General features: G+C 31.6%; 1 protein-coding gene across 7 annotated transcripts; it reads right to left on the bottom strand.

The window, feature by feature from the left end:
- Positions 1-1,029: 1,029 nt before the first annotated feature.
- Positions 1,030-59,487, bottom strand: LOC148277316 (band 4.1-like protein 4A). 7 transcript variants are annotated; one of them, XM_088233047.1, is made up of 16 exons: positions 59,091-59,487; positions 40,382-40,502; positions 33,179-33,266; positions 28,836-28,988; positions 18,639-18,760; positions 17,693-17,778; positions 15,365-15,431; positions 12,397-12,633; positions 11,757-11,912; positions 11,124-11,306; positions 10,268-10,450; positions 9,616-9,768; positions 8,954-9,169; positions 8,042-8,444; positions 7,088-7,335; positions 1,030-1,935 (listed from the first exon to the last, which is right to left on the bottom strand). In XM_088233047.1, exons 4-16 carry the CDS (start codon positions 28,857-28,859, stop codon positions 1,920-1,922), a joined length of 2,094 nt encoding a protein of 697 aa, XP_088089173.1. In that variant the 5' UTR covers positions 28,860-28,988; positions 33,179-33,266; positions 40,382-40,502; positions 59,091-59,487; the 3' UTR covers positions 1,030-1,919. The 7 variants fall into 7 exon arrangements, with proteins under 7 accessions (XP_088089173.1, XP_088089171.1, XP_088089178.1 ...); XM_088233045.1 differs by having other exon boundaries at positions 9,616-9,771; XM_088233052.1 differs by lacking the exon at positions 7,088-7,335 and having other exon boundaries at positions 8,354-8,444.
- Positions 59,488-72,089: the final 12,602 nt, after the last annotated feature.

A 72,089-nucleotide genomic window follows, 5' to 3' on the forward strand; every position in this document is an offset into this window, starting at 1 on the left:
GACGATATTAGACAAGCAATGAATGATAAACGTCTAATGCTTTTGGTCCTTCTTGATTTTAGTAGTGCTTTTAACTCTGTTGATTTTGACCTGCTTCTCGCTAGACTTAAGTTCTTAAATCAATTTTCATCCGCGATTAATTGGTTTTCAACGTATTTACGTGGCCGTCGTCAATGCGTTAAAATGGCAGATGTCTTTTCAGATTGGATTGATCTTACCGCCAGTGTGCCACAAGGGGGAGTACTTTCTCCACTTTTATTTTCCCTTTTTATCAATCCAATAACAAAAAACCTCCCCTGTTCGTACCATTTATATGCCGATAATTTGCAATTGAATATTCATTTTGAACCCGTCAGGTTTACCTGCCAGGTTTTTTATAACTTTATTCTGTAACCTCACAATCCCACCTGCTGACAAGTTTCTAAAATAGAGGCTAAGCAGGTTATTCCTTTTAAAAAAAAAAGTTCATGTAAAGAACAATTTGCTTGCTTGAAAAATGTCTGAATTCATTGTTTCTTATTTCACTATGTAAGTTCACTAGTACCGCGGTACAGGCTAGTCATTATATTTGGCGTTACTCAGACCATGTTTGAATTGCTGTCAGTTTATGAGGATTTTGTACTCATACATCAGATCATGGTGTTGTGGTTACATTTTGAACTCCACGAAGTGAATATTTAGAGGTTTTAAATTCCAACTATATTGTATCACAAGTTTCATTACAAGAACATGTACAAAAGTAAAATAATATCTTTAAATATTTTGTGAGTAAAAAAATGCTCATTATAAAAAAAAAACATTTTTCGCAAGTGTTCACCGATCAAATCAGTATAAAGTCATGATCTTAGGGTCAAAATATTCGGTCGGTTAGGATGATAGAAATATGAAAGATATTTTGTTTTCTATTTTACATTTCTATTCTCTAGAATACAAATGATTTGTGCTTCTTTGGATCCGCTACTATTAACAAACTGTTCCTCTTTGTCATTTTTTTAGGGTTTATAAGAAAATTAGAAAATCTTAAACATAAATAATATTACAAATTTATTTGTAGCAGAAAATACATGAACAGGGGTACATTACAGTGATTTGGATTATTAATATTTTATTTTATAAAATAACATACCAACTGTAAAGTTAATCATTTACCAATTTACAGATAAACGTAGTCGATAATACATAATTATCAACTCATTAAGTAACAACATATTCATAAAATTTCTGACTTTCCTGGCAAGGTAACAATTTAGAAGGCAATAAACCCTAATTAAATTGTTGTAATGCCATAGTAAATTAATATTTGATAAGTCAGAAATAAAGTGTATTTACAGCAGTAATCAGCATTAGCCAAAACATTAAAATGAATTGTTCTTATTTATGAATAATATGATTAATTTAAATAAAAGTAAACTGACAATCTAAATACTTTATATGAGAGCAGTTGAGTTTTTGGCTTCATTAAAATATATAACTAAAATAATGTAAGTAATTATACAAAGTTTACCAATGTACTCTTGGTACCTGGTACTAAAAGATTTATCTTATTTTTTTCAGATATCTTTTCGCAGTAGATGTTTGAAAAGAAAAATTGATTATTAATACACAACATTTAGAACAGCAAAAGTTAATAAAACATCCGAGGAAAAAGTACATCCATTAATCATATACAAAAATCATACGACGTGGATGTTGAAGAAGGGTAACAAGATATATAATATGTTTATTTTATTATTAGGTTGAAAGACAGTGATAGGAAATGATGTCCAGATATGTGATATTATATCATCTACTCAAACATCATTGTCCCTAGAGTTCTGTGCTCATTTCCCCATGTTCTGCTGTACGGCCTTTACCGGGTATTTTTGCTCCATGTCTGTTGAGTCCATTGTACTGCATCTCATTTACTTTTCTTAAATCATTTAATTGCCCTGAAGCCTAAACAAAAGAAATCAAATTAGTTTAGCCTCATAAAAAATAGTTGCAACAATAACAATATTTTTTATATGGGTTATATGCAAATATATAAGATGAAAACAACTTGATTGTGATATAGGATCTTATTGAAACTTTTTTTGTTTAAAACACACTAAAAGTTCAAATGAACTGTGTTTCGGCGAAAATTTTACTGGGTATAAAAAATCTGGGATGCGTTTAAGTCAAATATTTCATTTCAATACACTCGGTTAAAATAAAAAAGTTGTCTTATAACATAGTAGGTAGGTGCTTAAAATATTGAATAAAATTCAAATTTTTTTAGAAAAACATTTTGTTAATAGATTTACCTGTCTATTCATTTTGAGTGATTCTTGTTTACTTACATTATTGAAATTCAAAACATTCATTGAAGGGGACAAAACATATTGTACCTAGCTAAAGGAAAAAAACCAGGTTACATCTATGAGGAAACATTTCAGGATAGTGGAAAATTAGTAAACAAGGAATTAGGGTACATACCTAGTGACATTTTGTTTAATTTAACTTCAGAGCATAGAATTATATTCTCAATTCTATGCTTCAGAGTAAAATATTTTAAAATTTTACAAATCTATTGTTGGTTCACAAAAAATGTGACACCAAAAAAATATTTTGAAAATCATAGATAAAAATTAAAGTCCAAATCAACTAAACGAAAAACAATATTTAAAAAAAGGATTTAGGATATTGTAGGGAAGGCTGGAAGATTTTAGTAAATAGAAGCAACTTCTATACTACATATTTATACATAATGGCGAATTCTACTTGATGATGTAGGTATGTAAAATTATAATGAGAAATGTGTTGAAGTTATCGGAATGTGTTATTATGAAAGTGCTCAACTAAAAATTGACCAGATACCAAGATTATGTGCGTGAGATTCTATGAGTAATTTTATTAAGCTATTATAAGCTTTACACACCAACTTAATTATATTAAATAAATATAGGTAATATTTACATGTTTTATTTAGAATGTAACAGTTAGGCTGAAAAGTTCGTAGGCTGACACATAGATAGCGTTACTAGAATTAAATCCATATAATTTTTAGTTAGTACCAACCTTAAAAAGATACGTGTATAAATTTGACAGCTGTCTGACAATTCGACTGCTCCAAGTAAGACAGCACTAAGTCATAAAATATAGTTTTGCGGGAAAGCAAATTGAAAGTTTGTTTTTTTTTCCATATTCTTGGGTCAGGATTCATAAGTTTTTAAAAATTGTAAAAATATATTATAGGTCTACACTTTCTAAGTAATCTAGTATTTTATTAGAACTCCTACTATTTTATAGTGTTATGGGACACAGTGCTGTTTTCTTCGGAATTCGTATTTCAGCTATATGTAGTATGTTGATTTACTTCTCTATTCCAGGGAAAATCAAATAAATTATTAAACTTTCAATGAGCTATTTTATTTTAAAAAATCAAAAATATATCAATTATTAACATTAAAACCACTCAAATTTATGATATTTTTGAAAATCCCAATAAATAAAACCATTCAAGGCATACAGTTGGTCTTTAATAATTAGGACATACTCAAAAATTTACAAAGTTAAGTGATTTTAAACATAAATTTATCTCATCTCTTTAAAAACCTATATTAATCATGACAAATTAAAAATAATTGTTGATGTTGAAGGATCATAGTTTTAAAATTACAAAAAACAGAAATATAATGAAAATTCTGATACAAGTGATACCGGATCGGACGAATCGAAAAGTTCCAAATTCATTCACTTTCTTCGTCTGATATCTCTTGTATCAGAATTTTCAATTTCAGAATCAAATGATAGATAAAAATTATGATATGCCTTTGGAATTAGTAAATTGTTACATAATGATGGCAAATCTTGTTGCTTAAGTTTGTCAATTGTTTGTTTTCTATTGTGTGCAGCAACAGGTTCAACCATTCTTGCAGACTGCCTCCTCCTAGTTTGTTTTTCAAGAATGACGGTTAAAGGTTCTTCCATGTTCCATCTTCCATACTCAATCAAATTTTCCAATGGTTTTTCACATTTAACAGTGACCTTACGTATGTTGGTCCATTTTACTAACGAATTATTTTATTTTTTCCAAATTCTTTCCAAAACTAATGGCTTGAAATCCAAAAAGTCTTTCTGAGACATTTACTTTATTTTATATGGTAAACCATTTACCTTTGCACATTAAATTAGAGTTACCCATTGTTTAGGCACATAGATTGTTTTCCCTTCAGGTGCATTCTCTATTGTGGCATGCATTGAATCACCCTCGTTTTGTGTATGTCTTTTCTCCATAAAACAATGATTGATGTTAATTTTTAATGTCCGAGATGCATATTCTAACATAGATAAAACAAATATATTACGTGCATTGTGATGATTTACTAATTTCCAGAAGGCATAAAATATTATTTTCTGGATTCCTTTGCAAAGTTTTCTTGCATTCGAGGCGGCAGTTTGATATGCAAGCTGGTCCCATTTTTGAGGCTGTTTTAATTTGTCCTTTTCTGTTTTTATGTTCTAAACCTAAATTGTGCAAATTTCTAGCTTTGTTAACAACCCCTGTCATCGGGGTTTCTTGTGCGTTTGCGCACATTTCTATATGTTAATTTCATATTTCTTTTCCGAACAGAAGATATACCTATTACGGAACCCACAATATCAAATTAATCTTCTGAACTCTGTATAATAAAATAAATCATTTATAAAACCGACATATAAATTTTTCATTCATCATACAACTGTTGTATCAGTAGCATCGTACAACATTCGCGTTTCCTCATTAAGATACATCATTATTATTTTGGCTGTTCTACTCATTTTTAACACACCACAATGTATGTATTTCTCTCTATTACTCGAGACAGGTTAGTAAAACTGAAGCAAACTTAGCAAGCCAACCAGCAATTCAACCAGCAATTCAACCCGTCAAATTTCAAGTAGTAAAGTTTTATCGACATTATTATTATTATTTATCGATCGAAGAAGAATGTAAGTCTGACTGAGTCTGACTTACAACCATAGACGAAAAATATTTCCCAGAGAGTAAGGAAGTAAATCAACTTACTTCTTTATTCCATGAAAAAAAAATGCTTTTTGACATACAACTATTTTTTATATTAATTTATTAACCAATTTAAAAGAGATAGAGTTATGAAAGTCTTCTATGAAGGAAGACAATGATTTATAACCTTCAGAAATGGAAGTAAGTCAAAAACCTCAATTTTGGAGTAACTGCCTTCTTCCTTGGAGCAGTCGAATTGGTTCGTGAGATATAGCATTGTGAGTGAAACTACTTTTATTATTGTGAAAAAAATGGATAAAAAAGAATTTCGCGAATACTGCTGAAGACAAGGCTTGGCTTGATAAACATTATTCGGACTGTGCACCGGGAAAATCAACCGTTGAGAAGTGGTTTGCTAAATTTAAACAAAGTGAAATGAGCATCGAAGACAATGCACGCAGTAGACGCCCGAAAGAGGCTGTTACTGACAAAGTCAAAAAAATTGTTTTGAATGATCGTAAAGTGAAGTTGACCAAGATAGCTGAGACTCTAAAAATATCAAAGGAACGTGTTGGATATATTGTGCATGAATATTTGGACATGCGAAAGCTGTGTGCAAAGTGGGTGCCGCGCGTGCTCACAATCGATCAAAAGCAACCAACTTGTTGACGATTCGGAGCAATTAGCGATATTCTACTGTAATGAAGACGGGGTTACTTAGATACGTGGGCACTCCAACGCAACGTAACAGTCGGCTGACAAGGTTGTGGCATCAGTATTCTGAGATACGCATGGTATAATATTCATCGATTACCTCGAAAAGGGCCAGACCATAAACAGCGATTATTACATAGCGTTGGAGCGATTTAAGGATGAAATCACGAAAAATCGACTCCATTTGAAGGAAAAAAAGTGCCGTTTCATCAAGACAATGCACCGTGTCGCAAATCAATGAAAATGGTGGCAAGATTGTATGAATTAGGCTACAAATTGTTTTCCCATCCACCGTATTCTCCAGATCTGCCCTCCAGTGACTTCAAAAGAATGCTTGCCGGTAAGAAATTCAGCACTGATGAAAAGGTGATCTCCGAAACTGAGGCTTATTTTAAGGCTAACGAGAAATCGTACTATAAAAATGGGATTGAAAAATTGTATGACCATTATAATCATATAGCCCTCGACGTCAACTATATTGAATAATAAAACCGAATTTTACCAAAAAAATTAATGTGTTTGACTATTTTAGCCTAAAGCCTTTTCAGCCCAACTATTAGGTACACATACACAATAGGAATAATACAATACGTATTTTGGATGTTTGCAGCACTAACTTTGTAGTTAATTGTTATATTTTAAAGGTAAAAATAAAATTACTTTGTTTTATGAACCACTTTTTTTATTGTCACAGCTGATTAGTTTCGGCAACTCACATTGCCCCGAAGAAGGCAATGTATAATATTATAACTAAAACACGTAAAAGAAACAGTGAACAGTGAGTGTTGATAAGAATAGAGGAGAGGGTAATTGTGTTTAAGGTAGGTTAAGACTTTACAAGGAAAATATTAATAATAGGGCTTCACTTAAGTTTGATTGATTATTTATAATATTTACGTTTTGTTTGATGGCTTTATTTATTTCAAGAATTTCCGAATTCAAAACTGTCAAACAAAATTGAAATATTATAAATAATTAAGTCAAAGCTGTTTTTAACATTTTCCCTGTAAAGTCTAACCCCACCTTAAACACAATTACCCTCTCCCCTACCCCGACCCCATCATAAACACAATTAATCCCTTTTCTATCCTCATCGACAGTCACTGTTCACTGTTTATTTTACATGTGTATATTAAGTCATTATATAATGCTGAAGAGGGCAACGTGAGTTGCCGAAACTAGGTTGGGACAATAAAAAAAGTGGTTCATAAAACAAAGTAATTTTATTTATACCTTTAAAATAATACTATGAGTAGTTATGTTACTAGCCATTATTTTTTTTTAATGTATATTATTATTTTGTTTTATTTTTTTGTTTACGAAAGTTCTTTATCTTTACTTAATGAATATAAATTTGCTTCATAAACAAAAACTGTTAATAAACATAAAAAAAACAATATTGAAACTTACTGAGTACTCTCAATTAATGGCTTCAAAATTATATGGAGGCTATTGTCAGTTATATGACCTCCGTGCCTTTTGACATTTGCATTAGCATCTGTATATCTATTGAGAGTGGCGTGTCCGGGGTTAGTGCTTCTGTTCATATTGTAGAAGTCGGCGTGATGACTGTTACTTCCACGTAAACTTCCTCCATTCTGTCGGTGATTTGTTAAGAATATTCCAGAGTCAACAAAGTTGTTGTTCGATGCGTGTCTCTGTTCAGATGATGTAAAAGAGTTAAATATTATATTACAGATTATATATATAAATAGGCTAAATATGAAAATGCATTGATAGTGACGTTTGATAAAATATACATTTCAATGATTTACTGAGACAATATTGAACTGTCAACCTAATTTACACCACAACCACTTTAACCCATTACCGTGACATTTTCAAGTAACATTTTCACTGTATTTTATGAAAATGTCTAAATTAGTGCTATGTATGGCAGAATAATGTAACCAAAACCATCAGTAATGCTAGACTACTTACTATTTTATTCAGATTTATTTTGCAATTAATAAAGCCTGCATTTCTATAATATTATACAATTGTATGATTATTTTTTTCTACATTGATCAAAGAAAATAAATGTCAGGTTTACCATGAAAAATCAGAATGCATTTTAATCTGAGACCAAAATATACATCAAAGTTGCATTATTTCATCTATTTTTAATTCATTACCCATTTAGTAGGCTAAATTTTTCACAAAAGTATCATTGTGTTTCCTGCTGAATATTTAAAAGCATATTGATCTTCGATAATCGACCTAGTCAAGTCTAAGATATTTCACACAGAGTGCAGCAGGATACTTGATAGAGGGATGATACGATCTTGATGGAGGGCAAAGTATGCAAAGTATAATTTGGGCTCAGAAAAAACTTTAGAAAAGGTGAGTAAGAAGCCCACTCACATTGAAAGCATAGGCTGCGTCACCGCGGACAAAGTAGAGAGGGCCCCTATGCTTGTTGAGAGTCGCTCGGCCCTCTGATTGGACACTAGCCAGCGAGCGCAAGCTGCCACCCGCGCGGCCACGCCCCAGGCGCGCTGCCCCTGCTCCCCAATCTTTGTATGCCATCCCAGAGGTGTTAGATGGCTGGACATAGGCCTTATTTACAGCGGGGTTAATGGGAGGCTTGCGCCGGGTAAGGCTTAGGGCCGCCAGGTCGGCCGATAGGGAGTGGGGGGTAGGGAAGGGAGCGCCGGGCCTCAGCAAACTACTCACGCTATTGGTGTTCTGTTCTCTATTCTGTTGCTGATGTTGGTGTTGTCGACTTCCGCTGCCCGTTGTCGGACATTTTGCGCTATCACTCGATCTGAAATCCAGCAATAAATTGATTTTAACCCTTGTGTGGCTATGATGTCACATGAGTTTAGATAAAATACATGACTTGATATGTCGTTGGTGATACTGCAATACCGTGTAACATTTTTTGTTTTTATGAGAATGTTTTTACTTTTAAAGAACTCGTTAAAGTATCTAAATTTTTAAAGGTGTACTCACAGCGAAGTCATTTATTTATACGATCAAAAGTCTTCAACAACTTTCCACAGATGCTCAAGGAATAAAAAAATGGATTGTGGGCCAATCGAAGCAATTAGCAGAAGATTTCATTTATAATATAGAGCATTAAATATCCACTGACTTGATTAAACAAAAAAAAGTTTAATTCCTCTGTCAATTAATGATTACCTATAGTGATGCAGGTAATTAGAAAATAAAATATTTTGTGTAATTAGGACATAACAAACAAGTATTCTAGAATTTGACCTTGTATTAAATGCATGAGTTTATCCATCCGTATTTCAAGTGGAGTGAATTTACCGTTCAGATGAGTAAGCGTAATCCTGATCGGCTCCTAGTCCAGAGTCTGTGTGTTCATGAGAAACTCGGGCACTAGCTATCAGTTCTCCACTAGAGCTGTTACTAGCTGATGCTGTAGTGCGTGAGGGAACTCCTCCTTCAGGAACTCCCTGCCTCACCCTGCCCACCCCAGGAGCAGAAGAAGTGACCTCTTTTATCGTCAGATCTTTCATGCGTCTGAAAAAGACTTAAATTAATAACAGAACATACTTATACTACCACCACTTAGCTTATTTAACATAAATAAGAATTGGTTATAAAATTAACCAAGAGAGGGCTCGCTCCCTCCACTCAGCTGTTAGTAGCCCAATACTTTAAAGGCCTGGGTCTCGAGGGGGAGATTTAGCAATATGAGAACACTCACCCCCCTTTAAAGACCTGGGCTTGAAGGGCAAGAACTAATTTACGGGGACCCATCACAATAGATGATGTGAAAAATATGAATGAGATATCTTCTAACTGGTGTACCAATGCAATCTTCTATGCGCCATTAAGCACAAATAATAATTAAGAATATTTGTAAGAAAATAAAAAACTACTCGAATTTTATTGATTATTTTTAAATGGAGCCTAAATCGATTATCTATGGAAAAGAGAGTAAAGTAAAAGATTTATTTATTAACCTTTCCGATGTTTTGTTGTGACTATTTCTCCCTGAACTAATGGTGCTGGATACAGACCGAATGGATCCTCCATTACTGTTGATGACATCTGCTATGTTCGATTTATTAGTAAAATTTTTGATCTGATCTTCATTGTCATTAAGATTGTCCCCACTTCTAAAACAAAGTCAAATTCATAGAGTATTTGTTTATGTTTTCAGTTAATGTATTTTCAATTATTTTTTTGATGTTTGGGATTTTTACAAATATATGATAACAGGTTGTGGATTCAACAATAAATTTATTTATTATCATACATATAAACAATAGATAGACACAACTCGTCGAATATGAATGGATTTATTTGTAAATAAATTGATTTTTAAACTGGTAAGGTATTTTACGAATCAATGTACCTATGCGTTAATATTAAACAAGAAATAAAAAAAGCCTTCAATCTTGACAGTCTAAGGTAAGGCCTCATATGCGGTTAAGGATATGAATATAAACAATAGTTGTTCTCTTCTGAGAAGCATTGAAAACATATTTTAAAATAGTTTACTAACAAAATTCATATATTGTAAATAAATACTACAATAATCATTAACAAAAAGTTCGAGAGATAAAAACAGGTAAAATATCAATATCTGATTTGTAATAATTAGTGCATCACCTGTGTTTAGCTCCAGACTTGAGTCGTAGTTGACGTGCTCGACTGGTTTGTACAACAGTGTATGGAATCTCTCGTAGCTGATCAGCACTCATTCCTTCCGTATCCACCAACTCCCATTCCAAGTGCTGCTTCAGCTCTGTTGGGAGCCAAGATTTGCTTTCTGATGGTGAACGAGATCGAGACCTGAAATGCAAGACGTGATATATTTATAAATAGTGTTAGAAGAATTTAAATCAATGAAGTTCTAGTGTTTCGATTGAATACATAACCAAAAAATAGGGGCAATTTGATATATTTCGCCTTGGAATTTTTAGTCATAAGACTATTTTTACTTTACAGCACATGAAAGAAGCCATTGTTTTCTCTTCTGTTTAGAAAGCTAGCATTGGAATTTTTTTCTCTAGACTTCCTTAAATAAAAGATTTTCAATCCATACAAAATATTGTTACAAATATTTCGTCAGTAAAACTCGCAAATCCCAAACTTGCTTTTGTTCAGGAGAGAGTAAAACCTGTTTTTATTTCAGTAGAAAATGATAGCAAACCTAACAACAGTTTTATTTATTTATTCATGAAATAGGCCATTCATAAACATATTCTTATATGTACTTTAATAATAACAAAATAATATGAGATTATTTTACAAGCATAAGATTGTTTAAAGTCCTTACAAAAAATGCCGAAATAATTTTTTTACTATTTGTGGACTTATGAGTAAGTTTGGGTGGCGATATGAGAACTCAAAATGACAATTATAATCTACTCATTCCATGTGTTTTTCATTACTTCAACATCTTATTTGAATTATTTTACCTGAAATATTTGAGAAAAGGAATGTGTGCCACAGTAAAAAATACCTATGTTTTCGGTGCCTGCGATGTCTATGCGAAGAGCGATGTTGAGTTTGGCCAGGATCAGAGGTATCAGGAGCTGTGGCGGCTCTCCTTACACTCGCCTGTTGCACTGCGCCACCTCCACCTACTGCTTGCTTTCTTTGCACTTCTTTCCATTGGCCCCCTGACTCCACTAGCTCATACTCTCTGTAATAAATCAAACCATTTAAATGTAAATCATATATTGGTTAATCTACAATACACCGGATCCTCTTTTTACATGGGGGATACGTTTCACACAGTACCGTGTAAAAAAGTATCCTGAAAATAGAACAATAGTGGATAGGTTTAGTTGTATGAAAATCATTTTAGCATTTAAAAAAATTTAATTGTTTACTATTTCATAGATTGAATTTTTCTACTGACATTTCTTGGTGGAACTGCCCTTTGATTATAATTATAAAAATACATTTACAGTTTTACACAATATTTGTTTATAAATATTATGTAAGATTATTCACCTTCTCTTGCACATACCTCACTAGGCCTAATAAGTAAAAGAGCGATATAGGGAATAATTTAAAAAATGGGAAATATAATTATATTACTATTATGCTTAGTGGTCAAATAATAATCAACATATTAGTGGTTACTCACTTTCTTCTACTGGAGGATCTGTGTTTGGAGTCAGTCTCATCAGCTGAATCCTTTCCCTTGTGTCTTGATCGATGCCTTCGTCTTCGCCGAGAACGACCAGATCCTCGCGATACTTCACTCTCTGCATCAGAAGTTCGACGGCTTCGTTGACGGTGCCTGTAAATTAAAAAAATATAATCATCTCGGTTGTAATATATTCATGTAATACATAACGTGAATATAACATTATGGGTGTAATTTTAAACTCCTCAGATTTTTTTTTTTAATTTTAAAGATACAGATAAACTAAGCATAATCATTTGAGTTGCCAATCATCAGCTTCAAAGTTTTCATACAAGTTTTGGAGTTTGATAAATTTTTTTGTAATTTTGAGATATTTTGTAAACGTGGTTATCTAACTTAATTTTTAAAACATAATATTTATTTTCTGAGATAAAAAAATAAATATTGTAAGCTGCGGTTTTTTTTAGATAATTTATGGTTTCGGATTCGTCATACATTCAATATGAATAAAAATGTAAAACATAGATAGTAGGTACCTACTTCGAAAATCTTAAGCAATATTTACTATTGAAAAATAGTGATTTGTAGTAAACAGTAATTAATGTTAAGAATGTGTAAAAAAAAATGTTTGGCTTACCTTCTGCAAGATCGCGAGTCATTGGAGCTGTGGCTGTCTATGGAGCTGGAGCGAAGCCGAGTGGAGGTCTGGGATGGGGCTCCGTGGGTGCGGGGGGAGGGAGGCCCCGAGTACAGCCCCTGGCGGGCCGGAGGCCGCGGAAAGGGGGCGGAGCGCGTGGAGCGGGGTGAGTCTGACCTTCGCATAGACCCCAGAGTAGCGGGAATACTACAAGTTGATCTGTATGGGGACTCCAACCTGAAAAGAGGAAAATACATTAAAAAAACCATTAAAAAAACATATACATTTTACCAATCCAATGCATGTTGCCGGTTATAGCGGACTCATTTTTTACAATATGTTCTAAATGAGAGAAAGGGAGACAAAAAAATCTGTGGTTACGGTCCTCATTTTTTATTTTGTAGTCTATTTTAGAATTTTACGATGCTCATTTTTTACGTAGGCGGCCAGTATTGTTTCGAACTGTCAAACGCTCTGTCGGTATTTTGACGATTGTTTAACGTATTTAGTGCTAATTACATAAAAATTCATTATGCCGACTTGTGCCATGAAAGGATGTTCAAATAGAACTGGAAAAGGAAGAAAACGCTTCAGTTATCACAGGTATTTATCAAATATTATACATTTAAAAATTAATACGTTTTTTGGTAGTTTTCAACATAAATGCACCACTATTTTTGTACTATCATTTGAGCAATTATTATAGCATTTGTTTATGTGTAATTCAAATACATTGGATTTATGTGATTTAAATTTTTTTTTTCAATCGTTTTTATCCAAATATATCTTTAAATGTTCAAGACACGCAAACTCGACGACCTTTTACCGAGTCAACCAACATCTAGAAATAATTCTTTCTCTTTTTATATCACTGAAAGAATGTAAAATTGTCGTTTATTGAATGTAACTAAAAGAGATGACAATACATCTGCGCCAATTTCGAATGGTATTTTTATGACCACTTTTTGGGCGGCTCTTATAATTAAGAATGCCAGGGCTGTGCATTACCTTAAAATATTACATTTTCATTTAAATGTTATTTATTAGTGTAATCATTTTATCATTAAATTTATAAACATAATATAGTTAATTAATGTTTTTTTTTTTTGGATTCCCGATAGATGAAAAAAGGCGAAATAAATGGATCCATAAGACAGGACGGAACAATTGTCTCCTGAAAATAACAATTGGGTGTGTTCCAACCACTTTCTGTCCATTAATTTGGACAAAAACAAATTATTTGGTACGTGTAATAAATGGTGCTGTACCCCCCTGTTTTCAAAAACCTAACTCGCTATGGGTAAATATACATTTATTTCATATTTATATACCATAAAGTCGGAAAAATCAGTGTACGTCCATGAGAAGATGTATGAATGTAGAAAAAGCGAGATCTACATGCAAAGACAGAGTGATATGGTGTTCTATCCTCTCTGCCTACCTCTTCGGTGAAACGGCGTGATTTCTCCAAATCACCAAATTGGAAGTGGTATCTTCACTCTATCCAAAGATACAAGTTTAAATAAAAAATTAATAGAGATTACTGTTTTCAGTTTTCAAATCAAAAAACGAATTCGAAAAATATTTTGGAATTGGAGACCCCGTTTAACCAGTTTAAAAAACGTAAGTTACAACTTGCCTTCATTTTTAAAAATTTTTTAATTAATTTTCAAACTCAATAAATTTATTACAAAATTTGAGTTTGTCCAAATGTTCATAGACAAAAGACTGGATTTCACCCCCTAAGGGGTCATTAAGATTATCAACTTACACCAGGGATGGAGAATACCTTAAATAAGAGAATATGGAAGTCAAGGCATTTACAGGGCTTACGACCTGTCATTGGCTGGTTTAAGTGGCCACTTTACACACTGTGTAACATTCACCATTTTGCCTATGTTTGAACATCCATATTTCTTAAATTCTTCCATCTGTTGATTTTAGTGAAGTTGAAGAGCTGAAACCTTTATTGTTGTGAAGAGATTCATCTGACTGAATTTTTTCACTTACTAGGCAACGCCTGAAAACAATTTTTCAATTTTTAAAATTTTTCTTGGACCAGTTTGTTTCATTACAATATTTGAGTTTGTCCAAATGTTCATAGGCAAAGACTGGATTGCCACTTAAACCAGCCAATGACAGGTCATAAGCCCTGTAAATGCCTTGACTTCCATATTCCCTTATTTAAGGTATTCTCCATCTCTGTTGTAATTTGATAATCAATAAATTTACTTTAATGCAGTTTTACTTGTTTATTATATGTAATTGCATATTTGTTTTTAAAATTAATTTATGTACTCAACAATGTCATTTACAATGTATATTATTTATTTATTTATTTCACATAGACGGCATAAATTGCCTTTAACATATATTGAACATAAATATGAAAAAAAAATACACATATAAAAACATAACAAAAAATTATAAAATTGCATAACTATAACAATAGTAACAAGTAGGTAAATACACATAAGCAACCAAAAATATTAACGAAATAAATTCAAATACACTTTTGAGGGTCTTTTTATATATAACTGTTTTAGAAATTGGGAAACAGGTTGTCGTAATGCAGTGTTCGAACTTAGGATCTCCTAATTCGGAGTCTGCGACATTACCACAGGACCACCACTCGGTAAAATAATTTAATAATATTATAAAGCTATCTGTTAGTTTAAATAATTATTTAAATGCAATACATTCCTTTAGTGATGCAAATACTAATTATTTCATAAGCACAAATTAAAAGTAAATTTTATCAAGCGAATGAAAATGTGTTAGCAAATTGGTCCAACTTTAGAGTGAATAAATTCATTTGAATGATAGACCAATAGATGCATTGTTCCAATTTCTACCGAATTTCATAAAATGAATTAAATGTTGAAAAGTTCCATCTTCAGACTGAATTTTAAACAAAAATTTTGATAGAAAAAAAAAGCATAAATGTAAAATGGGTTTTTTAACTTACGATAGTGCAGGTTGGGGTATTGAGATTGGTTTCAAGTCTTGCGAGTCTCGTACTTCTATAGATGGAACTAAAATCAAAATAGAAAGAGTAATTATCAGTGTTATTTTGTTTAAATTACATCAATATTTAAATTTTGTATTTTAAAGATACCTCCCCCTTTCCTAGGTAATGATAGTGATTAGAAAAGAAAAAAAGGTAGACCCCATAGAAAATGATCAGATTAAAAAAAACAGCAGGACTGCTATGGATAAGGGATCGATCTAAATAGAGAGACCTATCTTCAGACTGCATTGATAAAGCAGTATAATAAAAAAACTATTCACACACCATCATGTTCTTCAGATGGATCAGATGTAATAGAATAATCCATAAAACTATTCTCTTAGTTTTGTCTATATATATAAAAATGAATGTATGAAAGTTTGTCCTTTATAGACTCGATAACAACCGGACCAATTTATATGCGGTTTATTGCAAAATAATCTAATTTACGTGACTTAGGTTTGTAAATAATAATATCTTCAATATGTTCATCGAAAAAAAAGTTAGGAGCGAATATGTATTTTTCATCAAACTTCCAGGGTTAAATTCGACTAAAATGCACATTCTAAAAAATTCAGTGTTGTTTTTTTGTGTATTAAAAAACTTTTTATTTTAACGTTTACAAACATCAATTATTTTTAATGGATACTGAATTGATTAATCAACTTACAATTTCTTAATTTCTACATATTAACTTATTTTTAAGAGAGTAATGATAAACACTTTTAACTAATATTAGATACATTTTTGAAAAACGGCTTAGCGCAGAGTTTGACATTTGCAAAAAGAATTCTTTATTTGAAAAAGAATTATTTCATGTTTTGGAATTCAACCATAAACAAGTACCTACCTTATTAAATCCTATATTTGAATATATATTTTTTTTAGTTTTGGAATTCAATCATAAACAAGAACCTAGGTACCTACATATTAATGAAAAGTCTTTTTCCCTTTATCCGGACAGTTTTTGTTCGCTTTCACGACACAGTCATTTTTCTTTTGTTATTATTTATTTATTGACGGACTTATACAGTCCATTTCAACAATATTAAACACATTTTCCTATACAAAATGCAGGTACAAATGAAATCAAACACAACTAAATAAAATTAAAGCTAGGACAAAAAAAAATACTACCTCAAGATAAGATCTGGTCTATCTTAGATATTTCTTTTCTTTTGGTTTTGAATTAAATGTCAAGCTCACGATAAACCCGGCTGGCGGTTAAAAAATGACTGTTAAGTAAGTGTCATAATTTTAGAGGGCTCAGGGTAAAACGCGATCTGACTTTTCTTGTATAGATTATGGCACTAAAGTAGTGATTTTTGCATGCTTTTGATTTGAACACGACAAGGCCACTTAGCCAATAACACGAGGAGAGAAAATGAAAAACTAACCCTTATTACGAATATATAAATAGCTCAAAAAAGGCAAAAATTAATAACGTGTTATTATTTACGAAAAAACGTTTGTTTAACCAGCTAATAGTAGGCAAGCCAACGTTTGGGCAGGACAACGTATGTCGGGTCCGCTTGTAATAAATAAAAAAAGAGATAGTGATTACGTGTTAAAATTGATAATTTAGGATATGTATTTGAGTTTTCTAAAATTATTTAGATTTCCTGTTATTTAACGTTTATTGAAGTACCTACGTGGAGGTAATTGTTTTTTTTTATTTGTTTATTTTTCCATACATATATTATTTACATAGAAATATAATTACAAAAATACATCTTAAAATTAAGTGTGTATCTGTGGCCAAAAATTATAAAAATGTCAAGTATTGTAATTTCTCAGTTTAACACTTTAAGCTTGTGATACCTGCTCTTGGTGCGATGGGTATTACTGGGGGTGAGACATGATATGTATCTCAAACGTGAATTATCATTATTTTTGCGTGAGCAAGAAAACAATTTGCGTATGAAATGAACAAAAATAAATGCCGTTTAGAGTTTACATTGTTGCTTAAGTATTAGAGTTACAATATTACAAATGATTTTCCATACCGCCGGATTATAAAATTGCCATCCGTTCATCATCTATGTGTTGCAGATGACTAAGTGATTTTAATGACCCTTTTTTATTCCACATAATATTTCCTACTAAGCATGTACCAGGTTTATATTATAACATTGGTTTTTATCACGCAATAATATCATACTTCGATACTTATTATATTAAGGTATATGTATTTATATTGGTTTGGACGATATTATAGGTGGTACAGAAAAAACAAATTATTTCTTTGTGTCAAATTTGATAAAAATGAAAAAGAAATATATTTACGATGATTAGAATCCAACGGTCGTCGCTGTAGACGTCGTGAAGGGACACGAGTGAAGGCAGGGGGAGATCGTCCACTTTGGCGAACACTAAACATGTATAAAACATTTAAGCTGTTAGCGAAAATTATTGGTAGAAGTTTATTGAAATTCATTATAGAAATAATAGACAAGTGATACTGTTTCTGTAATTTATAAATAACATTTAATTTTATAATAAAGATACAAGTCTTGAAGATGTCGGAAGAAAGCGATAAAAACGGTCACTGGTTTTTCCAAATTTAATATGACTCGTCTTTTATTTCTATAATAAATTATAACATATTACGAGTATATTAAAAAATAATCCGTACTATTATTATAAATGCGAAAGTGTGTTTGACGGCTCTTTTGCGTTTCCTTCACGTCGCAACGGAGCAACTGATTGACGTAATTTTTTGCATAGGTATAGCCGGAGAGCTAAGAAGTGAAATAGTCTACTTTTCGTCCCGAAAGAGTGGAAAATGAATTAATATTAAAACAGAATAACGGTGCTACATTGCCAAACACTAACTATATAGTTTGTTTTTTGCATAGCGGTATTTGATGACCGGCAATCGAAACAGGCTACTTTCATCACGAAAAAATACAAAGCACTCCACCGGGAAAATTCTTATTGTTAAATGACAAAATTAATTCATTTACTATTTTTTTCCTAATACTACGCGGGTAAAAGCTAATAATAAATAAAATCGATACACTTTTTCTTTTACTTTGAATCGCCATAAGTATAACATCTAAAAAATATTTTTTGGATAAAAATGGAAAAAGCTTCAGCAAAGGAAATCATTTGAAATAATCCGTGGACATGGATTCAACCTGATTACCTACCTAAGCAGATAAATTTATGCATCTTTACGATTACGATTTTACGATTGTGGTTAGTTTTGGTAAATATAATATTTCTTTACCTCCTGTTGTGTTGAGGAGCCGGTTGCAGTCGGAAGAAGGCGTGCTGCTCGCTGCAACAGCGCCACAGGTGGCGACACGCGCCCCTACTTGGAGTTTCAAATCCATACGTGCTCACCTCATTCTAAAGAAAGAACAAAATACTTTAGTATCACTTTGATTTCCTCCTTTGAACTGGTTGGTTGGTAGATATTAAAGTCACAAGCTGCCAATGTCAACCTATCTGCTCAAAAATAAGCATAAATGGTACACAAGTTTAATTGCAAACAAATATAATAACTTTGTCTGAAAATGAATTATTCCGAGTTTTTACATCCCGTGCATAAAATATTTTCTGCATCCAGGCGAATGAAGAAAATATTTATGGTTGTGAAATAAAACCAGAGCCCTGGATGTGTGTTTTCGACTCGATGGCTGCTCTCAGGTAAAAATCCTGAATAAGGAAATCGAGTAGAGATAACTTCGCTTTGTCTAGTGGTTGACGCGTTCACCTACCATTCTTGAGGTCCTGGGTTCGATTTTAAATGTATTTTATTCGAATTTGTTGCAACAGAGAGGGAAATTATTTTCGAGAAGGGAATTTGGGAGTCTAGGCACTTACAGAGCTTATGACCTGTCATTGGCTAGTTTAAGTGGCCACTTTACACACTGTGTAACATTCACCATTCTACCTATGTTTGAACATTTAAATATATGTTGCAACAAATGTTTTCCCTCTCTGTTGCAACAAATTTAAATATGAACAACTTCCTGGGGAGAAAATCCAGCCAGTCTGTACGCATTTGGACATACTCAAAACATTGTTGTATTTTGTTTATTTATCGAAAACATACAAATATTAAAATACATGTAATTCGTTAGCAGGTGCTTATAGTTAAGTTCTGATATATATACATAATATACGACAAGGCGATATCTGTCGCCGCATATTTGAGTGGCAGGATATAATCCAACCGGACACGCTAAGTAAGTAAGTATTCATAATATTATCTCTTAAATCCTATAACATATAAAAACTCTTATTACTATGAGAAAAAAAGAAAATATGTATTCCTATGTACATCGAAAATATGTTACACGTAGAAAAATAAAAATTTGCCAAAAAAGAAAAACAACAAATTTTCAATATAAAAAACCACGTTCTAAAAGTCAGATTTTCAGCACACGTCTTTCTCTTGAGCCTGATAAGTTCTTTTGTTTTTTTTTATATTTGAAATTGCAATATTTCATTATCCCTGGACTGGCACCTGAAGCGTAATACTGATCATCTTACTTTCATGTAACAGATGATCGAACAACGTTGCATTAAAGAGGAATGGTGTGCATAAAATGTCAAAATTTAAAGGCCAGTAAAATATACGTCCACTGCTGACCGTTTGTCGGCAGTTCATGTAAGAACTGGAAGGCGCAAACCTGGCTTGAGAGGATGCACAGGAGCTGGCAGCCGACAGAGTGGCCCGGAGGCTGTTTGTAGACACCATAAGAATGATGATGACGATTTTTTTATTGGTTTAGGTAACCCATACTTACAAGGATGATATGTGCCATATTGTGTGCATTAAACGTTTTTTTTTTGCAATAATATTTCAGTTTAAAAAGTTACATAATTTAAAACAGTATGTTTGGACAAGTACAAAACTACTTCTGGAGATAAAACTGACAAGACGTGGCGATGAAATTGAAAGTGAAAAAAATTCGTTTTCGGGTGAAATAAAAATAGTTATGTGTAAAATAGAACCCGAACCCTGGATTGACGAGTTTTTGGATTTGAAGCCAACTCTCTCAGGTAAAAATCCCCAAAAGGAAATCAAGTGGAAATTAGAGAGCCTGAGTATAAATAAGTTTTCATTTGAAAATAAATAATTATTTAAGAGAAAGGAATAACCCATTACGTCTGTGTTTTAGGGACTTGTCAGCAGATGGGAAATAGAGGCCATGGAATGATGTAATGAAAAATATAGCACAAAACCAAGATCAAATGAAAAAAAAAAACTTTCTTTGATTTAAACCCGCGTCGCTAGTTTCAGAGATGGCCGTCTAACCAACTGCGACACAATATTCGTATGAAAAAGGGACTTGTACCGCTAAACAGCACGGAAAACGGATTTTAAATACGAACGAATAAAGTATTATAATAAATTTAGATAATGTAATATTTTTAATGAATAAACAAAATAAAATGTGCATGTATACTAATGTAATAAAACATTATTTGATTACCGCTATTATTATTATTATTATTATGGATAACTTATATAGCGCCATTTTCGTAACAAAATACCTCAAGGGCGCTTTACATAGTGATTCTTTTAAATTTGTAATTTGATTGAAATAATTTATTTTGTCGGCACATGCTACGGATTTATTCAAATGATTGCTCAACTAATAGTGCGCAAAAGGCTTGCATTTACCTGGCGATTCTTTGAAACTAACATAAGGAAGAATTTTATTTTTTATACTATATTTTTGCACCACAACAGGCCAGGAGGCCCAATTACAGTGGTAAATTACATCACAGAACACCCAGGCTTGAGAAGAACCCCATTTAATTTTTGTGTTTTTACCGGGAATCGAACCCGGAACCTTCCGTATGTGAGTCAAGCGTCTTGACCACTACACCACGAAGGCCAACGAATTATTTTATTTGTCAATAGAATATCAAACTTAGGCAAAATTAAAATTAAAATAAAATGTGCCTATCGTATATTTTTAAAGTTTTGTAATTTTGATATTACTCCGGTCGGTAATTTTCGCTGACTGGTGAGTTGGCTTTCCGGAAATCGAAAATGTATCACAACAATCTATCATTAGTTGATTCGGAAGAACTTGTGACGTAGTCTGAAGTAGTTAATTTTTATAAAAATCATTTTTATTAATTTTTCATACATTTCCGAGAAACTTCGTCGCACAATAATTAAATGCTTTAATTTTTACCGCGCGTAAGAAAACATTTTTCGTTTCCAACTACCCGTAGGACTGAACTCCCTTATTCGCAATTTTGTCATCATAATTCCCTTCCCACACCTAATGGTGCATAGGGCATTGGATTGGTACACCAATCGCAGTTTATAAATTTCGCTACATGAAGGTAAGGTAATCAGTCTTACGCTTCAGATACCAGTCCAGGGACTACGAAATTTACGTTCTCGTAATTAATTATTTGAAATTCTAACGCATTTCTGTAAAATACATTTTCAATGTCTATTAATCTTGCCAAAAAATAATCAGTTAAATTTAATTTTTTGCATTTCAGGAAACGTAAAAATACTTATTCTTATTCATGTATTTAAAAAGCTTAAATCAAAGCTGTATATTTAAACAGAATCGGAAACGACCGACCGAAAAATAACTAAGTAAAAAATGTATGCAAATGTTTGTAATCCAGACATTTAGGGAACGTATTTTTGAAAAATACTTGTGCCTAGTAGGTTTATATTATATTTTTAATTCTAAAAATATTAACTTAGAAATTCCTTTTTTATAGTTTCATACAAAGGCAATTAGTTTTTATACCGAAATATACGGATAAATATTAATAGTAAATAGAGCATTTTATAGTCACGAAAATGAAATTTTTGTTACATGATACTTGTAAATGGAAGGCATTCATAAATAATTCAAGAAAAATATCAACGATATTAATATCTATATTTGTCTGTTTTATGGGAATTCAGGATCATAAATAATGTAATAATATCGCGAAACAATGATATGATAAGAAAAATACTCTCTAAGATAGGTATATTTGGGTTTTTATACAGATAAAACTAAAAACATTTGAGTAACGTTAAAAATCACAGAAATAAATCTGACTTTTCAAGCTACGATACAATAGTTTTTCACGGAAAATTTTCTTATACAGTCAAAATGGCTGCCAAAGTACATCCGAGAAAAAACCATCGCTATCAATGTACAGGGTAGGTATAGTATTCTATTTCAGTGTTGTAAGGCGCAGAAAAAATTACATTATTATTCCATTCCAAAGTGTCAACGTTAATGGTCCGAACAAAACGACGCTGGATGCAAATTTTCCCGCCAGAATTCTTCCTTTACGAGGATTTGGCAGGAATAAAATAAATTGCAACTGGCGGCAGATCGCGACCTTCTGCGAAATGAAAATCAGAAAATAAAATAAAACACAAAGTTTTTTACGAGTTCTGACTTTTCATCATCTAAATATGTAAACCATGGCGAATTACGGATATGATCAGGTCCCAAAATACACATGGCCCTTGATTATATCGAAGAAGGTGGTTATCGATGTAGTCAATTATAAAAATTTCCAGGTAAATTTGAATGAATTGACCGTCCAATTCATATATGTGCGTAAAATAATAAGAAATGCCATCATTTTTAATTATTTTATGCACATAAGAAAGGTGCTCGTGTTTTAAAGGAGTTTGTATTATAATATTTATTGTTAAATACACGTAAGTTCCCATTTTTAGTAGTTACAAAATGATTATTAGGAGAACAACTAAATACACTATGGAAGGTGACCTTCATATTTCTTTAGATTGGCTTTAAATTCTCCAATATTTGAGTATATTTTTAATCAACCGGTAACCAGGTTGTGGTCCCGTGGTAGTTTCGTGGACTCATGCATCTGTGGTCCAATTATTTACGACTTTTATCAAATGACTTCAAAATTAAAATATTTGGGAAACGACTTATCGTTTTCCAAATATCTATCTCTATCAAAATCTTTGCTTCACCCCTCTGTTTTAGAGCGTTGAAGATCCTGTGGTTCCAATCATGAATAAATTAATCATCGAAATGATGGCAATATTATCAACAAAAAATCGACTAGAAAAAGAATCATTTTGTCTGATTTTTTGCCACCTGTCCCAGTAAAACGATAGCGCTGTGTGCATTCCTATTTATTATACGTATCGAGAATATCGATTTGAAGTTCCTTTGGATGTTTTATTTACCGAGATAATACTCTCTCGTGATGGCAAAAGCAGACTCAAAGGGCGAATAGCGGTTGATCCGAAATAACGACCACTCGAAACAACTTCACAGTCTTGTGCTAGGAAACAGAGAACTCTATGGGCACAATAAAGGAGATTGCAATAATGGTTGTTGCTTGAATCAAAACCATTCAATCCGGCTTCCTCTTTCCGATACTGTCTATTCACAGAAATCGGTTCAAATAAATTACTCACCTACCTACATCTACATACATACGTACTGGCCAAAGTAGAGTTGAATTCATTTGTACTGCGTTGTGCTTCTTCATTTAGTAGTTAAAAAAAACTTTTACCAATAACTAACTAACTGAATGGTTTTCTCTGAAAAGCTTCATATTTTCTTCCAGATCAATAATATATAGTATATATAGTAATATGTCCTTACTAAATACAGCTTTTTCGAAAAACAAAAAAAAATATTGATACTTAAACATAAAAAAATTGCCAACTATTTTTTCTTTAAAAAAATATTTCTAAATTGAATTTAATTTCATATCCCTATAAAATATTATGGATAGCAATTTTTTTGAACGCATTAGAATGTTTTATTAAAAAAATAACAAAGCGGGATAGGATATTTTATTTTCGCATAATTACGTTAAAATGATGAATGTTTGTAAAAACATAAACACTGAAAAATGTTTTCAAGCTGAGACGACCTTGTAACTTGCCATAACTAATATAATCTGATCTAAAAAAGGATTTTGTTGGTCGAAAGAAAACTCAAGGATTTGTTCAGACGTTTTTTTGGGGAAAAAATCCTTCAGTAAGAAAGTCAAACAGAAAACTTACGTAAAATATATTGCCATTTGGGAAAAGCGTTTGGGAGATTGGTATATGACAACATTACAACGGCTTATCATATTTTTGTATCAAACAATATTCGTCCCGTCAAATAATAAAGTGATTGAAATTTTTTCAAATAAAATGGCGGATACACCGGGAATAATGTTGACCATTCCTATTTTATTATTATTATACTATAGAAGAAAAGTGCATAACATTTATTTAAGAATTATTGTGTACGAATCAACATTATTTTTGTTGTTGATTTATTTGACTTTTTGTACATAATGTTATTTGTACATTGGCGGGATTATTTTGCCAAATGGCAATTTCTTCTTACCATCCAATAAAATTATAGTTTTATTTTTATAATTCAAGTTACATAACATATTCAATAAAAAATAAAGATTAAAAAGCTTAAGCAATATAAAAATTGGAATAAACGCATTTGTTTATAAATTACCTTAAATCAAAACTATTACTCAATGGGAAAAAGGAAAAAAGAGGAAAGAGGAAAGAGGAAAGAGGAAAGAGGAAAGAGGAAAGAGGAAAGAGGAAAGAGGAAAGAGGAAAGAGGAAAGAGGAAAGAGGAAAGAGGAAAGAGGAAAGAGGAAAGAGGAAAGAGGAAAGAGGAAAGAGGAAAGAGGAAAGGAGGAGAGATTAAGGAAGAGAAAGGAGATGTTTCTTCAGACATGATTTAAACAGAGATAATATAGTAACATCTTAAATGGTGGATGGGAGATGATTCCACAGTCGAGCCGCATGGACACCATACGAGTTAGAGAAGAAAAAGGAATTGTGGATGGGTATTTAGAGAGTGCCTTGAGAATTAGAACGAAGAGGTAAACGATGAGCTGATAAGCGTTGAAATTTTTCACGCAGGTATATAGGAGCGTTAGGACTATGAAGTACATTGAACAGAAGTAAGAGGGAGAGATACTCTCTCCGCTGTCTAATTTTGAGCCATTTCAGTTGCCTACGATAGTCAAAAATGTGGTCATATTTTCTAAGATCAAAAATGTACCTTATGCATGTATTCTGAAGTCGTTCAAGTTTATCGAGTTGCTCACAGCTTAAATCAGTCATGGAAACATAAGCGTAATCTAGAATGGGTAATAGTAATACTTGTACAAGAGTGCATTTAGTATTCGAGGGGAAGAATTTTTACAACCTTCTAAGTGAGTGTAGACTGAAAAATATTTTGCGGCTTAATTCATTAGTATGAGTTCGCCAGCATAGATATTCATCCATTAGTACTCCTAGATTTTTTACGGATTCCCTGTATTGAATATTGATCCCATTGACATTATAACATACATTACAATTGATACATACCAATTTTACATACTAAGTACCTACATATATATAATGCAAAAGCGATTATTATTCCATAACATTAAACGTGTAGTTGGCACGACAACTTAATAATGACATAATTAATGTGACACACAAACAGTTCATTTGTGAAAATGAGTAACAGACACTTAAATCAAATAATAAATAAACTTATTATTTGATTAATGTTCATTTCTAGTAAAAAGACAAACGTCGTTTTTATGGAATAAGATTTACTAATTCAATAAATTTGGTTTTAATTTTATAACCTTCTCCAGACCTAGTTTCAAATAAATACAAAATCCCTCCAATGATAAGTTGAAAATATTAGTTGTCGCTGTAAAATGGCTAGTATTTTAAATTTATTTTCCGACATTCATAAAAGATGAAACAACATAATAAATAAACTTTTTTTTTGTCATGAATGATGAATAAATATTGTTTCTTGAAGATTTATGTTGTATTTAATTAACGCAAAGCATACAGCAATATTAAATTTCTGAGAGTCTATAAAATGTTTTTTATAATGAAAATTTTACTTTTCATGCCAATGTACGAGTAAATCGATCTGAAATATCTGGGACGGTCGATTAAATAAAATTATGGTAGCTGAAATAAATGTACAGATATATTGAATTATGCATAAATACTTATTTATTTATTAACGGACATTGTTCATGTATACAATTTATAGGGTTTAAATATTACAATAAAAGAATAGTTTAAAACATAAAAAAAGAAGCATTGACAAACATAAGGGACATCAAGACAAGATCTGGACTATTTATTTAGTGGTCGTTTAAATAGTTGTAAACTTATTAATATTAATAATATTTTAAGGTAGACAGGTATATCAGCAAAGAAGAAGATTTATTGAAGGAAGTCTAGGCTAATCTACGGGGCTTATTATTTTTGGCATGTTATTGTCTGATTTAAGTGATCGTATTATTCAGCTGTGTAATATTTATAATTTTGCCAATAATTTACATTGCTCTTTCGGTGCTCATATTTTATGTTCATTTAATGGAATGCGGGAGTCGCTTTTTTAAATTTCTGTGATATGTAGGGGAACAGGGGGCACAGTGGTTAGTGAGGTACGGCGAATAATTAATAACAACCCACAAACTATTGGTCACACACACGTGCTCTGTTTGTACGGACGAACGTTCTAGTCATTCCCCGACTCCTGCGCTAGTGAGCGGCAAGCTGTTGTAAGTGAAGGACAAGTTGTGCTCTGCTTGGTGAATCGTAAGTTGACTTTTTTTTTCAACACTTTGTTCTTAATGGTTTTTACCTAATTTACTCAATGATTTAATGTTTTAACTTCTTTTTTTCTTAAATAGTGTTTTGTTAAGCTGTGATAATTAAATAACTGCTATTTATGTTGCGAATGAAGTTTGTACTTTTTGAAAATATGTTTACAAAAGGACTCTGTGGGGTAGAGTGGTTAAAATGAATTGGGGGCACTGTGGATAATTTATCCGTAGTGCACCTTAAGTACTTTTCTCACCTAGGCTATTTGTTTTGTTTAGAGAACGGAAGACCAATATCGGACAACATGGAGAATACAAAATTAAAGAGGCCATTGAGTTGGTACGACAAGGCAAAAAAATATATGAAGTTGCTAAATATTGAGACATACCGTACACCTCACTCGACAGATATTATCATAAAACCCAGAAAAAAGAGAGCCAAAGGTTTACACCGAATTGTTCTAGCAGAAAGATTTTTACGGATAGTCAAGAAAAAACTTAAGTGGATTATATTATATCATTTTCCTAAATGTTTTATGGACTGACTACTATCGAAGTTCGTCAGCTCGCATACGAAATGGGAGTGCAGAATAATATATCGATCCCTCAAAAGTGGTACCTAACAAAACTTGCGGAAATCAACTGGTTGTATCATTTCAAAAAGCGACATCAAACTTTGAGTTTAATGGTCCCAGAAGGATACAGCCAGATTAGAACTATTTCATTCAACAAGCACAATGTCAATATTTTTTATGATAACCTCTGGAATGTTGTACAAAGAAAACCAACTTTCTTATAATTTTTAACCTGAATGAAACTTATACGATGACTGTACAAAAATCCGCCAAAGGGTTAGCGGTCCGTGAGGAAAAGCAGGTGAGCAAAGTCACCAATGCAGAAAAGAAAACGCTCGTGAAGATATGCTACATCATCAGTGCTTTGGGACACCCTCTTCCACTGGTAATAATATTCCCCCGAGTATATTTAAATAACATATGTTAGCTAGGGCTCCAACTGGGACCTTGGGACAAATTCAATGTTGACTTCCGAAAAAAATATTTACGTTAAGAGCGATGATGTTAAATACTGATATCTTAGATTGATTGCCATGTTAATTCATATTAAAAAATCAATGTATGACTTATGATACATTGGTTTTTATAAAATATACCTAAGGTTCTTTCTTACACGTAAAATAATAAAACATTTTATAACTTATAAGATTGTGTAGTTTATTAAATCTTTGAATCGCATTGTTCAGAGTGCTCCACATCTATCCACAGTGCCCCAAGCCGATATCCATAGTGCCCCATATGTGGAGTACAGTAATTTATTTCCCCTTTTTTTAAACACTCACAAGTCCAAAAATGTAACTTGTGGAAGCGTGTATATGTTTATGTTGTCTATGTTGAAAAATATTAATCTTAGCGCCAAGAATGTAGGAGCTACAAGACGTCAAAAACAAAACTAACCACTGTGTCCCCTGTTCCCCTATTTTTAGTTTCTGTCTGAATCCAAATTAGTTTAATTTTCAAGGATATAACAAAATATTCACAAAAGTTATTTAAAAGTCTAACGCGTCAAAATTTAAGTTTAAAATAATTCGCTTAAATGATTTTAAAAAATGCTTAAATAAAATAGTTTTGAAAAAAAGGAACAATATGGTTTATTAATGTTATGACAATATTTAAGATTCTTTTTTTTTTATACAATTCCCTGAGGATTAAATACAGTATTTGTTGGGCAAAAATAAAAATAGGTAGATACATACATAGACAGCTGTAATTAATAATATTTAAATTAGTAGTTTTGTACTGAACGATTTTTTACTTATTTATTTAGAAGCACTCACATTTTTATCGGTGACTCTCAGCATGAAGTATTTTCCTTTGGAGTACAGTTTGGTGATACGAGGCCAGTAGTAACTTGCCACGGCTCTCTTGTTGCGGAGTACAAGCACTCCACTGGGAGCCAATCCCAAGAAGTATTCTACACTATCCTCACCCTGAAACAAGGAGAACATTCACGAAAAACTCACATATAAATATTGCATTCCATGGCCACTGTTGTGTCATCTCAAGTCAGATCCGCGTCGCGTAGTTCGGGTTCAGGCATGAACTGCCGACAAACTGTCAGCAGTGGCTGCTAAATACTTGTAAAGTGGGCAAACATCGTTAAGTCTCTTAGGAGGCATCGAATCCTCTTCGCGTGATTACAGTAGCCACCGGGTCAATGAAAAAAGTATGTTGTAGTCCAATGGATAATAATATCTATTAGCCAATTAATTTTAATATCGTGGATTCCAGATTTGAGATCTAAAGTTAAAACCCCGATCTATTACACTTTGACTTCTATTACACTTTGACTTAGGATTAACAATAGACAGACAATTGACATGTACAATTCATATCAACAATTTAATTAGCAAAGTGGCGACTTTATCGAGTCTATTTTTTTAAATTAATTATTAAATTTTGAATGTATGAAGCCTATGTAAAAACTAAAATATGTTAAATGCAACTACTATGGGGAACAGGAAATCAAAATGACATAAACAGACTACAAAGACAGCAAAATAAAATATTAAAGTTAGTATATGACCTTCCCTATCTAACAGCAACTAAAGAACTTTTTGAACAAACTAAACAATTAAATGTAACTGAACTCTTTAAACTAGAATCTTTAAAATTTATTCATAAATTAGCCACTGATGTAATTGTAGACGAAGAATTAAAACTTGAAAAAAACTGTAGTAAACATGAACACAATACGAGAATATCAGAAAAATATCATAAACAATCTTTTAATATGAGAAAAGGACAATCGAGACTTACAAACCATGGATTGAAATTATACTATAAACTACCAGACAAAACTAAACAAAAGACTCAGACAACCTTTACAAAAGATGTTAAAAATATTATTATTAACAGTAGAATGTGAATTTTAAAAGTGAAAATATTTTGTTAAATGTATGTAACCCGTAAAGGTTTATCAATGAAATCAAAAAAAAAAAAAATATCTATGGTTATCCGCGAAAATGCCTCAGAAAATAAAATTATACGCGTAAATCATAAAAACGTTAGTATTTCTTTAAAAACATCATAAATGTTGGGCCACGCGTAGAGACGTCAAGGTCCCGTGGGATTAAAATAAACTATTAACAAAAAACTGTGTGGCTGGTATTTGAAATGCAGTGCCCTACGCGAGGAACGAGAAACGATGAGAACAAAAATGTACAAAATATATGTATTATAATAGTTGTATCAATCTAATAAAAATGGTAAAAAGATAATTGGTACCTACATTTATATGTTTTTTAGAACAAACTTGGTTGACATTCGAATTTAAAATAATTGCCGAATTTATTATATTGTTAAAATAAACAGAAATTGGCAATTTAAATTATTTTAAACAGGTTATCCAATAGAAAAAATTGATTACCTTTAATAAGTAAAAAAGCAATGGATTGAGTTTCTTGGTAGAACTGCATTTTAATTATATTAATAAAAATACGTATACATTCCACTTATATTATAAATAAAAGGGAAATAAAACTAAATACGTATTTTTATTATTATATAAAAAGAAAGTTTACTAAATTAAAATTCCTGATTGATTAAATTGAGGTCCCGCCTGACCTAGGTACGAGGTTAGATTTAATATATTTTTTCACGATATTTAAGAAAAATAATTTACATTTTATCATGTAACCCTTTATAGGAAACCTAGATCAAAATAGTACATTTCATTCATTTTTTCATTATCGTTCCCTTTCCGCACCTAATGGTGCATAGGGCACGGTATTGGTACACCAATCGCAGCGTATCTTGATCATTTTTGTTACATGAAGGCAAGATGATCAGTATTACGCTTCAGGTACCAGTCCAGGGACTATGAAATATTCTAGTGTGAAAACACCCATTCAAATAAATATTTCACATCAACCACGCCGGGAATTGAACCCGAGACCTCTTGCGTGGCAGGCTAACGAGCTGACCATTACACCACGAGGCCGACATGGTACATACATATATACAACTATAATTGAAATATTTACTGTCTAATATTTCGTATTAATAATTAGTCTTTTTTCACAAGAGTATTATAATAACGTACACTGGTAGATAAGGTTTTTCAAATGCAACATGTTTATTATTTTTGCAGCACGTAAATCAACACACAATATCGTCGCCGTTTAGGCAAAAATCGCTAACCCTAAAAATGACAGTTTTGAGTTAAATACGCCTTTCGAAGCGTCAACTTATGTTCTTTAAAAAAGACAAACGTAACCGAGGTAGGTAATTTAGTTTAAAAAAAGCTTTCGATTATCGATTTTTTTGTTTTTTTACTGTGACTTTATATTATTATACCTACACCGAAAGATAAAAAAAAATCATATTTAAAATCATTCATTAAATAAAAATTATTGTTTAATCACCACATAATTATATTTATTCCTAATACTTCCTTCCTTTCATTAACTCTTACAGCTTGCATTATAAACAAACAAAAGTCACTTAACTAAATTGTAGCCTCCTTGCCTTAAAAAAAAATATCCAGATAGTTTTTAATGTATCAGAAAGAAAAAGTTACCCATGGAATTGATTAAAAATGTATTAATAAATTGTGTTGCATACATAACATCTCCAAAACATAAAAACCTGATAATTCTTTGGTCTCCAAACTTTCAAATTGCGATTTCTGAAAGTGGTGTTTTTTGGGTTGGTGAATTTTACCTGAACGGCGGCAATATGTGTTCTATATAGAGTTAAGCCTGTACGATAATTAGAAATGCTTTCTATTTTCTACTAACGAGTAAAATCTACAATAGAAGATTGTATTTATCGTTTTCTTTAATGCTAAAAATCCAATGCACAAAAATCCAAATTCTAACATGGCACATTTTGCCTAACAGATTTAGGGAGGGAATTTCTGGAAGAGTAAGAAACTTGTGAAAAGTTGGTGTACAGAAAATAATGCAAGGTATTAAGTTAAAAGACTCGGAATGCAAACATCCTTGCAAGGTACGCATTGTAATACGGAGTGCAGGAAACTTTCCAAGACAGGAAAGTTTTCTCAGGAGCTGAATCTATTTTCTCAGCCACATTGATTTGTTATTTTGTTACTTTCAAAGGTTTCTCGGCTGAAAAGGTTGGGGAAAGTAAACAGAACTTTGTCGCGATATTGAAAAAGGACCCGCGAGTTTAACATATTAAATTGGTTTTGTCATTCTAAAAGTATATTAGTATGTTTTTTTCACGAATAGAATGGTTTTTAAAATTAAACATCAGACAGATAAAAAAGCAATTTGGTTGGTAAACAGCTTAGTAAAATACTATTATTTTTTTTCGGAAAGTTTGGGCATTTTTGTTAACTATACAAAATACTGATTCCTTTCAAGTAAGAGATCACAAGAGTGAAAATCTCACAAAAAATTTCCTTTTATTCCCTAAGAAATATTATTTAGAAAAAGTTTTCATTTTCATCAAGATTTTTTACAAAAATCTGTTAAAGTCTCGGTATTTCTACTTCCAAAACTAATTCCATTTGTTTCCAACATTAACTTTTTTCGATTTTTTATAAAAAAAAATAATTTTATTGCTATTTAGCAAATCTGGTGTAGAATACTAAACGAGCGAGGTTTACGTTATATAAAATAAGTATTATTTTAAAAATCGACTTTTTTTTAAATGGTACTGCGTCCTGACGTACCAGGAGAAATTTGTATATTAGTTTAGGTTTTGTGATGTGTTTTTCAAGAAGGATAAGCCTCTTACAAGGATGATTCCTAGCTATCGATCCACCTCCTTGGTGGTCTGTCCAGGAGTCATCTATCTTGGGGTTGACCGTGAAATGCAATGTGAGGGACTCTGGATGCTTCCATTATTCTCACATGTGAATATCAATGTCTTCTCCGCTTATAAGTTTTGATTTGGCTGCTGATCTCAATGTCAGGGTTTTTGTATAGATATATCATCAGATACCTACGATCATAATCCAAGCATCCAAAAACGCATAAAAAAATAACAGTATAACTGTGGTGTCGTTTCAAATGAAAAAAAAAGATTTTGTTGGTGTCTTACTTAAGTTCTGTGCTTTAAAATGTCACAATTTAGCTATAGACGCTAAACAAGAAATATGAAGAGCAAATTATTTAAGTTTAAATACAATTAATTTCTATGAATTATTTACCAGAACAGGATGAAGATCAGCTCCATACAATTCCAGCCATTTAGCCCTATCTAGGTAACCGAGCTCTGCCGCAGCCGGAGATTGCCCCCTGGAAAAATGGAATAAACAAATATTTGTATAATATAAGCTCAAGTATGAAAAACAACAGGAAAAATAATTTATTAATTTCGAGTGAAATCAATTCGAGTGTATTTACCGTTTTTAAAGTAATACCAAATAATAAATTAAGTAATCCAAAAAAACTATGTAAAACTTCGAAATAAATATATTTGGGAAGTTTTTCTAACCTCTAGTAAAATTTTAAGTTTTTTTTTGTCACATAAAATATTTTCACAAAAAAAATATTTTCTTATAATATTTTTACAATATGTCACAAAAATTAAAAAAATATATTTATGGGAAGATTGCGAAATTTAATATATATAAAGAGAAGTGTCCCTATCTTTAAAACAATTATATGCCCGCACATAAATTACCGTTCTTCCATTATTTTTTTATGTAATGGTAGGGAAATTAAAAATATGCAAACTCTTCAAAATAAGGCGATGATAATTATACTCAAAAGAAATATGTATTCTAATGTAGAAAGAATGCACAAATAAATCGGTTTGCTCACAGTAAAAAAGGAAATAAAATGTAAATAATTAAGGGGATGAATAAAAAAATAAAATTAACCAACAATGTCATACATATGAAACAAGGGATAAAAAAAAGATAAGATTACCAATGAGGAGAAAAACAGAATCTTCAAACTCATTGAGTTACCCCAAGAGATAAGGGAAAAAGAAGGAATTGAATTATTTTCAATTAATTTGAAGAAATATGTTCTTGAGAAATAAAAAAAAATAGAAATGTTGATAAAAATTCATATTAGTTAATAAGATGTATGAACTAACTTAGTAGAGCATAAATAAATAAAATAATTTATAATTTCAAGACAAAAGTATCTTTAATCTTATTCATTAACGGTATAGGTTTGCTAAATTTTCATAAAAAAAGAAATTCTACTGATATGTTAAAACATGTAAAGGTACACTTTATTCAATTAAAATAACCGGCACAAACAAAAAGTCATTCCATTCTAATACTCCACAATGGTCAAATACGTAAAAAAATCTTAGTCATAAAAGTACCCAAGATCATAAAACAAACTACATAGTTGTTATGAAAGATAATAAATTTTAGATTCAGTATCTACATAAAATAAATAAACGACTTCTTGTGCATCGTGTGAGTCCAAATTAACATATTTTGAACAAGTGGCTCGTAGGTAAAGTTTCCACTGTGAAAATGGCAAAACTTAAAATTCTGAAACCAGGTTGGCAGTACCACTTTAACTGTAACACCATCATGAAATCTTTTATTTTTAAAGTGAAAGTTCCACAATTACTCTGGTTTTTGTTTAAAAGGAACTTCTACGAAGTATTAAGGACGTGCATTCTGTTTCAAGGCATAAAAATAAACAGAGGTATCATAATCTTTAAGGCCACTTCAAAAGATGTTCAACAATCGTTGAATAAAACTGCGAATTTATGCTGGGCACGAAAATAGTTGGATAGTCTGTTTTGTATATTTCAAAAAGATAAAGTTAAAGTTAAAAAGGTAAAGAGTCTGTAAATATTTAGAAGTTGAAACACACATGTACATAATATTGTACTGTTAAAGTTCGTTGGTGTTCACTGCCTTTCAGATTCTTGTGATGTTTTTTCTGGGTTATTATGCAGTGTATTCATGCAAGATGGAGTATTAATACACGGCACAATAATCCCAAAAAACACTACAATAATAATATATTGTATTCGTCGAACGATATTTTTGATTGTATTTTATATGTGTAAATAAGGAATATTGGTGAACCGAAAACTTTAAGGTTTTAGATAATTAGCTCGCTTCGCGTTGTGGGTTGTAGCGGTGTGTGCACCTAGCTTCCATGTATAAGGTCATGGGTTCGATTCCTAATATCGATTAATATCGAATGTTTATTTAAAAAGGTGACTTTTCGCTTCAATATTTCATTGTCCCTGGACTGGCACCTGAAGCGTAAAACAGGATATCTTCCTTTCACGTAACGTACATGCATGATTAAAAAACGTTTCAACTGACGTACCTTTGATCTACGGATAAGAGGATGATATTTAAGTATAATATTTATTTCTTTAGCTGGAAAATACGATTTATATAGTAATCTTAAATATTGCGATATATTTTTAAATTTGCAATATATTTGTGAAATCTTTACCATGGACTCTTATTACTCCAGGTGCAAGTGACCACACATAAAGTTCGTCAACTTTTTATAGAATGAAACTTATAACCTTCTTTATAATATAACATTCAGACCTTCAATACGGTGATTTTATAATTAACTGCTCACAAGGAAGGCCCGAATAGGCGCGGACCCGGCGGCCCGTGCATTATATCTTAGTGCCCACAATGCACAGATACTAGAATATTTTTGATGTAACGCGTAAACGATTTTTTTCTATTTGAAAACTTTTGAAATAAAAAAGGGTAATGAATAAAATTGATTGGTAGAATTTTTTTATACCCCATTTACACCTTACGTTGCCATGAAGATTTACGAAGGTATCCCCCAAGTAAGTAAGTACCCATTTTCTTTGAGCGGAATAGGTTATGGTAGTAATAAATCAATGTGTCCAGTTGCATTTTTTGCAAGTCGTGTGTGAACTGTGAACCATTTGTAAAGCTTCGAGCACATAGACACAATTGCTAGAGAGAACACACTAAAGGTTACCCACCTGCTAGTATGTTGAGATTAGTGATGGAGTAATTAGCATTAGCACTCTGAATTTGTAAAGAAATATGACTAACATCCATAAATGTTGATTAAAGTTGCTAAATAAAAGAAACAAGTGTTTGTTGTATTTGGTTCTTTTAAGTTGAATCGGATTGTGGTCCTGTGGCTAGTGTCTCGGACTCACGGACCAAAAGTCCGTGGTTCGAATCCTACTCTACCCCAACTTGATTCCCATTTTCTAGTAGCGAGTTATTTACAACTCGTTGAAAATGGCCCTCAAAATTAAATATTTGGGTAAATCATAAGAACGCAAAATATTTATTTAAAAAAAAAGTTTAGTTCTATATTTTTAAAAAGATTATCGTATTTTTATTTATTTTTCAATTTTGTATTAATTTTCTTTAATAATAATAAAAAATAAAAAATAAAAAATTTGCTGTATTTCATATAAATAAAGAAGAAATGCTGTCTACCTCAGAACAGATATTTACTTTACCTAGTGAGAATAGACAATGCCTAATATGTTTGCTTATATTTCAATTCAGCTTATTTGTATATTTTTATCTTCTTCACTATTTTGCAAATATAATAAAAAAATAAACGCCGATTTTCGGCTCTGAACTGATAAAACATTTAAGATTACGTGTAATAATGTATTTACCAGTCACATAGATTGGTTAGCCTGCACAATAATAAAATAGCAGAAAATAGTAGAAAAAAATCCTAGAAGTCTCAAAAAGGGACAGATGACAGGTATTTACAACTTTTAGTCAAAACCTTTTGGAAATATAATTTGCATTAGCTAATACTCAGCGTTCCATGCTTTTTTCATCGATTAGCACGCTAGCGGAATGAAAAAAAATGCTTTAATTTCCATCAATAGTTGAGACTAGTATGTGTGAACGCATTTGCCGACTGACTTCTAGAATCTGGACAATGCAATGGAGCGAACAAGATTGCTATATGTATTACCTACAAACGATCTTGTTTTAAATTGTACAGATGCCTTTAGAACAAAACACCAGAGAGAGCCAAATGAATGAGATGGGTATTTAATATGTATGGACAAAGCCAAGCAGTGGTAAAAATACAAATCTGAGGAATGAAAATAAATAGACAAGATATTCAATAATGCAAAACGAAAATATGTGACGATGTGATGTTTCTTTCTTTCATCATTTTAAGTTTTATAGTCAATTTGATATTCAGAATAGTGGCAACATGACAATAATTATTACATTTTAGTTTAGTCAAGCCACTATTACGCGCATGTAACATATCTACAGTTTAAAATATATTGAAGAAGAATTGAATTAAATAATTATTTTTTCCTGAAGTACTTTGCCTAAATATTGTTAATTGATCCAGAGAATGCGCATCTTGAACATACAAATGTAATATTTTACCGTTTTTGCGTGTAATTTTTAATATTTTTGAAATGATTTTCATGCTTTTTCATACTTTTTTAGCTTGTATCATGTATTTGTAATTTTAATACGCTTTTCATACTTTTTAAACCTGTTTTGGGTACATATATTGTGTTATTTTTAAAAACTTTTTTATTCTTGTAATTTTTTAACATTTGCACTCTCCTACTCATTTAACTTATATCGTTTAATATGCATACATGTAATTTCAAACAATGTTTGAGTATGTCCAAATGCTTGCAGACTGGCTGGATTTCCTCCCTGGGGAGTTATTCATATTTAAATTTATTCCAACAGAGAGGGAAAACATTTTTGAGACGGGGATATGGAAGTCTAGGCATTTACAGGGCTTATGACCTGCCATTGGCTGGTTTAAGTGGCCACTTTACTTCACAAAAGTCAACAGATGGAAGAGTTGAGGAAATATGGACGTTCAAACATGGGCAGAATGGTGAACAGTGTGTAAAGTGGCCACTTAAACCAGCCAATGATAGGTCATAAGCCCTGTAAATGCCTAGACCTCCCTCTCTGTTGAAATAAATTTAAAAGTAATTTAATTATTTATTAAATTTTAATTACCTTTAAATTTTTTTTTATTCTTATTTTTCTTTTATAGATTGTATTATGTATATCTCATTTTGAGTTCATTTCCATACCTTGTTTTAATGTTTATTTTGTAATTTTTTTAAACTTTTTCACACCCTTTTAATTGTTAGTGTATCATAATTTCTATTTTGCTTTTGTTAATAATGTTTTATTTTTTAATATATTAAAAACGTCTGTAAATAAATATTGTTATCTGCATGTCCCTAAATGAGTTTTTTTACAAAAACTCTTTCGGAATATTAAATAAAACTAGCGGACCCGACAGATGTTGTCCTGCCCGAACGTTGATTTGCCTGCTATTACCTTAGAAAAGACATTCATTCATTAATTAGTTGGTACCTAGATACTTGTTTATGATTAAATTCCAAAACTTAACATTGTTAATATTCAAATATTGAATTTAAGTAGGTACCTAGGTAATTGTCTATGGATAAATTCCAAAACTAAAAATCAATATTTTTTTTAATATGGCATTATTTTTGCAAACGTCAAACTCCGGTCTTCTCACCAACAGGGGGGTGTACTTATGTAGGAGTACGATTTTTTAAAATGTACTGAATTTAATATTATTTTAGTATTACCAAAAACCCGGTAAAAATAAATGAATGGGTAGAAATTATAAAAAGTTCAAGTAAAGAATCTGATTGAGATCCATAAAAAACAATTGCTGTTTGTAAACATTCAAAAACAAACTTTTTTATAAACAAAAAAACAACATATTTCCATTTTTTTGTAAATGCATTCTCCTCAAATGCAACCCTGGTAGATCGAATAATAAAACATTTATGCTCCTTATTTATTTTTTACATATAAGATTGAAGATTTTAATACCTACGAACACGCACAGCGCAAAGATCTATATTTCTCTGAAACCGCACGTAAAGCGGTTAAGCCGTTAAGTAGGAGTTCAGTGACATCACACGTACAAAGGAATCATATAAATAAAGATTATGGATAATATGTTTTTCAATAAAAAATAAATAAAAACTTTCTGAAATCTAAAAAATACGGCAAGGAAACCATTTTAAAAATTTAGGCTGAGAATGGTAAAAATGAATAAAAAAAAAAATAAAAAAAATAAGGAAAAATAAAATTTAGAATGCAAAGTGACAAGCGCATTATTGGATTCCAGTTGAATCTAATTATTAATACTATTGGATAAAAAGACAATGGAAAGATCGCTGCAACAAATGTTCAATCTAGAATAATAGTGAGAATACAGACATTATTTAATTAATCTCAGAGGTTTTTCCGAGCAATCGATTGATTCACAAATACCATAGCTCTAAATAAATTTAATCAAACAGAGAAAACATCACAGGGAAAAGGGAAACCAATTAATCGGGGTGCAACGAATCACTTTGTTGTATTATGCAGAACACCGCGGGGGTAATATCGATAGCAACCGAGACAAGGGAACAGATAAATATCCTGGAAAGTGAAAAGCGGCCAAAAATCGCGAATGAATTGAAAGCGCATTCGGCGGATGATGTCTCTCCTTTTTACCAACAATAATCGACGCACTGTAGGATAAAACAGGTAGTGAACTATTCGGGATATCCCGTAAGATAGACCCGTTAAATTATCCATGATGACTCTTGATGGGGTGCCCCCGTTTGTAATTACCGCAGCTCGAATAGTCCAAAGTATCAAAGCACCCAATGGGCCGAAAGTTATTTCCGTTTGATGTTGCTACAAATCGTCAACACGCTTCAGCATTTCCATTAAAGCGTTTTTAATTTCGATATTAACAAAAATATTATGGAAAGATTGAATCCGGGAAACGCGTTCGAATTTTCTAAAAGGCAATATGGAAACCATTAAGCCGATGATAAACGCTACTTTCGGATTCGAAAAAAATTACATGAAAATTTTATTAAAAACTGTACCCATAGACCGACCATCAAATGATACTTTAAAAAAGGATATTTGAAATCATTGTCAATAAAGAAAACTGTTTTCACAGCCACTTAGCTGATGATGTTTTGAATAGCGTACAGTATCATAATTAAAGTGAGTCCGATAGGTCCTGATATCGGTTTTCCTGACTTCAAACAATATATATTACAAGTGATGTCGCTCAGATGATGAAATTTTGAAATGACATTGCAATCTGGAGGCCCCACTTTTTATTTTATTTTTAAAAGGAATAATCCGCTAAGCGTCTATTTAGAGGCTTGTCAGCAGGTAAGAAAGAGGGGACATGAAAGGAGGTTATAAAATATATACCACAACACCCAGAATAATTGAGAAAAAATATTTCTTGGATTTTTTCTTGCAACTGGCGGGAACCGAACCCGCGACGCCTGTTTCACAGTTGGCCGTCTAACCAACTGCGCCACGGCACCTGTCACCTTTCCCACCACCTGTTATAATTTTGTGATACTGGAAGTACTATTTTATGTCCCTTACGCTAAAGATCGATGTAGTTCAGCGGCTCTCGCTTCTAGGGCTGTAGTCTGACCAGGCTGTAGCCTAAACTCGGAGACGTAACCAGCTGGGTGCCTTCTTGGATCGTAGTCCCCAAGTTCCGCTGTAACAAAAGATACACCGATGTTAGTTTTTGCGAGGGAGAAAAATTGATAAAATAAAAAAATCATAATATCTGTACTTCAAATAATATTTAATTAATCAACAACCGAATTACTAATAATTTATATCAATGATTTTTACTTATTTACGAATAATATCCTTATGAGGTAAATAAATATTAAATGATGGAAAAAGAAATAAAAAAATATTTCACAAGAACACTCCTTTTTGTAAAAATAAAACAATTTTATAATTAATAAGCGTGCTTTTTCATTTAGCCAAATAAAAGAACCTGTCAGAATCATAAAATGCCGCTTTCACAAATCAATGTAGAATTCGATAAAAGTGAAGTAACGATTACGCCCTTTAAAATAAAATAAAAGCTTCCTCTCAAATTAGGGGTTTGAAAACAAAAATAAATCAGCGGGGAATCAACAGGGAGTGGTTTATTTGTACTGAAAATGTTTCAGATACAAAACGGAATTCACCATTCCACCCCAAAATATTAACAAAATATTTACTTAGGACCGGTAAAATAAATTAAATATCGGATACAAACAGAAAGTACATAAAGGCGTATTGTTTTATTATTTTTCACGAACAAAATTCTACGACGTTTTAAATACGCGTAATATTTATAATAATTAGGTACTGTATTTTGTATGATTTGTATATAACACGTGCTTTGTTTTAAAAAAAATAAAAAGTACAATAAACAGTTAAGATTTAGTTTTGTAGAAGTTGCTATATACCCAATATATTCGCCGTATAATAGATTAGATAATATAATAAATAAATAGTGATCCTAGGGATTGTTTGCATAGGATTGTGAATAAATAGGAATTGCGGGAATAATTTTCCAACCCACATGTTCGAAATACAAAAACGAATATGTTGTCACAAATTAATAATATATTTTAATAATTAATTCAATTTACGGTTGTCATAAATATAAGTAAATTGAATTAAATCGTGACCAAAACCAGCCAATGACAGGTCATAGGCCCTATAAATGTTTATACTTCTACATTCATTGTTATTAAATGTTCCTCATCTTTGTTGTAATAAACGCTATAACGACACGATATTTAAAAAAAATAGCAATTTAGGTATTTATTCATTTGAAAGTACATTTGTTTACATAATTACAAATATTCACATATACATAATATGTCATCGTCATTCCCTTTCCGTATCTAATGGTGCGTAGGGCACTGCATTGGCACACCAATCGCGGCGTATCTTAGTGATTTAAAAAAAAAATTGTTACATGAAGGCAAGATAATATAATATATATCAGGATCAGGCAAGATAATATAATATATAAGATAATCAGTCTTACGCGTCAGGTACCAGTCCAGAGACTTTGAAATATTCTAGTGCAAAAACACCTTTTTAATAAAATATTTCAAGTCAACCGTGTCGGGAATCGAACCTAAGACCTCTTACATGGTAGGCAAACGCGCAGACCATTACGCCACGAGGCCGACGAATATGTATATGTACATCAGTATTAAATAAAGTCGATTTTTACCGGGGTTTTGGTTATGTACAGAATGTAACTAATGATCATCATTCCCTTTCCACACAACGGTGCTTAGGGCATTGCATTGGTATACCAATTGCAGCGTATCTTGATTTAAAAAAAATGTTACGTTAAGGCAAGAGGATCAGTCTTACGCTTCAAGGGCCAGTCCAGGGACTTTAATAATAATTTAATATCCTCAAGTAAATGAAAACACCGTGATATTTGACAGTTTAAAAATGATCGATACTACTAAATTAATTGTAAATATTTTTAGAAGTAATGAGTGCTTTTAAATAAAAGACACCATTAACTTATTTTCACGAACAACATTAAAAACCATAAGTAAACAGTTTAGAAATATTTTACATGTAATAAAAAAATAAAAATTATATTTAAAAGTAAATAACCGTGTTTTAAACATAAAGAGACTGTTTCAGATACATAGTTTGAAATAACTTAGGTTTTCCATGCGAAAACTGAAATGATCCTATGAAGTTTATTAAGTCACATGTTACCTACGAAGAAAACTGAAAATTTCATGCAAATATCTTTAATGAGAAAATTGGGTCGATGAAATCAATAAATCTGCTTGAATATTTTTACAAAACCTTACGATTTACGAAATAACTTTAATATGTGTTACTTCCGTATTCAATCAATAATAATCGGAGAGAGAAATATTGTTCTCTAAATCAAATACATAACGGTGGATGGTATGCTTACAAGGTAGTTTGAATTAGGATTTCATCCACACAATGTAAGGTACCTGTCAAATACGTATTCACAACTCAAGGACAGGAACAAAGGATAAGAGTTTGGTTATTCAAAGAGAATTGTGATAAGTCGTTGTGGTTTCGGGTGATCTCTGTAATAATAATACAATAGACACTCGTATTCCGTATTTGTCTCTACATACTATGTAAGTAGGGCCTCGAGGTTTTCAGCTCAGTTCCCCGAAATTTTTTTTTTTTTTTTTTTTAAATTATTGAAAAATAAATAGTTTTTCTTTTTATCATTTAAGTCATTTAAAATATCATTTAAGTCCTTGGTTGATCATTTGAGAATCAACAATTACCAATACATATCGTATTGTAAACAAAAGTGAAGTACGAGTATTATTAAAAGAAATCGCTCTAACAAGTATTTTCTACCAATTCGTTAACTTAAGAAATTTTTATGTTTGTTTATAACTTTATTATTTTTTGACTGATTTCCTGAGAAAAATTCTTTAAAAATTGTAGATCAATGTAGATAAAAAAAGTACCTACCTTTACGTATTTTTTAGCTATTAAAAAAAAGATACGTACGTCATACAAAATATTATTTTTAACGTGATTTTATTATTTAAATAAGTAACTAACAGATAACACCCATAGGTACTTACTGAATTTTCCGAAGAAAAAAAAAGAAATCGACAAAACTGGTCCTGATTTAACCTGGGATATCCTAGGTAGACAGGACGAGAAACGAAATTTGTATTTATCTATAATAATAATTAAGATACGGAATTATTCCGTTTTCATCAACAATGAACTTAATACATTTTGGTGTATTGTTAAAAAGGATATCACAAAATTTATTTTAACTCTTTGAATAAGATGTAAGTATTAGTAGCCTTCTTTAAAGCAGGTCAAATTTAACTGCGATGAAATTATTTGTCTACTTTGTTCTTTTCTGATGAAAAACTGTTCATATAGGGGGCGCCGAGGCGGGGCGGGAGTGCGATATTTATCTTAGGAGTCCTGATCCGTCTAGGTGACCTTTGTAGGGCGGTAAGCCCGCCGTAGCCCAGGATACGAGAGATAAACTAAGGGAAAACCCTGTTACTGTAAAAAATGAATCGAGTGCGGGGTGTCTTAAAACAATATTTCTAAATAAACTCGATTTAACATGAAAAGCAATTTCCTTTTATCTTAAAAATAATGTTAATCGAAATGAAATGTTTGCTCCTTTTTTTCTAGAGACAAAATGATTAAAAGAGCATAAGTCTACGCAGGTTATTAAATTATTAAATCAAATGCCACAGAAATCAACGTGAAAATCAGCAAAATTGTATCGAATTGTAAAACTTACAAAAATCATAAAAAATAAAAACAGAAAAATCGTTTTATGTATTGTAGGATAAAGTGTGGAACTTATCTGCACATAATGATGGCGAAATTAAATTATTGTATTTCAAATTATTTATAAATACCGCACTTTTAAACACTGCTAATGCTGATAGTATTTATAGTATTAAATAAAAAATCGCAAGGGTGCAAAATTAAAACATAAAAACGGAAATCAGATCACACATTTTTGCATTATTGGTAAGGATACCAAATGATATTTCACTGGATTGAATTTAACATTTACTTATTAATATACAACAGCACATAACGTGACGCGTTTGGTCTTTAGTAACTGAGTTTGATAATGTCCTAATAAGACAAAACAGTACGTCACGCGTCAGGCTAATTATGCTTAATTAAAATCGACAAAACCGAGATCTCCTATACCCGTTTTCCCGACCCCAAAACTGAACCGATTTTGACTTTTTTTCAAAAATATTTGTATAGCAGAAAAAACCGCTCTTCCATATTTATATTTAAAAAAAAAACAATAAGGACACGGCAATGGTGAGTATTTATAGTCTGTAAAAAATTCATCGCGTTTGTGCCATAATCCAGATCGAAAATGCGTTTTTATGAAGAAAAGTCGTACCGCGCATGCTATTAAATGGTTAAATCTAAGATTTTCCTATGAACGTTCAGAAAAATCTTTTAATGTTTATTTGGTTATGAACAGGTAGAGTAGACATCTCAACGCATCTCTCTTCGGAGTTATGAATGATAGTAATTAACTTGCGTATTTAATGCGGTGTACTGCTTACTGATTAGGTACTGTGAGGTACACATACTATTCACGTCAGACAGTGGCATTGTACGTATAAATTACACCGGCTGCGAATGCTAGTTCTCTAGTCCTAGGGTTATTAGGGCCGGATTAATAATCACCTATGGTAATCTCTAGGACCAGGGCTATTTAAACCATGAGGATAAAAGAAGTGTTGCAAAAAAACAATTATTAAATCAAATGCTTAGATTTATTTTGTTTTAGAAATGCACTGGTATTTTTTTCTTTTAATTTTCTTAAAATATTAATTCAACAATGCGTAGTTACGACTCATTCTATATGGCTGCGATACACTCCCACTTGATTTTGAACAATGCACACTCTCACACACATCTGAAAACTTACACTGTACAACTACACTCTAAAATCGAACATCTCATACACGCGTTTGTGTAATATCAATGTAAAACAGTGAATTGAACAGGAATGTTGCGACACCGAGTCGTTGGAACAATAGGCATCATTCCTCTGTAACTACACATGTGCATCTTCCAGGAATTATCAAGAAGCACGTAGGCCACACGGTGGTGGTACCTACCTACTATCTACAAAAGCTCCTTTTTGGACATCTATCTATATTTTGTTAACCATAATGTTGAAACGGTGCTTTCTTTATTTAGTTTTTTTTGTTTACTTCTTGGCATTAACACTTGAAAGATTTACTATCCTCTATATTTACGTTTATTTTTTGTAAATTACCTAAGTTTCGGAACCTAACTTGTGGTCAGTAAACGTAAAGCAGCGTTTAAAGGCGTTACATATAGCTTTGAATTCATAGTAAACTGGAATAGACAATTAGTATTTTTTACTCTACTACGCGTTTTGCACGGCGATATTCACGCGAAAAGCTCATTTTGCGGAATATAATTTCAAACAATCGTTGTATAAAGCATCATTTCTATTTGATTACACTTTTAACTCAACTCAGTGATTTTTATCATGTAAGTATCAAATTTTAATCATTGTTGACTGTACGATACTATAAGAAAAAATGTGATATTCGTAATTGGAATGCCCTCCATTGCTCTTATTTTATTTACTTGGTGTATTACAATAGTTATAGGGAATAGTATTTGTTACGAATTTTTAAAGTGTTTTAATGTCATGTTTTTTTTTAAAGGTAAAATAAATAGAAAACATTTTTTTTATACAAAGATAACCATCCAGCGTTGGTAATTTTATAAACACACTTTTTTTACACGATACTGCGTGGAACGTATTTCACGTGAAAAAAGAGGTTTCAGTGTATTTTTGTAGAAAGATAGCTAAATATGACATGTTGGTTTTTTAAAGCATATTGAGTTATATACTGTTATCACCTGAGTCTACAGCAATTTTCAGCATTCAGCGTAGATACGCTTTGGTGAAATAAGCAAACTGGCTAAACTAACGTTCAATGTATCTACTGACACTAGAATTAGGCTAGTAAACTGTTGTAAAATTCCGATTTTTTAAGCCGATCAATTTTTGAAATGGCTTTTCTTCCAAGTTTATAAAAATATTATAAAACTCTATACATGTTTATTTATTATATTTTTTGCTGAATTTGTGTGCCTAATAATGTGTGCTTATCTAATATTTACAAACCTAAAATGCATCTTTATACTTTACAGTTATAAATCTCTTATACTTTTTTCCCCATACATTACTTTTATTCAGTTTTACCATAATAATTAGCTATGTTTTTTTTCTATTATTATAACCTAGTATTTAAGTTTAATTTTGTAGAAATTAGCTACGGCCTTAGTTATAATAATAAAAAAATAACATTTTATTAACGCTCATGGGGCATTTACAAAGACAAGTCTATGAATCTTGTATATTGCCAGTGACGACATACGGACGAGAAACCATGTTTGTAACACAGAAAAAAGCCAGAAACTAAAATACACGTAACGATCCATGGAAAGATAGATGCTCGGTGTATTTTTAAGAGACTGAATAAGAAATGAAGAAATAAGGCGCCGAACCGGAGTCGTGGATATCATGGATCGTGCAGCAACATTAAAATGGAAGTGGGCAGGACACTTGGCGTGGCAAAATGATCGCAGGTGGACCCCCAGAATAATAAGATGAAGACCATGGCAAACAAAAAAAGTGTCAAAAGGCCACAGAAAAGATGGGTCGTTGACATTGTCTCGATAGCCTGTAAAACATAGATGATGAAGCGGGTAAAAGGAAGGAATGGACACGTTTGGAAGAGGCTGCCATCCAGCAGTGCAGAGAACAAGGCTGAAGAATATAAACATAAATACGAGTGATATTTAAATCCGTAAGTCTGTGGATTTAATTACCATTTTGTAGGTGTCCGGGCGGATGAATAATACATGTGAAATATAACCAGAATCTTAAATGTGTGTTTCCAACTGGATGGTTACTCTCAGGTAAAAATCCTGAAAAAGGAAATCGAGAGCAGATAAGTCCATCTTGTAGTGTAGTGGTTGGCGTGTACGCTTACCATGCTTAGGTCCTGGATTCGATTTCTGGGAGGGTCAACATAAAATATTGGTTTTGAAAGTAGTTTCACGCGGCAACATTTCACTGTCCCTGGACTGTAACCTGAAGCATAAGACAATGAGATTGAATCGAGTTGTGGTCCCGTGGGTAGTGTCTCGAACTCACGGTTAAAAGGTCCGTGATTCGAATTCCACTCCACCCCAACTTGAAATCTATTTTCTAATAGTGTGTTATTTACAACTCTTTAGTATATAATTGCAGTGACATATGCACTATTAGGCGTGGATACATGTTTTTTTATTCAAGAAAGTGTCAACTAAGTCTAAAGCAATTAAAAAGGAAAATAATTAGAAAACAAAAGCAAAAAATACACATTTCGAGTTTTTTTTTAAATGTAAAAGTAGTCTGAGAAGTTCGTATTACTAAAAAATTAATATACCTGAATTTCTTTTAGGGATTAATTTACATGAACTTAGTACCGACGGTTTTATATTACTATTACATTATTATTCTTTGTGGATGGATCCGATGATTCTCAGAATCTTAAAATTAACAATAACAAAGCTATCAAATTATGAGGAAACTTTAATTAAATATTAACTCGAAGTTTTGATTTCTTTGCGAGTGGATTGATAAAAATGAAACGATAATTTTTGAAGTATAAATTAAAAGTAGTTTAAACGTAGATTTGATGATCAGACGGATATAAGGCTTTTTGGTTACTTCTAAAAGTTTTTTTGAAAATAATTTTATGAAATTTTATGTCACGATCATCAGGTCATTAGAAAAATTATTAAATTGGTATCAATGTGGATATTATGTAGTTTATTATTTAAAAATATAAAATAGATTGATGATTTTATTTAAGAAAAAAAATTTTTTTTCATTTTGACTTCTACAAATATTTTTAAAAAGGCAAATAATTTCTGTTGTTTCTGAATCAATTCAATAATTATATTTGAAAAATTATGACAATTTCAATCCTGTAAAATTAATCGCACAATCAATGTTATCATTACTATCACGGTAAAAAGGTGATATCGGTTAAAGGAAATGTCTTACCTACTCTAGGGTTGCCATCCGTCCCGATATATCGGGACTGTCACCGTTATTGAGCCCTCTGTCCCGACGTCCCGATGAAACTTATAATGTCCGGATTTAAACTTACAGTGCGTAGACAATGTTAATTAAAAAAAAATCTTTAACGGCCGTACATACTACGAGTGAGCTGATTCGGTGGGAAATGCTTTCACCTTTTTTTATGTATCTGAAGAACTCCATAGCTAAACTTGCTTCGATAGAGTGGATGTCCATAGGTTCTATAAAAGTAGTGTTTTTTGGTCTTTTTGTCAATTTTTTAAATTATGCCGGTATTTATTTTCAATTCCTGCTCATAAAGCCATAGTGAAAAAAATATATCATTGATGTCGGCCCCGTGCAAAAGATCGATAAAAAATGTCGTCTGCTACCAGGGACTATAGAATCAATATTGCAGTTTGAGGTTAATTTTAAGTCATCCACAGTTATGGCCATCAAGTACTTTTTCCGCAAAAAAACATCACATAAAATGTAAGAAAAATATTTCTTTTATCGATTTTTTTGAATCATTATAAAATTGCTTTCGTTATTTTTTATATTTTTCATTTATTTGAATGTATATATCATAAGTATTATTAGGTAATTACAAAAACGTGTTTTAAAAAACACAATAGATTATTAGGTCCAATATATAGTCCATAAAAAACATTAGTAAACAAAGACGAATAAGTCACTAATACACATTACGATACATAGTTAGAGAGGAAGAGCCTAAAACTGGTAATCCCAGCATGGAAAAGATCCACCTCTCTCCGTTGGCTGTTGAACAGACCAATCAATTTTCCCCACAGGCATCATCAGCAGTAAATTTGTCCTGCATTCAGGAAGAACAAACGGTATGTGTTGCCTAACTCTTAAATAGTTGTTCGGTACATGTAATTTTATGCGCTCCAAAATGTTGGGATTATAAATTACTATATCTCCCCATTCCAAAACGTCCCGATGAGACCCAAGCGAAATATGGCAACCCTATCCTAATCTAAACCATGAGTAACAAATTTAAGAAGCTAAAATGTATTTTGTATGCAATTGTGAATACTCGAATATCTACCGAGGGTTCGGTACATTCTTACTGAGGTGCGTTTATTGGGAGCTTAGTAACTTTGAAATATGTTAACTCCTAAAGGTAAAACAGTTATTGTATTAAACGATGTTAGTTAAGTGGCTCAGCAGGTTCTGGTGTAACTTTATCGCGGGTGTGATCCTTACCGATTACTACAAATAATAACCTTCTAATATGTTTAATTTAAAGATAATTCTTAACTATAGTAACTAAGGAGGCATTATTCTATTGAATTATTCACGAAAGCAATAAGATTTTCTTTGATCCGCGGAGGACGTAAAAGGTTCATTATGCAATGGTTAATTATTAATTTTAAGCAACAGTCGGAGCGTGGTCCTGTAGTCAGTAGTACCACTCAAATGAGGAACTTCAGCCCTACGGGAAATTGGATACAAAAAATGTTTTCTTGCGCGGGGTAAAAATTACAGCATTAAATTGTGGTACAAAGTTTCTTAATAATAAAAATGCACTACTTTCAGACGTCACTAGTTCATGTGAATCAACCTTTGATCTGAGAGCTATGGAAGATTTCCGGTCTGCTTATCGCTTCTGAACCAATGGGAAGAACTGAATGCGAATAAGCGGAAATGAACCTCTGACGTTACACGCTGAGTTATTTCAGAAATAAAAAAGTTTAAAAAATCGTAGTGCTGATAATATGATATATAAAAGAAAAAAAAATTGACTTAGTTTAATAGTCTATAAACAAATAAAAAAATATCAAAAAACCACTGAACTTCCTCGTTGAGTCTGACGTATAAGGATTGAATCCCTACTATGCTAAAACTAGATTTATATTTTAAATTACCTTTATTTCATGCATGTTTTAAAAAAACTAATATTCGGTAATTATTAAGTTAATTATGATTGCCTTATATGAATAAAAATAATGATGAAGTTTTGTACTTGCTGCTTAATCAAAAACGAATTTGATATTACGAATCTGGAAACCTTCGGCAAATATTAAGTTGTTTTTTCAAAGCATCTCATACATTTTTTTCAGCCTGTCACGTGTGGAGTAGATAATAATTTCTATAAGATATTACAGTAAAATGTCTCGCCTTTGATTCTCTGGATTTGTAAATGGAAGAAAATACCTCGCAAAAAAAGGTCGGTTGTTAAAGCCATTTCACGCAGATTTTGCTTAACTTTCGTAGACTTTTGACTGGAGATTTTCTCGTATTTACGTAGACATGTGATACAAGGGGGCGATTTTTAGGGGGCAGCTCCCGGCTGTCCCGGCTGATGGGATAGGCCCAGGGGCCCGGAACTGATTTACGGTAGTTAAAGTCGAGATTCCCTCCCAACGGAAATTACAGGATGCGTTACGGGAGTTGGCCCTTAAAGGCCAGATAAAGATTTACCTTTCGGAAGTAGAGAATCGGCCCCTTTCTAGAACGTACAGCTGACTGAAACTACGTTATAGACATCATAAACGTTACATAAATATTAATTATACGTCACTAACTCTACTAATGAAAAAGAATCGTGTGTTTTTTTCGGGCAAAAAATTAACCTCAACCGTTTTATCTTAGCCAGCATGAAATGTGTAACTTTTTTTTCTCAGAAATAATGTAATCTGTTGTGTTTACAAACTGAGTAAAATTTTAAAACTGTTACAATTATCGCATTGTTAGAATCTCTTGAACACAGTTAGTATGATTTATTATTCATTCAAAATTATGCAGGTACAAGCGTGCAGGTGATATTTTGAAGATCAGATAGTGTTATGTTCCTTGAACCGATACCTGAAGTATAAAATATATGTATATTGATTGGTTTCTACGTGTGTATGTGGAGAATGATTTAAAAAATATGATAGAAAATTTGCGAAGATGATAAATATGTTTGATGGTTTTATAAAGCTGTTGATTACAAAATACATGGTTTCAACAAAAAGTTGTTTTCTCGAATTCACCAGAAAAAAACCGTACGAATGTGATTTCCGGTAAATATATCGTGTTTCGTCGATTAAATGCTCCGAGTAAATCAAATAAATATGAACGTTTTGTGCCCAGGACGAAGCGATGAAGGAATACTTACGGAATCAAAGGTTCATTACGTCCCCCCCACAGAGTATGTATTTCCGATACTAAGAGTCAGCAGGTAGAAATTTGATCCTTGTGTTTAGATTGTTTCAAACGACGAGGTGTTGAGCGCAACCTGCGAGGGAAACACCCGGTGGTGCTTCGGCGAAATTAAAACAGCAATCGGCAACCTTCCCCCTTCCCCACTTCTCGCCATCCCGAATTGGGTGTAATTTGAGACACGGGATCAGAGAATGTAGGGTTGATTGTCTTTGATGTTTCTCCTAAGTCTAAACAGAGGAGGATATGGAGCCCCCTCCCGCGTTAGGCGAAACGGTTTTATTATTTTTTAAACACCCGTCGTGTCTGGGTGTATTTTTAATAAATGTTATTACATTTGAGATGGGTCCGCCAGGACGAAGGTCGCTGTGAAAGGAAAGAAATGAAATTTTCCATTCTTTTGAATAAAAAATGCCTGCAGTTTTAGAGACGTTACTAAAATTTTTTTTTTTATATGACGTAACGTACTTTGCAGTTCACTGACTTTTTAAATCAATATTTCACGTCCATCCTGCCAGGAACCGAACCCAGGACCTCAATAATGACCTCAGTAATCTCCACTAGATTGCCTAATTCAGGATTTTTACCTGACAGTAGCCATTGAGTCGAAAACAGTCGTCCAGGGTTCTGGTTCTATTTCACACACGGAACTGTATTATTCATCTGCCTGGACACAGGGAAATGTTAACTACACCATTTTAAACTATTTATTTATAATAAGTCTCTTAAAAATGGTTGAAAACGCTGTGTTTGAGTAATTAATTACAGTTTTCGATTGCCGGCAACCCACGCTAAATGAAGTTGAAAATTAATGGAATATTTTGAACCCCTTCTCTTTGATCGATCGATTGGCCGGGAAGAGAATATTTAAATGGATTTTAATATTAAGTCCAGTCATATTCTGGCGTATGCCGTGAGAGTTCCGCCATTGAAACGGTTTCCATACTCACATCAGGCTATCTTTTTTTAGAAGAATGTAGTGAGAAAATTGGATTTCCTTTCCCAACGGGGTTTCGAGGCGCCATGCGCCGCTAAGAAGACGCTCTTCACTCGAGCTGTTCTATACTGGGTCCTATATTATGAGCAACGTTTACTAGGCAATAAGAAGGCGGAACTAAATGAAAGTATTTGCATAATATGAGTAAGGATATTTCCAAACTGGGACCCTAGAAGCCTGAATAAAATTAAGATGTTTTTTCATTGAAAATCCTTAGCGCTTTAATATTTTAGTAAATTTTTGTGAAGAGCACATCGCCAACATCATGTTATGTCTCGCGTTATGATCATACAGTTCATAAATTAATTTATAACATTTACGTGTTATTGTAAATAATATACACGTACGTTAGAGTTATTGTTTACGATGCTCTGTAAAAATCTGTATACTTTATTTAACAATGCGGTAATAATTAAAAACGTATTGATAATAAATATTTTAGAACCAAGACAGGCCATTAATTAACTCGGTAAAATTAAATAAAACTGGAACAAATAATTATTTTTATCTTACTCTTCGGTAGCTATAAAAAAATAATTGTTACATTTCTTATTTTAGTCTTAATTAGATTTTAATTATAATAATAAAAATACTTTTTAGTTTTATTCCACTTTTATTTATAATTTTTTATATTTTTTTTACCAGTGACCGGGTTTCGTCGTGACCGACATCGTCAGACTGGTGGGAGACTAAACAAATGTCTATGTTATATACAAGTGCGAGCAGGGGTTGTAAATCATGATTTTATATAATTATGTAAATAAAAGAATTTAAATTAAAATCATTTAATATAAGGTAATAACAATTATAAGAATATAAGTTTTGTTTGAATGTATATAATAAAAAATGGTGTAAAACATATAAAAATATATACTGGTAAAAATTTATAAAAAATTATAATTAAAAGTGGAATAAAAGTATTTTTATTATTATAATTAAAATGCAGTTCCACCAAGAAATGTCAGTAGAAAAACTCAATATATTAAATTAGATTTATTATAAATTCCTTATCTGAACCCAGTGCTGTGTAAGGCGTAAGGCATATTTTTTCCGAGTAAGGTACGGTGATCAGTTTTACAAGTCTTCAAGCATGGTAGGTAAATGCGCCACCTACACTACAAAACAAACTTATTTCCACTCGATTTTAACTTGAGAGTAGCCATCGAGTGGAAAACACTCGAGCAGGGTCTGCTGCTATTTCACACACATACATAATTACCGGGTTCTTCATTCGCCTGTGCACAGTGCATGAGATGGTACACGCATGAATGCTTGACTGTTTAAAAATAAATCAAGACATAATTCGTCGAAATATGCCGGAATATATGAAGTGGCTTTATTTACAAAAATATGTGTGTAAATATGTATAATATATACTAAATAAAATCTGAGGCTTAGATCGAAAAGGGCCAGCGTCTTAAAAAACTTCTTGCCAACATTTTGCAGTGGATCGACGTCAAAAAAAAAGAAAAGTTTATGTACATATACATATTGGATTATGTATTTTATTAATATGTTTTAACAAACAGTTCATTATAATGCCACAAAATGGCTCAAAAATTACTCCCTTGCGATTATTACGATTAACGACATCGGCCCGTTTATGTCCAAGGCACATAATTATTAGTATAATTGAAAAAACATTTAGCTGATTGGTTGCATTTCTTCTAATAAATATTTTAGCAAATCTCTTTTAAATGATTTAAATTTTATATTCCGCATTGAATAAAATGACGGCTGGAAAGTAAGTCGGTTTTAATCCATTTTCTTTTCCATTATCTGAGAGATTTCTAATATATTTTGTGATCAGCAGCGGAGCTGAGCGGGACAGGACTGGTCGAGAATTTTCCTTTTGTCCTTTTGTGATTCATCTTCAGCGCAAATTGAAAACGCCCTGACGCAAACAAATTAAAGAGACAACTGCATTCTTCAGGCTTTGCATATTTTAACTATTGCAAAAAAAGTTCATTTAACACAACACAATCGCGACTGAGAAAGGAAACTAATGAAATAAATCTGAATATCTTATGGCTCTATAGAACATCCAATGTAACAAGCGACATAAACAGAAGAATCCGTAGGTATATGTTTAAAACTCTCATAAGTACAAATATGTTGTTTTTTTTTATAATGTTTAATAAACAGATGCCTTTTTAAAATAGGAATAATATGTAGTATACAAGACGAAAAGTACAAATGTAAAAACCTAAATTCCACATAAAAAAACGACAGTATGTTTTTCATTTTTAAGTATTTGTTTTACACGAGATTACGCATTTTAAAGATAGACGTAGGTTCTATAAAAAAATAATTCACTATTGAAGTAAAATAACATTATTTTAGTAGGTATTTCATGCATAAAATTTTACATTTTAAAAAAGTCAAGCAAGATTTGTGGAGTGTAGAAAAAAAATTGATTCAAAAGTTAAATAAGTTTTTATTTTTCTGAAACACGTAATTCATTAAAAACATTAACATTGTAAAAATATGGGGATACAACCTTTCATGAAAAATAATTGCATGTATTTTATAATTAACGAGCTGAACCCGGCAATGCTTTGCGATTGCTAGATTTGAGTACATTCTCGCATCTATATTAAATGAACACAATCGAAAGTTCTATATCAATTATTGTATTTAGTTAAAATTAGATATCTACTTATTATACATGATTATTTTTGTGTTTCGGTTTACATAAAATGTGAGGACAGAGAATTTTAATAAATAGGTTTTCGAACATTGGTTTCCTGTCACTGTCTTGCAGATGCCTCTCCGATACTGTGCAAAAAAGACAACTGCATGTCAGACCTTTTATTAGAATATACACAATCCACGTTTCGCTGTCCCGTTTTCCGCACCTCAAAACTTAACCGATTTTGTTATTTTTTTTTTAGCCAGAGTATCAGACTAAATTTTTCTGTATCGGTACGTTTTGTGTTTTCCAAAAATAGTTATATTTGTATATCGTGCGCCCAAAGACACCAGATAAAACTGGATGGTTCTAGTTCCCATAATAAATCATTTTTATAAAAACGAAACAAAAAAGACACGCTAATAATAAATACCCATAGTGTGTAAAAAATCACTGCTCTAGTGCCATAATTCAGAGAAAAAATACGGGAATACGTTTTTATGCAGAAAAGCCGGACCGCGTTTCCTCTTAAGATCAAACATTATGAAGTATACTTACAAAACTTTACTAAAAATCTTTAGTTAAAACCGTTCGGATAGACGTAAAAAAGATGTAACTTTTCATTGGTAAGAAGATACCTAGATACTTGTTTATGATTGAATTCCAGAACATAAAATTCATTTTTAAATATTGAATTTAAGTAGGTACCTCGGTACTTGTTTATGGTTAAATTGCAAAACTTTGATTAATTAATTTTCAAATATAGAATTCTTTTTGCAAATGTCAAACTCTGCTCTTTCCACCAACAGGGGTGTACTTTATTTAGAAATGCGATTTCTAAAAATGTATTTAATGTTGGTTAATATTATTTAGTACTAATTATATTATTAATATTATAGTGTTACCAAAAATCAAGTAAAATGAAATAAATGCGTAGAAATTATTACATTGTAATTATTGCCCTAATTCTAGGTATAAATCATTTGGAACCATAACAGTCGTAAAAAAGGTTTAAAAAAAACTAGTTTTTACACGCTGCTTCGCTCGTGTGATATAAGGTAGAAAAATATTTCTAAAAATTTAATAAAATTAAATAAATTAACTAACTGTTAATAGATTTCGTCGTTTAGCTATAAGAAAATTCCAGATGAAAAGATATATTTGAAATTCTATAAAAAAAAACAATAAAAAATAAGACAAAACATCAAACACAAAATTTGGTTTTAACAAAAGATATTGCGATGATATAAATAAATACCGCTTTAAAATATTATCAATCATTTCGTAAATAAGCGATAGAGTAAAGTCTAGAATGCAAAATTGAACTGTTGCAGTTCAAATATTTCGCTTCGTAACTCGCCCCCCAGATTTCAGCAGACGGTAAACAAACGGGGGACCCTTGGAGTGGCCCCCCCGGGTCGAGGTATATCAATCTACTTATTCTTCAAAGAAATGTCATGATATTATTAATATTGAAACGGAGACAACGTAAGAAATACGTGATGCATTTTCAAACAACTTTTGATGGGACTTGGAAATATTTATTCGCACGTGTTTATTGCGTTCAAAATGAAAATGTGAATACTGCATATTTTTGTCTCCAATTTAGATTTTTTTATGGGGTGGTTTCCGCTATACATTGAATAAAATGTTTGCCTCATGTTCTGGGATTTTAGGTTCAATTAATGGTGAGATCACAATAATAAAATGATTTTTTTTCATTTTTAAAACTCGGGTGTTTCCTGCAAATAATTTTTTTATTGTTTTTTCAAGAATATTAACGCTTAAAAACAAACAAACAAATAATTAAAGTATGCTCAAATATTTGTAGACAAACAATGGATTATACATCCTAAGGAGTTTATCAAGATAAACATTATTTATTGAAACAGTTACCACAATTTAGACCTAATGAAGAAAACTTAGAAAAAGAATTTAGACCTAAATTATTTAACAAATTCCAAAAGAGAATTTAAACCTTATAAAGAAAATGGGACCCTAAAAATAATATATATACAATAGTTAAACTCATTAAAAAAGCATTATATCAACTAATTAGTTAACCCGAAAAATTTCGTTCCACAAAAATAATTTTGTTTAATTTAATTTCATGTAATATTGAATTTTCCATCCTTACCTCTGTTTTGTATAAATACATTGAACTCCTTAATAAAGATACCAGTCTCGAAGATGTCGCGAAAGCGATGAAACTGGTCACTAGAGATTCCGAATTTGTGGATTAAAGTATCACTCGTCTTTTATTTCTATAATAAATTACAATGAACTTCCATCAAGAATTTTCACTTAAAAACTTACATGTTTTAATAAAGAGAAAATAAGCTTAAGTGAACTATTATTTTTTTTACATTTGTGAACTAATGCATAACTATTTATTTACTACCGATATATTAAAAAAAAAAAAAAACATATTTGTAAAAACACAAGTTATATAGAAATAGTACAAACACATTTTCCATCATCCTATCTGCGTGGTGGTGCATATGGCGTTGCATTGGTTCACCAAATGCAGATGCTCCCATCATCTGTTACGTGAAGGTAAGGTGATCAGTCTTACGCTCCAGGTGTCAGTCCAGGCACAGTAAAATATTGCACTACAGCTTGCCCACCACATACCACACACCGCTTCTGAGGACATAAGTCTCCTTGGCGGTGCCCACATACACGGAAAAGTTGCTCGTTGCTGAACGAAAAATACTGCCCGTAGGAGCTCTCTGTAATTTGGTAGCCGTAGCATCTTTGTGCAGAAAGAAAGTAATCCAGAAGTACTTGATGTGCACTTCATTGGATTGAGAAAAGATGGGAATGAATTCTTTACTGACTGAGATTAAATTGATTGGACATGATCAATTCGCCAAATGATCACATAAATTTTTAAAAGCCTTGAAATTCTTTTTGAAAGCTACCAGATCTGTATATTCGACAGAACCTATAACAGGGTTACGGATAGTAGCAAGAAGCTCCATTCGGTAATCATAGAGAAGGGGAAAAAGGCAAGACCATAGGACGTGTTCAGAAGACTGATTAGGATATCCACAGCAAAATATGGCACTGTAAAACTACCTTTTAAATCAAATTTTCAAATCGACTTTGCTAGGAATCTAACCTGGAACCTCAAACATGGAAGAAAAACTTGTCTCCGCTCATCTTATTTCGACTTCAATTTCCCTATATTAGAATTTTATCTGAGAGAAGCAATCGAGTTGAAGACACTCGTCCAGGATTCCATTTCTATATCACACACATAATAGAACTGACGAAAATACATATACAGTATAGTGTATTAATAAACAAATAAAAATCTTTGCATAATTTTTCCTATACTACAAAATGTTATAATTAATGTAAAAGCACGCATCCAATTTTGTTTATTGTAATTATCAAAATCATTTCTACGTTGAACCAAAATATAAATTAAGTGAATTTAAATTGAAAGTGGCGCCTTATTATCAACAAGACAACAAAAACAAATAATTAACCTTCCCCGAGTAGATTGAAGAAAGTGAAATGGAAATTGGGAGGAGATAAGGGGTGATTTATTATCCGGGTTCGGAAAATGTATAAAAGACAAATATTCAGATGAATGAGCATCGTCGTGAATTAAAGGAATTGCGAGAAATTAAGCTTGTTACTTACGAATGTCTTAAAGTTATTTGATATAACACAGGGGAAATTAAAATTTGTATATTTTTATGGCTTAATAAACCATATTAGAAATTTTGTATATACTTGTGTGCAGTCGCGTGCACAGAGTTTTAAACAAGGATAGGCAGTAGAAAAAAAAAGTACGTTTTATTTAAGTAATATATCTTACCAAACAGTTTCCTTCACTCGTCACATTAGTTTAATCACTATATTGTTGACTTGTAGTTATTGTTGAAATTACCTAAGCCACATCGAATATACAAATAAATGCTAAATATATATTATATATTACAAGCCAAGTATTGAATACCTTTGTTTACAATTTTAAAAGAATGTAGTCCGTTTTTTAACTTATTTGAATGTCAAAATTACGGGCCTTTCATTTGTTAAATATTATGCTTTTGTAACATCATCGTAAAAACTGCCAGAACGTTTTAAATCCAAAATGTATGCATTGATTAAACACATATTTCCGTCACTATCACAAGTTTTACAAAACTCCATTTAATTTTTTTCATTCACAAAATAAACATGGACTCTATTCTCGAATGTAAAAAATAAATAAATTTAAGGTTATTTATTTGACATTAGATATTTGACTGTCATTTGTAAAATAATAATTGAAAAAATCGCTAGATGTCAGTAACGTATTCGTTTTTTCGTTCTAAAACAATTTCTAAAATTAGCACTGCCAACAACTAACCCATACACGCGTAATTACAACCGAAAAATAACCCACACACACACGCATTGATCATGTATACAACACTACAGTGTTGTATACATGATCAATGTATACAACACTGTAGATCAATGTATACAACAAAATAGGCATATTTAGTTCGTGCCTCTGCCGTTAGCGGCGCGCCGATCAGAACGAAATACATTTGGCGCATTTTTCAAATTTTACAAATAGTAAATCGTATATTTTATATTATTTTTTGTTATTATTTTAATAAAATTCTAGTAGGGTAGGCACTGCTTATGTGCTTATATGGAACGCACGCCACTGCTTGTGTGGTGCTGAAGACGCTGAATAATAACTCTTAAGTACTGCTACTTAGTTTATCATTAATATACTTAAATACTACTATTAAATAGTAACTTGGGCTCTCAGCTTCGGTCTGTTTAGTAGGAGATAGTACGAATCTATTTAGAATGTGCTTCCCAGGATATGTGGGTAGGTGGTATGCAGATACCTGTAGATTCGTCGAATTTCTGGAAGAAGTTGGTAACTAACATTTTACTAGTGGAGAGATATTGCCATTTTGAAGTTAAGAGCTCATCTATTGTCAAATGAAAAATTCAAATTAAGCAGAAGATTGAATATTTTTCATCGAATTTACAGAAATTGAAATATTTTTATTGACTGATTGAGTGAAAGATTATTTGATTCAAGTTATGCATAAATTTCTTTTTTCGAAAATTCTTAGGTACCAACTTGTTCCAGAAACTCGACGATAATGTTGTTGATAATTACCAACAGCATACCTACACTCCTTAAAGAATGAAAACAAACAAATAAAAATTGTTTAAAAATTGAAAAATTGTTTTCAGGCGTTGGTTGCTTAGTATGTAAAATAATTCAGTCTGATGAATCTCTTTACAACAATAAAGGTTTTAGATCTTTAACTTCACTTAAATCAACAAATGGAAGAATTGAAGAAATATGGATGTTCAAACATAGGTAAAATGGTGAATGTTACACAGTGTGTAAAGTGGCCACTTAAACCAGCCAATGACAGGTCATAAGCCCTGTAAATGCCTAGACTTCAATATTCCCTTACTTAAGGTATTCCCCATCCCTGTTATAATTTGTTAATCTTAATGACTCCCTAAGGGGGTAAAATCCAGTCTTTTGTCTACGAACATTTGGACAAACTCAAATATTGTAATGAAACCAACTGGTCCAAGAAGAAGTTTAAAAAGATAAGAAATATGGATGTTCAAACATAGGCAAATGGTGAATGTTACACAGTGTGTAAAGTGGTCACTTAAACCAGCCAATGACAGGTCATAAGCACTTTAACTGCCTAGACTTCCATATTACCTTATTTAAAGTATTCTCCACCCCTGTTGTAATTTGTTAAACAAGGTTTCAATTTGATTTTTCTAAAAAATAAGAAATGTTCACGAAAAGTATTTTTTTCTGTTGTTTATTTTTGACTTGTTTTCGTTAAAGTATTCGTTAAACCCAATAAACCCAAGCTTTAACAAATGTGTGTAGGTGGTAAACCAAAATATAAAGATAAGAGATTCGCCGAAAATATATTCAAACAAAAACAGTTCATTCAAAATACTTAGAAAAACAAAATCCAAACCAGTATAATTAATTAAAAATATAATTAAAAATCCTAAACGATATTATTATTTAAGGATTATGTGAAGTGGTTCGAAAAAACATTTCTTTTTTTAAACAAACCAATATTTCTTCGAATTCGTAACACAAACAAACCATCGCGCCAGGATAGGATAGAACGCCATTTCACTATGTCTTTACATACAGTTCTCGCTTCCTCTACGTTCATATATCTTATCATGCACGCCCGCAGAAAATTCCAACTTTTGAAGTATTTCTTGGATTTGATCTCTCCCGATTTCTGCATTCATCAAATTTGCATCATAAATAATTTAAGTCGTTCTTTCGTTGTCCATTCGCTCTACATGTCCAAACCAAGGCAGAACTCCATTCTTGATTTTATCGATAATACTTCTCTCAGACTTACATAATGTACGGATCTCGACATTTGTGCACCTATTGTACATAGTTTTATCATATATTCACCCGAAAGATCGCATTTCAACAGCATTCATGTATACGTAGAAATAAAACAATAGACGTAGCAACCCAGTGACAACTGTTATCAAACGGAAATGTTACGATTGGCGCCACATACTGCGGATGCATAGGAGCTTACCTATTTTATAAAGTACCCGACATCTTGGATATCCTTGACGTACTGTGCTGAAAATCAGCATCAGCAGTTCCTGTCTTAGGAGAATGCACAGGAGTTGGATGCGAGAGAGATGCCTGGAGGATAATTGTAGACACCATAAAAGCGGTCACGAAATATATTTAATTATAATTTTATTTTTATATGGAAAAACCCACCGATGTTATATAAAACATAATCATACATCAAGTTAAAGTTTTTAACAAATTTCATGATAGAACATGTAAAAAAATAAAGTAAAAAACGTAAAATATTGTATAAATGAAGAGCACTGTAAAAAGGTTGGGGGTTAGGAATAAAAGTGAAGGGGAGGAGAAGGTTTTTTATAATAGTATATAGAGCATTGATTTAGACATTTTTAACTGCACGCGGCATTTATGCTGAAAATTTCTTCATGTGGGTTGATTATCTGGTATAGTTGCTGAATGTGCATATGTGCCGCATGTAATGTATATGTTTGTGTATGTTTTATATCTGCGTTCATGTGTGTGTGCGTGGATGGTTCGGAGCGTGCATTCGGTATTTTTATTTATTTTAATTTATTACCATGACCTCTATGAAAAACGCAAATGTTAACGATTATTATTTTCTCACTTAAGTTTCTTCTTTATTTTTTTTTTTTTAGTTTAGATTTGAGGTTTACATCTTTTGCATAATTTCCGATATGACTGTATGTTTTCAAAATAAAATAAAATAAAATAGAATAAAATAAAATAAAATAAAATAAAATAAAATAAAATAAAATAAAATAAAATAAAATAAAATAAAATAAAATAAAATAAAATAAAATAAAATAAAATAAAATAAAATAAAATAAAATAAAATAAAATAAAATTAAAAAACATTAAAAAACAAAAACACATTAAAAAGTACATAAATTAATTACACACTAACAAATGTTTCATTTTAGAGTCACAAAATTTAGTATTAAAAATATCTAAATGGGGACAAAGTTGAATTTAGAGTAGCCGCGACACGTAAACAAGTTGAACAAATTATTTTGGCTAAGAAGATTATTAAAAAAAATGAATCTGCCGTGTTGACTAAACGAGACGATTTATTGAAATACGCTCGAAGAGATAAGGACTATTGATACAATTGTTGAAAAGACTGAGTAAGGAAAGTTAAGCTATGAAAGAAAGAAGAGTCTTCGTACGATTCAAAATAAGTGTGGATTTTTTTTATTTATAATGCAAAAGCAGGTAATAGATAAACACAAAGCTACGCATATAAATATTTTTCTCTGGTGTAATAAAAGTGTGTAATTTATCGAATATTAGTGATTGATTGAAAGGCCGTAAAAAACTAAGTTTCATACAAATTGAAGTCACGCAAAGAAGTTTGTAAAAAAGTTTCAGAAGTGTATTTATTACAGTAGAAGAAGATTAAATTCAAATAATTCACGCTATCAAATAACGAAACTTTGTAATTGATGGAAAAAGTTCAAATGTCCGAGAATCTATTTCAGCCGGCCATTCGTTGTTCGTTTTATAAAAGTATCGACGAAAGATTTTTCAAAGAGGTTGTAAATTTGACGAAATGCTTTGTATCCGCGTCCCACCATAAACATCTCCACACGAGATACGAAAATACGCGGGAAATGTTGAAAAGAAAACATAATTTATTCAACATTCGGATACAATACGCGGAGTTAGGTGGAGATCAAAGAAGAGAAAAATACGGAAACCATAAACTAAACTACTGTTGCTCGAAAACGTGGAGTAATTAAATGTCTTACATTTGACTTATCGCCGTTAAACGCACTGAATTCAAATATGGAACATAAAATCATATTTCAATATCGGTGCGTGAGGAATATTTCAGACAGTTAAGAGAATGATGATGTTCAGTAGTTTTCGTAATTTTATTTTGTCAATAAGACTACCAAACAAAGCCAAAACAAAAAAATGTATCGTGTTATCATTGCATTTCTTTTAACGGTTTTTCGTAATTACTTAATTTTTCGTAATTCCCCGCGCGAGACGTCACTGGTTCTCTTAGATGAGTTGTCCTTATTGGTGGGTTGGTTTTCCGGAAACTGTAAGTTTAACACAACACTCTTACTGTTGATTGATTTAGAAAAAATTGTGACGTCATTTATTTATTTATGATTTATTAAGTTAGTTCATAATATCTGAAGAACTTATATAAATCTTGAATATAATTACAATTTTTTTATCGAAATTTCTCAATAACATATTTTTTTCAAATTTATTTGAAATATTTAGATTTTTTATATCTACTTTATTTCTTTAGGGAATTCATTATACAGCTTCAATCCCTTGTACAATGAGTTTTGAGATTCTGTTTTTTTCCTCATGGGTAATCGTATCTTTTTTTTTACCCCTAGTTTCATACATATGTATGACATTGTTGGCTAAATTTTATTATTGTTTTTATTTTATTCATCCCCTTCATTATTTTATGCATAAAAATTGCTACATTATATTTAATTTGCTGCTTTACTGTGAGCAAGTCAATTTCTTTGTGCATTATTTCTACATTAGAATAGATATTTTTTTTGAAGATAATCCTCATCGCCTTATTTTGAAGAATTGGTATATTTTTAATTTCTCCTTCATTACATAATTTATGTTCATTCGTTCATTTTTATATATTTTTTCATATATTTTAGAGAATCTTTGCTGTACAGTTAAATGCTGTACTTTTACCGCGTGTGAGATTTTTTTTTTTACCCGATTTCCGGTATCACTGAACTTCCTTATTAAGTAAGTTACTTTGCAAACTATGTAATATTTACCATTCTGCCTACGATTGAACATCGATGCTTTTATACAGATATAAATATTTTGTTTCTTATTATTTACAAAAATATTTTTATTTTTCAGACTATTTTCTAAAAAACGTAATTAACGTGTTGGAAAAATGGAAATCAAGTTATGTTGGAGCGGGATTCAAGCCTTAGACCTTTGATTCGTAAGTCTACAACACTACCACGGGACCACAACCGGTTTAACTTAAATTCTTCCATTTGTTGATTTTCGTGATGTTCCCTAAGGGGTAAAATTCAATCCTTGTCTAAGAACATTTGGACAAACTCAAAATATTTTTGAGTGTCTAAAATGGACAAAGAACAGAGGAATAATTAAAAATTAAACCACAAAAGATTTTCAAGAAATGAACTAACCAGTCGAAAATACAGATTTCATTTTTTTTATTTTTCTTAATTTATCTTTTTGTAGATAATGTTAATTTTACATCGGCGGGCTTATGATCAAATGTGAATTGCTTCCAACTAACCGATAAAATAAAAGTTTTATTTTTAGAATTCAAGTTACAAAACATATTCGATAGAAAATATATTTAAAAAAAGCTTAAGATATATAAAATTAGAAATAAAAATATTTGTGCATAAATTATCTTAAATTAATATCATTACTCGATGGGAAAAAGAAAAAAAAGTCAAAACATGAAAAAGGGAAAGATTAAAGAATAGAAAAGAAGAATGAATTTTTCGCCATTTAAATAATGCTTTTATTATTTAAATTTTTATATTGAAATGGAATTTTATTGCAATAGGGAAGAAAAACATTTTTGAGAATGGAATTTGGAAATCTAGGCATTTACAGGGCTTATTACCTGTCATTGGCTGGTTTAAGTGGCCACTTTACGCCGGGTAACATTCATAATTCTGTCTATGTTTAAACATCTACATTTCCTCAACTCTTCCATCCGGTGAATTCGTAAAGCAAAAGAGCTTAGACCTTCAATTATGTGAGTGAAATTCATCTGGCTGAATTATTTCAATCTCACATGCTCTCTTTATGCCTAGACTTCCATATTTGCTTCTCAAAACTATTTTCCCTCTCTGTTGCAATAACTTTCAATCTCAATAATAATAGGGAGAGAAAACATTTGGACATATTCAAATATTGTTGATAAAAATATTATAAGTCTGTATAATAAATAATTATGTGCCAACGTTCTCTGCATTTTTTTTATGAAGAGCAAAATTAAGGTCAGCGTCATTTAAAAAAATTAATCACCTATGTTTTGACATGTGACTTAGATTTGGAAATACGACTTAAAAATTATCTTAATAATACACGTGTTAGTCTCAACTAGAAAACCGGATTAAATGATAATTTATTGTGTATATATATGTTTATGTAAATTATGCTACCGTTTGAGAATCAATCACTACAGAGTGACTTAAATTTCTAGATTGGCATGATTAAAAATAGATTATTAACAATAGAAAAAACTATACAAAAGATTAATTAAAATCGTATCACCAAAACTAGAAACGAATATTTTTGAAAATTAAATTTATTAGATTCTGATGGCCATTTGAGTTTTTCTGGGTTGTTATGCCACGTGTTAGCAAGCTGCATATATAAACGACTGCGAAACGGTACAAATTCTACGTAACGTATATTATGCGCACGCAAATTACATCAACTCTGATGATAGACGCTGTACTGTAATACAAAACGTTGGAAAAGAGTGCGAACGACAAACTGTATTATAAGGCAGAAAAACTCATTGCGCTATATTATTAAAAAATTATGTTTTAGGGTTAAACGCGTCACAGTATAATATATTTTTATTTCCATTATAAAAATATGTTTGCAATGGACTTTTGTAATTTATTTAAATTAAATTAAAAAAAACGTTATTTTACCGCATATAGAATTTTATTTTTGATAGGGGAACGTGGAATTGCATTAAATTATTATTTGGTAGTTTTTGAAGTCCAGCCCCACCATTTTCTACCCCCTACCGATCCTTCACACATTTTTCGTCAATACTATGTATACTGTGGTGATAAAGATAAAAGTCTTTTTAATATTGACGTATTTTTAATCTCGGCCTCGTGACGTAATGGTAAACGTGGGACAAAGTTGACATGAAATATTTATTTAAAAGGGTGTTTTTCACTAGAATACTTCATTGTCACTGGACTTGTACCTGAAGCGTAAGACTGATCATCTTACCATCATATCATTGCCCTATGCACCATTATATGCGGAAAGGGAATACTGAAATAACTGTCATTTTTAATGTAGGAAAAGTTCTGACAAATATGTGCTATGAAAATCTCCAAATTACTCAAAAGGGTGTACCACCACGGAAGATTAAAATCACTAGGACTCACATCATCGGAAAAACGATGGAAGAGAGGAGGCCCGATAGAAACTTATTAGATACTAAATGATTATTACGACTGCCCCCTTTTTTTGCCCCTACACGAGATAATGAATTAAATCCCTACACCAATTTACGAAATTAAAGCTTGAATCTATATTCTTCCTAAATCCACCTTTATCCCAGAAAAACGAAAAACACGCATAACAGGGATAAATTGTCAAGTCTAGTTGTCCATTCTATTCCATTCAACCAGGTCAAAAACCGTTTGGATGTTAGAGAAGAACGCAGACAAAACGCAGTACACTAGATATAGGCGCACCAGCAGAGGCTGCTTGGCTATAATAAATAATTGCGATAATAAACAGTAGTAAGTGGTTATGTACATACTAATAATAAATAAGCATAGTATTGATAATTTCGTCTGTTTAATGATGGACAGTGTCCAGCGTCCCTAAACAGCGTAGATTACACATATACGGGAGGAATGGATCGAGCTGGATGAGCTGGTCGAGGTGCGGAACTCATGTCTGTGCCGTCTTTGTCCCGATCTAAGGGAAGGTGGGGGTAATTAATCCTTTACTAAACATGAGTCACTGGACGTGTCTGGAGACTGAGGTTTTTGATTGCGGGTGCCCCTGTCAGTGGACATCTTTTGCTGAGGACTTCCCTGAGCACGAAATATACGTCTCCTTTATTGCTTTCGTTTGATGAGGTGAAATTCTTCAATAATTACAGTTTGAGTAGGTATGAGTGGTGGCAAAAGTTGGTTTGCAACCAGTAGTCTTTGGGTAAGTCTGCTGCTTTTGGGTGCGCTGCCGGTGGCTGGCCTTAAGTGTCACCTAGGGGCGTTCTGGAGCTCTAGAGAGTAGTAACTAACGTTTCCTATCACTGTCGATATGCAGGGGTTTAAAATGTTTTTACTTTCCTTTGTCGCTACCTTGTAGACGATGAGGGGTGGTTTTAGAGCGACAGTGAAAGGGACATTGAAAGTTGTAAATGTAAATATTTGTTCGCGATTTTCCTTACTGAATTTGGTTAGTGAAGGATGAAATATAATCAATTCGTAATGGAAAAAAAAATGCTTGCTTGTATGAGTGAATCCGAAGAAAGACATGTTGTCTTTAAAACGGATTCGGGTAAGTGGTGGTTGCTTTCAATGTTTAATAATGGAAGAATGCTTGTTACAAATACAAAATACAATGAACGCCTGTATCAAATATACGTATGTACAGTAAATTATACTGTCTACAGGTATAATATAATGCTAGTTCCCTGCAACTCTAATCTGCACCTAATCGATCTTAATAACACTCGAACATCGGAACGCGCTAAATCTAGATGCCTTAACCACACGTTAAAGAGAATGATTGAATTAATGTAAAGCCAAACCGAATATGTAGTGCCTCTGTTTAAAGCCAGCGAGCTTATCGAGGGGTTATTAACTTATTCGAGTGTATACATACATTTATTTATCAATCTCCTTTGGTGGATTACAGAAATCTACGAGATCCAAATTATCCACTCACGTGGGAAATGTTTTATACCTAGTTTCGTAAGCATTCAATTAATTCTAATTAGACAAATTCATCATCATCATTCTCTTTCCGCACCTAATGGTGTATAAGACACTGCATTAGTATACAAATCGCAGCGTATCTTTATCATTTTTGTTACATAAAGGTATAATGATCAGTATTACGTTTTAAGTGTCAGTCCAGGGACTATAAAATGTTCTAGTTTAAAAACACCATTTTAAATAAAAATCTCATGTCAAACATGTTGGGAATCGAACCCGAGACCATGGTAGGTAAATGCACCGACCGCTTCACCACGAGACCGAATAAGATAAATTAATTCGGAAAAATCTCACCTATCATTACACAAATAATAATTTCAACTCTTTGCTTCATTAAAATCAACAGCAAGATGAATTAATTCCTTTCAGTCCTAAAACTGTCGACATATGTTGATGTGGGAGACAAACAAAAGTTAGGAAAATGATTCTAGATATCATGACAATTGATCAAATAATCAAATTAGCTTTTTTTGCAATCTTGGTAATGAAATAAACAAAATTATTAAAGGAATAGTTTCGAGATATTTTCAAAATAAACTAAAAAATAATGAGTTCTTTCATAACTATGCAACAAGAGGATCTAAAAATATAAGACAGGAAAAGAAATCAAAAGCAATGTCCCAGAACTGCCTTATGTACAAGGGAATACAATCATTTGAGAAAATGCCAGAAAGCATAAAAAATGAAATAAATGTAAATATATTTAAAATTAAATGTAAAAAGTATATATGTGAAAAAAATTGGTAATGTATAGTGTAAATAGTGAATAAAATTAATAAAAATGTACATATGAAACAGTGAATATTATAAATTAGGATATTAAGTGTATAATGGTGTATAATAGTGATAAATAATGTTGGAATAAGTGTAAATGTGAATATTGTGTTGTAAATATATATTAGACTAAGTAAATCATAGAACTAAATAAAAAAAAATATAATAAAAAAACATGATAAACTATTAAAAAATATTATGTTCTAATATAATTTTAAAATTTGAGCATTTAAAATTTTTTATAATTTCAAATTGGCCTTAAATCGTTGATAAATTGTCCATGTTTATGAAACATGTGTAATTATCTTACATTGTATGTTTATTCAATAAAACAAGTATAATTTTATTGAAACATATGGTACTTAAAACTAGCTTGAAATGTCATTTAGAAAGACGACAGAAATTCGCTCCGAAACAAATGAACCAGCCAGAAGCCAGCTGTCGAACGAAAAACGAACTTTTCTGTGTAATACGTTTATATCTTAATTAAAAAACGACAAGAAACCCACCCTATCCTGAACTCCAAACGGCAGAAAATTGTGTATCTTTTAGAATACAATATCTAATTTTAAGGATTCTGTTTTAGATAGTAAAAATGAAATGTTAATAGAATATAATACACAGATGTATATAAATAAAAATAAATGTAAAACGAACTCCCTCTCTAAACACGTGTTTTCATTCTATAAGAGGGGTAGAAACGTTATTATTAATTATGTTTGTACAAACCGTTTGTTATTTTCTCAACAACGGGATTAAATTTATCTAAAATTGATAAATTTTAATAAACTCCCGGGCTGAAAGGGCTAAAAAAAATTTAATTTTGAACTTGGGCAAAATGATCAATGTTACACTGAATTATAACTGCGAGACGTCTTTCTTACAAAAATTATAAAATAATATCAGTGTAGTAATTTTTAAAATTATTTTTTTATTGGATTATCTTTATATACATATATCTGTACCTTAAAGGCAGACAGTTTATAATTATGTCCATTGAGTTTAACAAAATTTAAGTCTTATAATGAAAGAACCAATGTATTAAGAGACTGAAAGTATAAGTTAATGCTATAAAAAAATAGAAATAACTGAGAGAAAGTAGATTCTTTAGTCATATTTTAAAGATTTTACGTTTGGATTTGCATCCGTCTGCCTTTGAGGTACAGATATAATTCTTCTGTACGTGTGATATTACTTAACTCCTAAAAGGCTTAACCGATTTACGTGCGGCTTTCCGCATAATAAAGAACTTTGCGCTGCGCATGTTTGTAGACCTTAAAAATTTCAATCTAATGTGGAAAAAAAGTAAGGAGCATAAATGTTTTATTCATCGACCTACCAGAGTTGCACATTCGATGAGAGTGCATCTATTAAAAAAATGATAAATTGTTATTTTTTTCTCACACAAAAAAGTTGGGGTTTGAATGTTTTCAAACAGCTTTTGTTTTTCGTGGATCTCAGTCACATTCTTTCCTTAAATTCTTTATAATTTCTGCACATTTATTTCTTTTTACTGTATTCTTGGTAAAACTAAAATAATATAAACTGACATTTAATACATTATTGAAAATCGCAATCCTAAATAAAGTCCACCCCCGTTGTTAGAAGAGCAGAGTTTGACATTTGAAAAAATATGTATTTATGTTTTGGAATTAAACCATAAAAAATTACCTAGGTATCTACTTCAAATCAATATTTGAATATTAATAATTCATCACACGTACATAAGAATTATATATATGGCTGGCGATATTACACTTTTTTTAATATTTTGCTTTGGGCAACAGCAAATCGCACAATGACGAAACGAAAATATTGAAATATCGAACTCAATGTCAAATGTCACTTAGTACCTATATAGTTTATCGAAAATTTAAATATCACAAAAACGTTCAGTGAACCATCTAATAGCAGACAAGCCAACGTCTGAGCAGGACAATGTATGTCAGGTCCGCTAGTTGATAATAAAAACGAAGTGATTACTATAAACCCATGACTTTTATTATATGTAGTTTTTATACATACATTTCAAACATAAAATTCTACTTAGGGAATGGTATCTAATGTCAAAAATATGAAACAAGAATGTTTTTTCTGGCAAGTTTGCAAAACCGGAAATACCAAGGTATGTTATGTAATGATATAAAGCAATACATAAATTATTCGGTCACTAGCCTTATATTGTAGATACAAGGCACCTAGAACCTACTAGGGCAACACGTTTTAATTCTTTCAAGATGCTAATCTGCGTGTTCACACGTTATAAAGGAAACAGTTTTAGATAACTTGATTTTTTATTAAAGATGAAGATGTGGTGTTTTAGAAGTAGGTATGGCCAACCATCGAGCATAGACAACAAATACGACAGGTTAGCAACACAGAAGATCAGTGACGTGTGTAAGCATATGAAAGCACCGACGCACTGATCGCTCTTTTTTCTCTACCTCTGCAGCCCGCCAGCTACTACCAAGATCCGAGATCAACGTTATCCAAAATTATCTTCAACCGCGTAGTAAAAAATATTCATTTTATCTTTTTTTTTTTTTTAAATATCATTGATAAACCCTTACGGGTTTTATACATTGAACAAAATATGCTTACTTTTGAAATTCACATTCTACTGTTAATGATAATATTTTTAACATCCTTTGTCTGGTAGTTTATTGTATAATTTCAGTCCATGGTTTATTAATCTCGACGGTCCTTGTCTCGTTTAAGAAGGTTGTATATGATATTTTTCTGATATTCTCGT

This window comes from Micrasema longulum, unplaced genomic scaffold (assembly GCF_059751315.1).
Source record: "Micrasema longulum isolate JH-2025_06_02 unplaced genomic scaffold, ASM5975131v1 h1tg001051l, whole genome shotgun sequence".
NCBI lineage: Eukaryota > Metazoa > Arthropoda > Insecta > Trichoptera > Brachycentridae > Micrasema > Micrasema longulum.

Bases quoted from the DNA above. Each gene is read 5' to 3' on its own strand.
- LOC148277316 (XM_088233045.1), bottom strand. From the start codon at position 28,859: ATGCTGAGAGTCACCGATAAAAAT. The intron at 17,779-18,638 runs GTAAAGAAATAT...ATACATGTTTAG, and splicing joins GCTCCTCAACACAACAGGAG to TGTTCGCCAAAGTGGACGAT. The intron at 11,307-11,756 runs GTGAGTAACCAC...GATTTATTACAG, and splicing joins AGATCCTCCAGTAGAAGAAA to AGAGTATGAGCTAGTGGAGT.